We start from the raw sequence: 72089 nt of genomic DNA, 5'->3' as shown, positions 1-72089 counted from the left end.
TCAAAGTATGAGAGACCATGCATGCTAACCAAACTTGCTTTCACGTGAAGTTTTCCTCCAACAGCTGCACATGTTATCCCACTATCCAACCATATCTGCAGCAACTTTCTTTGAATGATGTAATTTATTTTTCTTATCATTCGGAGACATCTGTATAAACCCCTATCAAAGGGTAATTAAAAAAAACGGCAAAGCCCAAAATAAATGGGCAGGAATGTTGTGTAGAGGGCGAAGGCCCATAAGCCCAAAATAGCTTTAACCAGGTGATCAAAAATACGTCCAGTACTCCACAATTATTCGGCAACCTGCCGCTATTACCACCAACCAGGTGATCAAAAGTACGCCCAGTACTCCATAATTATTCGGCAACCTTCCGCTATTACCACCAACCAAGTGATCAAAAGTACGCCCCGTACTCTAAAAAATTTCGACAACCTGCCGCTATTACCACCAACCAGGTGATGAAATGTACAACCCGTACTCTAAAATCATTTGGTAACTAGCCATTCATGCCACTAACCAGGTGATGAAATGTACAACCCGTACTCTAATATCATTTGGCAACTAGCCATTCATGCCACCAACCAGGTGATGAAATGTACAACCTGTACTCTCCTTCATACCACCAACCAGGTGATCAAAAGTATGCCCAATACTTCAAATTATACATAAGCATTACTCATTTCATTCATACATAAACATTCATGAGCATCATTCATGACAATCATATATAAACATTCATGACCATCATTCATGTCAACATTCATGAGCATCACTCATGACAACATTCATGAGTATCACTCATGACAACATTCATGAATATCACTCCTAGCCCATCACTTATGTATTGAGGAGCGAGCCCTTATTCTATAAAAGGGACTCCCTCACCTTCATTAGAGAGCAACGCCGCCAGCTGAGCAATCGCCTCGCCACGAGCATCACTCCTAACCCATCACTTATGTATTGATGAGCGAGCCCTTATTCTATAAAAGGGACTCCCTCACCACCATTAGAGAGCATTGCCGCCTACTGAGCAACCGCCTCGCCGTGAGCATCAACTCTAGCCCATCATTTATGTATTGAGGAGCGAGCTCTTATTCTATAAAAATGACCCCTTCACCTTCAAGCGCCACAAGCCGAGCCAACCAAGGTAACATAAGCCACAAGCCGAGCAGCCTCGCAACATATGCTACTTATAGTTGAGCATCATTTCACTTTGAGCACCGCCTCATATCAAGTACCAGTTCAAGACGACATTTAGTTATTTCGGCCCACACATGGATTGAATTTCAAGTCTCCAACCAAAAGACTCTCTTAACTGAAGACTTGGGGGGACTACTGTTTATACCATACTTAAGGCCTCCGTATTTAGATCTTGTATAAATACTCGGGGGACTCAAATGTAATTATGTAATAAAGGAAGAGGCAAATATGTAATAAGTGATGAGCCCTTATTCTATAAAATGACTTATCACCCTCACAATTAGAGGAGGCCATCTCCTAGGCCATCAGAGGCTCTAAATCTCTCTCCCTCACTTCTCAAATAAATACATAATCAGTGTGGGTGTAGCCCAAACCTTGGGGTGAACCACGATACATCTTGTGTTATTTACATTGTTCCAAGACCTCCGGTTTTGTGCATCAACAAATGTCATTAAATAAATAAAAAGAGTTACAAACATAACCTTCACTAAATAATAAAAAAGCAGTTCAATTTTAAGCAACCAAATAAAGAAAAAAAAAGCTTCAAAAACTCTAACTTTAAAGTTTCACTTGAATATATAGCATTATTATATAATAAAATTGAAAAGAAAATCGTTTTTTACGGTGTTGTTATTCGTACTCCTACTATCTTATTGTGCACTCCAAATTTTTATATTTAGAAATAAAAAAATTTACACTTATAATAAGTACACTATACGATTTTAAAGTGCTAATAAAAGTATATTTTTAATATTTAACATTATTACATATAAATATAAGATACCAAAATTCTTTTGGGGCCCTGTACGATTGCACATTTCGCTTCCCCTCAACGCTGCCTCTGCTTGCAGGTGAATTCAGTACGCCCTCTCTTCATCAAAGAATGGTTATTCCAAATGGCAAATGATCTACCTAAGGTCAGTTAGCTCTAGTCGTGGTGGAAATCTAGGAACAATCTGTTTGGCAAGGGGAGATGGATCCGGTAGAAGGAGTTACCCGAGCATCAACATGGCTAGAGTAATATATATCTTCAAATAGCAAAGCAAGCAACAAGTGCGGCAGCGAAAATGGTGCACTTCCAGTCCATGTTGGCTTGAAGTTAATTTTGATGGTGCATTTTATGAGTCTAGCGGGAAGGGTTGCATCGACATCGGCGTCCAAGATTGAGAAGGAATTTTCTTTTTTGTTGCGGCTGCATCGCCGATTGTTTTGTCCACCTCATTTGGAAGCTATGGTGGCTCGTAGGGTCTGACAGGTGTAGTTTGAAGGTGATTCATTGCATGTGATGGCAACCATTTACTTCAACAATCACAATCAGTCGTTGGCATGCACCGTATTTCAAGTCCTAATGTGTGTAGTATGGCTCACCCATTCACTTATGGCATGAGCTAAGTTTTCTTTGTTTCGTTGTGATCCTTTTTAATCAATATGTATTATCGTTTTCTTTCAAAAGTTGGCGCATAAACAAAGTACTGATTGTAGTACGTAGCTCACTCTCTGAGACTATGAAATGTATAGGATTATCGTCGAATGAGAAATTATTCATTGAGACTGTCGTGTGTAGTAGCTCATTTACAAATTAAAAGTGTGATCGAGTGGAGGTCACTTCCATGTGAGTGAGCTGCCACACAGCGGCACAGGACAGCCTCACCCAAAATTCTCTCCGTCCACCTAGGTATTAATGAAAGCTTTACTACATATTTGGAAATTGGAATACTTATCAACTTAAATGTTAACACAATATTCATTTTCCAATTCTGTTGGCCATATCAATCCATTTACACTCATCAATTATTTACTCAACATAGAACTTCTAATTAATTACCTCGTCCCACGCTATTTTCGCGCTTTTCACACCCGACGGACCTATTTTTACACTCTTAATTTCTTCCATAATTATTCTCCTTCATTTCCACATTCGTCTATCTCACCCCCCCCCCCCCCCCAAAAAAATCCCTCTATTTCTCGCTTTTCTTTCTCTCCGGGGAGATTCTTGAAGGGAAAGAAATAGCAATAGAGATAAATACAATAGAAATACATATATGGCTTCTACGGCCCAAAGTAATGAACCCCGCGCAGCAGATCAACCTCCGACTCAATTCTCAGAGACAGACCAATCTCGCTCCTCAACGGCCGACCGCCCCCAGCCTGGGGGTACCTACCCACCGTCCAATATGAGCTACCCTCAGCCTCAAAATGGGTATCCCGCACCCCCACCCTAACAGGGTTATCCTCCCAACGCTTGTTACAACCCTTATTATGCACACTAGAACGCGTATTACACCACCACGTACTCTTAACATGATGCAACCGCGACCATCTTCACACACTGCTTCTGCATCATAATGTTCGTCATACTTATTACGACCCTCCTCACGAGCATCATTGTGTTTGCGGTCGTCCGTCCCGAAAATGTCAAGTTCAAAGTCGAGTCATTCGGCGTTTCCAACTTCAACATGGTCCCCGCAACCAAAGTAGTATCGGGCAAATGGGAGGCCACAATGTCCGTGGAAAACCCTAGCTTCGGCCTGAGGATGTTCGTGGACAAATGGGAAACTACATTATACCACAAGGATGACTATTTTTCTTCGAGAGGGTCGTACCTGCAAAAGATGTAGTTGGGCTCCAAGTCCAAAGGCACCATGCAGTTGAAGATGGAGGCCTACAACTCGACGGTGGGTAGCAGGGTGGTGGAGGACATGGAGAAAGAACAGAAGGAATGAGGGGGTGTGAGCTTCAACTTGAGGGTGTCGATCACGTACATGATGAAACATACATGGTGGTACTGTAGCTATAGGGCTGGCACCCTCAGAGTGAAATGTACGGATTTGAAGGTAAATCTTCCGGTGGATGCAAGTAGTGGAAGCGTGCCCGGTGGGAGCTCAAGGAAATGCGACATTACCAACAGTTGGTAACTCAACTGCTACTTGAACTATATATCATGTCATGATAGACGAGAAAACGGGTTGGATTTTTGTTTATGGTTTCACGATCTCATTGATGATGATCTTCTTCCCATGTCTTCATTTGTGAGAGATTGTCTATTAATTGGTCGTATATTAGATGAAGTGGTGATATCTGTTACTTTGTTGTAGATACTTTAATTTTGTTAAATATTGGAAGACATTCCCTAGTTCCCTCCAAAACCAACGAAAGAAAGATATTGGGGCATCTTGTGACTGAAACTAGTACGAACCAAATGGCTATCATGATGAGTAGTGTTTTTGGTCGAAAAGGAAATTCATTACTTTATGCACTCAATGACTTGTTTGCAGTCACACTCTAAGATCACCTCTTGGAGATTAGGACCTTTGCTATCTTTAAAGTTTAAACCCTTCAAAATTGCCTCAGCTTCTACTTCTTCAGGCGAAGAGCGATGGAGGTTCTTACATATATTGTAAGAGCAAACATGCCCAATAACTAGATCAAGTTTAGGCTAATAAATCACAAATTAATCAAGAGCCAAGAACGGCTCTGCAAGGGCACTACAAAGAGGACACTATAAAGTCTCTGTAACAACCCTAAGCACCAAGAATCATACCTGCAGAACTTCAAGAAAATGAAGCGTTAGCAAAACTCCAATGATAGTCCTTGTTCTGGAGAAATTTTTCAATGTGAGTGGTACACAGAGTATACACCACGTGTCATTATACAAATTGTGGGATATATGTGTTAAAAAGTTGATAACTTAAAAAATAAAATTTTTCACTACTTATATAAAAACACATGGTATACCCTCCGTATTCTGATCACAATGAAAATTTTCTCCTTGTCCTGTGATGAGTGAAATCTCAGGTTTATTAAACACATTCCAATCCTTATATATTGATTTGGAACTAAACCATACCCTTTTCCTACAAGACTTCCTACACTTAATTTGAACTAAATAGCCGGCTGTAATAATTCCCACTCCCGAATCCATAGAGAGAGGATTCTCGTCGGATCCTCTTTGTGAGGATTCCGGAGGTTCTCCAATCACATCCGTTTATCGTTTATCGTACATCGTGTGGTAAGTTTTTGTCAAGTACTATTTATATTCAATTTTAAATAAAAAAAATTACAATAATTTTTAACTGCACGATATACGATGAACTGATGTGATCTCATAATCCTCACAAAAAGAAGGAATCCATAGAAGCAGCCCGCCAGGCGCCATCAATGTCCACCTTGATTTGAGATGGTTCCGGGGAATCCAATGAGCAAACTCTTGGTTGGTCCATTGTGTTTGGATTGAAATTGAGCATTGGGTATGTTCAAGGCCCAATCTATTTATTTCTCAACTGAAGTCATTAATGGATAGTTATTGTAAACAGAATGAACAACCTGCAGGCCCAAGAATCTTAAAAGAACTTTCCATGTGGTATTATGGGTGGAAAAACTCTTTTTCACACTGAAGAAAGTTAATAAAGTCAATTTTTACAGAAGGAAAGTGCTTATCATTTTGATAGCTTTTTAGATGATATAAGCTCAAATTGCAACGTAAATTCATATCATCTGACAGATTAATCTGAGAAGGAAATGCTTTAACTTGATAGGAAATCATGTTCTATAAAAAGCTTCAGAAAGGCAGGGGACAATGACACTCAATTCATCATACAAAAAGACGTTAAAACTCTACAACCTTCCTTTTTATAAATTTCTTTTGTAGTTCAACGCCCTTTCAATTGTATTCTTTTTTAAAGCTCTGCTACATTCTTGTAGTACCTATTTTTTGTGTTAAAAGTTAATTCAAAGAACTTCAATTACTAGAAAGAAATTGTCTAACTGGAAATAGAACTTACACGAATAGGTTTAATCTTTGCCCGATTCTTGTATATCGCATTTCCTTTCAAGTTATTACTTTGTTGTTGAGTATTTGATAAGTGTTTAACTTCATTTCCTTCCTGTCTTTTCATTATCTTATAACTTGTCATACATTGTATTCCTACATTTATGTAAGAATTACAAACTGAGTAGAAACAAAATTAAATCAATTTGTAATTACTAATTATCATTTGACATACACAAAGAAAGCATGCGGAAAATCCCTATTCCAAATCGAGATAGACAATGTGGGGACAATTGCCGACACGACAAGTGTCGCCGCCGTTGAGGGCGCGCAAAAATTCCTCAATATTGCATACAGTGCCTTCAACTCAAAGTTATCGTCGTGCCGGAGATGCCGGCTATTAGTCCGACTGATTAAATTTAATCATTTCCCTAATCAACTATTAATTTATGGCAGCTTCCAACTGTCTGTAAAAGATAATTGTTATTGGATCCTTGATTAATATTAATCATTAATCCAAAACAAAATCATGAGATATTTGTTATAAAAAAAAAAACAAATTACATCGACAACAAAACGTTTGTTTAGTCCAACTTTGTTTTCTCAGAATCCGAAACTCCTCGGAAAATATATTAACCCTAGAAACTATCGAATTATTCTTTTTTATTCTTTTTTTTTTATTTCTCTTGGAAACCAAAAACTCCGAAAAATCGAAGAAAAAAAAATCTCCCATTTGAAATGGCTGCTACTTCATCCGCATCGCAAGACAAGACTGTCACCGGTTATCCAACTCCGCCCGGCCAATACGCCGCCGGATACCCGGGCGCCACAGCCTATCCCTATGTGGCTGCACCGCCGCACCTCAATCCCAATACTTACCAGCCCACGGGCCCGGCACCTCTCTACTACAATCCCCAGCCCAATGGGCCCTTCAGGAGCAAACCCACCATCCTCTGCCGCATCATGATCGCCGCCGTCGCCGTCTTCACCATCATGTCCATCATCTTCTTCATCTCCTGGCTCGCCCTCCGCCCTCAACTCCCCAAGTTCCAGGTCGAATCGGCCACCGTCTCCCCGCTCAACGCGACAGGCTCCGAGCTCACCGCTACTTGGGACTTCACCCTCCTCGCCGCCAACCCCAACCACAAGCTCACCATCTTCTACGACAGACTCGAGGCCTCGCTTATATACAAGGATGAAGTTCTGCTCACCGCGGCGGCGCTGCCTCCCTTCGTCTTAGCCAAGAGGAACCAGACGCGCGTCAATATCAATCTCGCGACGGTGAGGGGGTACGTCGACGACGAGGTGGTGAGGGAAATCGCCGAAGGGAAGGATCGGGGGTCGGTGAGGTTCGGAGTGGGGGTGGCGGCGTTGGTCCGGTTTAAGTCAGGGGTGTTTCAAACGAGACGTCGGTTGTTGCGGGTCTTCTGCGATGGGGTCGAATTCACCGGGTTTGCCCGGAATAATGGGACCGGGACTTTGACGGGTCAGGCAAGTCCGTGCCAAGTTGATTTGTGAGGCTGTGAGTACAATGATATACAAATACGTTTTTCATATTTTATTTTTCTTTCGTTATTAACCTAAAAATTGGTGAACTTTATAAATTACTCCTTGTTTATGATTTTGGGCTATGAAATACAATTGTCTTGTGAATCATTTTTTTCTTTTTTTTTTTTTGTTCTTTTATGTTAATCATAGCATCATTTTTATTATTAATTAGATTTCTTGGGCTGTTTTTCAATCTCAATTGCTGAAATAATTAGTTTTTCAGTATGTCGTCGGTATTTGATTACTATGTTTTATGTGTTTGATCGCTATGTGTTCAATATATCATTTTGATCAGTACAACAATTGCGATTGGATTTCTGATCAATTTTTCAATTACCCATATTTCTTACAGAATAGGTCTCTGTACTATCCTTTCTAGCTCCGGGACTTGCGGTGTATGAGGTCAAAAGGGGAGTAGAGAAATTACTCTCCATTGCAAAAACCATGCTTCTGGTGTGTCATATGCCAATGTGGTTGATGTGGTGAAAACCAGTTAGCATTCTCAATCCTTCAACCCAATTTTGCCAATACGGATTACGGGGGTCATGTGCAATGTTAACGAGTCCTTTTAAACCGTTGAAGCCTATTTGACTCCTAAGTCAGGCTTAAAACAGCCCTTTTACTCCTAGCAGTGATGCACATGTCAGTCCAAATGGGAGGGAATTTGGATTGAAAGTTCGATTTGGATTGAGATTGGTAATTAACCACAATAGTATTGAGAGCTATATGTTTTTCACCACACGGATGATTTGTGCAACTTAGCCTTTACAGTAAAGGTTGGGAGCAGCCTCTCCATAAATGGGGGTAAGGCTAGCCGACATTCACCTCTCCCAGACCCTGCGTAAAGCGGGAGCCTTGTGCACTGGGTACGACGAGCCTTTACAGTAAAGGGCAATGTGTTTCTTTGGTGTTTTTGGGGCTAGACAAAAGTGTAGTAAAGCCAGCATGAGTTTTACAAGCCTTGTCATTGACCTACTGTAATTAAAACTTCAGGCTATCAAGTATATTGAATGTTGCTCGGTGAAGTTTTTCTTTACACTGACTCTGTTTGTAGGGATGCATAATTTCATTACTGAATTGTTGACAGTGGATTTCCTTGAATGACACTAAAATACCGTTGCACGCAGTTCACGCCAACCATAGTTATCTCCAAGCATTAGTTTTAGAAAAGTCATGTCTTTCTTCTAAAGGCATCCCTGTGGCTTGAATTTGTTCAAATGTTATTGGACTAGTGGTTACCAGGCTTCTATGTTAGGATGTCTTGTTTTAATAGTGCTTGAAATGCTGGTTGCAATGCTAGGGTTGTGGTTCAAGCTGTTGTGTTGGTTACAAAGTTGTAGTCCATGTTATCGGGAACAATACAAGGTTCTTCCTAGGGGAGGGAAGGTTGTCCTACAAGGTTCTTCTTAGGGAAGGGAATGTCGATGCTAGGGTTTATTTTCCTTTTCAAACTCTTTAGTCACTTCATAGTTGTAGAATTCTTTTGTATACGAGTTTATTGGTATTCATTCTCACTCTCTACTAGACACTGTATATACGCTCGTGGTGTAAATGTTTGCTTCTAATGGTCAAACTGTACTATAAACACTACTGTTGATAGGATTAACAATTCAGAGGAGTGGCTGGGTGAAAAATGTAGTTGCAATTAATTTGACTCATCCAAAGCATTTATAGGTTTGTGTTTAGACATCGTATTTATTATTTACTTATTTCCTAGCTTTTTGGTGTTCAAGATGATGTCTTTTGGGTTCGAGGCTTTTTGCAATTATATTTGGGACATCTCAAGCTTTAATTCAAGTTGTTTTGGGCCTGTTTGGAGCCCTGAAAGTCCAAAAACGAGGCTGATTTGTATTATGCTTCCTAGTTTCTTTTAATTTATTATGTTTCCTACTTTTTAGAAGACCTTCATTTGATGGCTTGGCTAATAACTTAAAGTTATTTAAGTTATTAGCTTTCGCACCTTCACCATAAGAACTTTATCTGATGGCTGCTTTTGTAATAGTGGTAGTTTTGATTTCCAAAAGATCAGTGTTCTGGACACAGGGAATGATAAGAGATTGATCATTAGGTAAGGGAAATATGTCATCTGGCCATGTCTTTGATGTTACTTGGTTTCAATGCTTCGTGAATTTTGGTACTGGTTTTATATTTTAAATGCAGTCCTCCAAGAACTCTACTTTTGTTCTTGATGCTGAAGTGGTTTGCTGATGACTTTAATGATTTTGTTTGTGATATTTACTGCTAGGCCTGTTAACGGGTTTGTATCGGGTTGACCACAAATCGTATTTTTTATCGAATCACCTAAACCCGACCCATTAAATCAACTAAATCAGCCATAAATTATGACCGTGGGAGGTTATTGTCTGTTAAGATTTAAAATAATACTGAACTACTCTCTATTTTTGTGGATGAAACTACACTGAACTACTCTCTATTTTTCTTTTTCTTTTTTCAACACACTTTTGTCGTAAAAAAAACACGTTCATTTAACAATCACAACTATTTCATAACATTTTGTACATGAATATTTTGTGCATTTCAACTCATTATCAAAATGACAAACTAACAATGGATATATGTAAAAGGTGAGATGAACTAATTTTTTCATGTTTGCTTTCAAACCGTTTGTCCACCAAAGAACGCAAAGACCTTAAACGATTCATGACTAATTTTCTGAATGTAGTTTACAAGCTACTTTTTTGTTATCACTTGAAGTTCACATCTCCAGTTATTGCCGAAAGTCGACCGGCACCAAACTAAATGATCGGTGGACGGGCGTAGACAGTTTAACAGGGTGGTGGTTCAATTTTGGTTTTGGAAATGAGCATACCTACCAGGTCGATACTATTGGCATTTGTCCCATAACTGAACCAAACCAATCCATATATAGATTTGGTATTTTTGTCGTGTTTTCCGTGTTCAGGTCGTTTTGTGACATACGCGATATTTTAATGGGTCATATCGTGTAACACTTGTTAAAGAAAACGGATAATATGATCCAATCTAAAATCGACCCGTTAATATTATCAGTAATATGATCCGACCCATTACCCTTTAAAAAATATATTTTTTAAATCAATAAATAATGAAAATGAAAAACATAATTTGACCCAAAAAAATGGAAAACATAATACTAAATTAGTATATGCATACAATATTTTCACATTTTTTCATACTTGTCCATTAATGATTATGAATTTTATTTATTTTGAACTCCCTTAAAAATATTATTTATAAGGGTTTGTATGGTTTTAAAAGTTTAAACGACGATGTACCCATCCTCAAAGTGTAGAGGATGCGATCACGAGCATCTGCATATTTTTTTACATTTTTTCGCATTTGTAAATTAATTATTATAATTTTTTAATGTGTTTGGTATTTTTAAATTACTTGATATTTTTATTTTTAATATGTTTTATAATTTTTTTAATCTCACTCTTTGCCTATAGTATACTATAAAATAAGTAAATAAAACTTACATTTTTAAAAATTTTATAGAATAATAATACTATAATACATATATAATATACAATATATATATATATATATATATATATCCACTATAGTTATTGTATTTTATAACAAGTTTAGTAGTGTAAAGGATTAAAATCATCAAAATAACTTTTTTCTTAACATGTCGAAACAGGTTACCTGCCTGTCACCCTCGTGTAAACCTGTTAAGGGACCATTAACGGGTTCTTATCGTGTGACCCGATAACGTCCCGATTAGTTATCGTGTTGACCTGAAACTCGTTATTTTCTTGTTGTTTATGTGTCGTGTAAGAAATTGCCATGTCTACCCACATACACCCTGCATTGCGTTTAGATGAGAAAATTTAAGATTACTAAAATATTTCAAAATGATGAATTTTTTTCTAGAATTTGTGAATTTTCTTGTTTGGTTAACCTAATAGAACAATGAAACTTAAATATATAATTTAATGTGTGTCTAGAGTAATTAATATTGTATATAAATGAGAGTTAGGATGTGCTTATAGTGATGGTGGCAACGCGATGATAATGGTAGGGGTTGTTGATAGCAGTGATGATGGTGAGTAGTGGTGGTGGCAACCGTTATGGTGATGAAGATGGTGGGTGGTGGAGGTGGTAATGTTAGGTGTTGTTGTTGGGGGTGGTGATGGTGATGATGATGGTGGGCGGTGGTGACAAGGAAGGGTATTTGGCGGTGACATGTGGTAGTTTTCATGTACATTCTTTCTTATAAACTCCCACTTAAACTTGAGAATTGAAGGTCTCAAATTCTTTTTTTCTTTTCACACCAAAATTCTTTTTTTTTTTTTATTGTGAATCCAAACAAGAGAATTGGTGCATATTCATTTATAAATTCCGACTTTTGTTCAAATTCTAACTTTATTTCTCTTATCTAAACATTGTGTAAAGGATCATAAACTTAAAAATGCTGAAAATGAAGAGCTCGTTTTCGAAAGCATTTATCGTCCAACTACTCATTCTTCTTTTAACAAATTTCATGGTTTTTTAAGTTAAACAATGTCAGCAAAATCTTCCTACTTGTTCAGAACTAGACAATAATGCAGCAAAAAAATTAATTTCACTACCGAGTTCTTCGCAAAACCTACCCAATGTAGGTGTGTTCATCGTCACTGTATAGGAATTATCTCCATTTTTAATGGACCTGTATAGCCAGTGGACTGATTAGGTTTCCATGCTCACTTGTGTTCACCACAACTCGTACAAATCCATGTGTGCGATAAACCTAACCTTGTGTTGCTGAGATTCATGTAGCAGGTTGCGAGAGTGAGATACATTTAGGTAGGTGAAAACAGGTTAATGATGAAGAAATAAAGCCTTATATTTTGCAAGCCATGAGACGTCAGTTTGGTGAAATTAGATTTACGATGAATAAATAAGTGGTTGAATAAGTTAATGATTTAGATTTGGTTGAGTGAATTAATGATTTAGATTTGGTTGATTAAACTTTTGCTATAAGTTTCAGTATCTGACCGGGTGCTCCATTTCTTTAGTTTTGAGGTTATTTCACAATTGATGATGATGATGAGTTTAGCTAAGGTTGAAGATGATTTTTTGTTGAACACAGTAGGATCTTGACCTTTCCTGGATTGACACATAGAGAATTCAGTCACAACCAAGGTTGTTACTAAGTACAAAATGTTGTGACTAGAACATTTAGTCACTAAAAAACAGTAGTGTAATTCAATTATGACTGAAAACTCCGTGACTAATTGATTTAGTCACCAAAAATACACATTGACTTAATAAAAATGTTAGTCACAGACTCACAACATATATTAAAAATGAAACCAAATCCTAATTTTTTGTCACAATATCCTATTTTTACAACTACTCTTCATGACTAAAAAAATTAGTATAATGGCTAATAATTATTTAGTCACAACGAATCTTCATGACTAAAATTTTTAGTAACAACAACCCTCTATACAAAATCTCTATTAGTCTCAACATCACTTATGACTAAAAAGCAAATAGAAACAAATAACGATTATGACTGAAAGTCTACTTGAAACGATTTCATGTCACTAATAAATATAGAAATATCATCAATAAAAGAGAGAAATAGCATCAAGCTAATTAAAACAATTGAAATCAATAGGAACTTTATATTCAGTTCTAAAGCTGGGTGCTGCTATACATCAGACAGATTGAAAGCTCAATGACCAGTTCAATGACCGATTTCTTGTAATGTGTGATTAGAACTTGAAGTGTGTTATTAGATGGATCATTACATGTTTGTTACTGATGGATTCTGCTATTTTTCACCTTCATTTTAGAGGCTTTATCCACATAATAATGCATCATCAACCTTCCAAAATCAAAACCCAGCAGATGGCTTACGTCTTTAACTGCCCCATGCTTTGTTGTGTTTGGTCATCTTGTCGTGTCATATTACTACTAAGTAAATCGAGAAAAACATAGGCGAAATAGTCATGCCACATCATCTTCTTCCTCTTTTCTCTTTTATTTATTTATTTTATTTATTTTTTATTTTTTATTTATCAAGAAGACATTCTAAACCACGATAGCTAAATCTGCATGATGGACTTCGAACTTGACTCCAAGGGGTGAGCACAGCGTTGTCCAATTGGTCTAACCCACATACGCTTTTTTTTAATACAATATATGAACTATAAAATGACAGTTTTTCTTTCATGTCAATTGTCTAATGATTTCTTTGGTGCTTAGGATTGGAATGAATTGGATAACTCACTAGACTCAACATTCAAGCATGTTGAAGGAAGAAATGAAAGAAATTTTGTTCAAGTTGAAGGTAAAAGACGAATTAGTCACAAATGAAAGGTATCATTCCAATCCTCACAAAATGTAGAATATCAACACCCCATATCATTTCTTTTCCCTAAAAAAAAAAAGAAAGCAAATTCATTTCTTACTTCAACATACCTTGAATCTTAAGAGTCATCTAATTCAATCCAATCTTAGACATCAAACCAGCCTTATATGGAAAATCCATACATTTATCTCTATGCCTACATACAAAAATGCATGATAACTTAGAGTTTGTGTGCCTATTGATTAAGGAATTAATTTGCTTTATCACTGATTGTATAAAATCATGAGTCTCTATTCTCATGTGGTAAGAAATAACTATAGGGTGGTGCTATTTGCATACCCATTTTTATCTCTCACACACTCTCAATTTTCGGTCGTCAGATTGAATAAATTGAAGAAGATCAAAGAATAGAAATTAACAAAGAGTGTATGACAAGTAAAAATGGGTGTATGAATATCTAACTGTATTGATCTTGGACTAGCAAGAGCCTAATCCCTTCCTCCTATATAGTTATTAACATTTTAATAGGCATCTTGGGTCCGCCTATTGTTTTAGTAAGGAGCTCACCAGTGGATGAAGCAATTGTGGACAAACCTATTTGGCCCTGGCCTAAATAACTTTATGAAACCTTATTTGAATATACAAATGAAAATGGAATTATAATATATATATATATATATATATATATATATATATATATAGTAGTTAATCTTTTGATATGATATTATAAACATGATAAGATTCCTTGACACGTACGATAAGTGTATTCATATTTGTATATCTCCCAGTTGGACATGATTCAGACGCTGGTGGTTGTTGTGGTTGAGATTGAAGGAGATTGACATTGATTTTTAGTGCATGTTAAAAGTAAATCGTGTTCTCTGGGATTTCTTTCACTTTGTTTTTCTGGGATGGTTACAAATTCACACTGTCCCTGTGAAGAAATAACTTGGAATCTTCTTGGAAAAAACAGAAGAAAAAAGACTTGGCACTGATGATTTGTTTACATGCATGTTAAGAAACGTTTGACGGATGAGACGCGTACTCGTCCATTTTCAATTTTTACAGTTACCATGTTCCTCTACTGCTGAAAATTCTGAGCTTAAGAAACTATCTGTTGGGAACTTTTGGATCGTGGTTTCCCATTCACAAAATCAAACCGCAACTTGTAGGATAAAACAAATAAAGGAGAATAAACAAAAAATAAGCATACATAAAGAAAATCCAAGTTTCATGAGATTGATCTCGAATTGAGTTGTGTTATGTTTAATGAAATTTTTTATTTTATATATTACACGAGAATGGACTAGTTATAAATTCATATCAAATTTGTCATTCAAAAAAGTCAGTTTAAAAATCTTTCACTTACAAATAAAAAGTAATCTATCTAAGTGTAATATTAATGCCCACTTATTGACAATTATTAAAACAATCATTTCCTCATTTTCTCCATTTCTCATTGGGGAATTACCTAGGACTTTCTAAAAGATGCTTTTCCACAAGTCTCACTTACGAAAATTTATGTACTAAATTATATAGTAAGAATCTTGGAATATTATCAAGCAAATAAAGTTTACACAATCAGGAGACTAGTAAAATGTGAAAACTAGTAATAAGATAAGATATATGTGTAGTGTTTCATTACCTAGAACAACAAAGTACAAAAGGTTTCAGAAAGGTACATAATTTTCAGTGATCAATCTCTTGATCCGGAGAGAATTTACATACCGCAAATGATTTAAAACCCTTATATGGCACCACTAGTACAGAACCAAGGAGTCTCAAAGTAAATTTGTCACAAATACTATAGACATGATAGACCTAACACTAATATCCTCACAAAAGCCATCACAAATAGAGGACACGCCAATCGCCGAGGCGACAAAATTATTTACTAATTTAAGTTGTTCTAGCGGTACAAACATAAAACATAAAACTAGATCTGACAATTTCGTACATGACACGAAAATAACATGTTTCGGGTTGACACGATAACTAATCGGATCGTTATCGGGTCACACAATAAGAACCCGTTAATAACGGGTCCTTAACATGTTTACACATACGAGGGTGACATGTGGGTAACCCGTTTTGACACGTTAAGGAAAATGTTATTTTGATGCTTTTAATTTTTTAAACTAATAAAAAAAACTTACTATAAAATACAATAGCCATATTGTATATGTATAAAGTGTATATCAAATATGTATTATTGTATTATTATTCTATATAAACTTAAAAAAAATCAAATTTTATTTATTTATTTTTATAGTATACTATAGGCAAAGAGTGAGAGAGATTAAAAAATTATAAAACACATTAAAAGTAAAAATATTAAGTAATTTAAAAATACCAAACACATTAAAAAATTATAATAATTAATTTACAAGTACGAAAAATGTGAAAAAATAGGCAAACATTTGTGATCGCATTCTCTACACTTTGAGGATGAGTATATCACCGTTGAATTTTTAAAACCATACGAACTCTCATGAATAGTATTTTTAAAGGAGTTTAAAATAAATAAAATTCATAATTATTAATGTACAAGTCTAAAAAATATGAAAACATATATAAACGCTCGTGATTGCATACTCAACCTTGAATCATTTTGCATATGTTAGAACCAATCAAATATCAATTATAGAATTATATAATAATTGCACAGTTTATTTCGAATGATAACTTCACTATATACAATATACCAAAATATGAACAATTAATAAAATTGCACATAAAATCACAACAATAGTCATTGACTTGTTTATGGAAGATAGAGGCTTGCAATAGCAATCTCCTAAGACAGAAATTTGCCCTACACCAGTACAGTAGTTCACGGATGTCTATCTTGCAGGATACAACTATCTAACTCAAGTTCTTGCACTCGAACTTGGATTCTTGGCGAATTTACTATGTGTTTCTCTGTGGAGGATCAAAGAGAGAGAGAGAGAGATGGAAATTGTATATACATTTCTAATATCACAGCCATATATATAATGGCGTTTTTGAACAGTTATGGCTGTTCATTCTTATCCTTTCAGAAATGATGTAATTGTTTTGTAAACAGTCTTATCCTTTTGGAAAAAACTAAATCCTAAAATAAAAAAAGTAAAAATCGTACTTGTGTTTTTCATACATCAATAGTGAAATCGGTTTACATTGATTATTTTCTTGGTTTCATTTGGTTGTACCTTCATTTTTCCAAAGGAAAGAAAACAGTTTGATTTCAATGAAAAGAGGTACAATTAACAAAATTTTCTCAAGATTTATTTGGCCAAAAACCCAAAATAAAAATGATTTCACTTAGCAAAACTACTACAAATGTTACAAATATTGTGCAACTTAAATTGAATGTGTCATCACATAGTTGTAACAAATGCACTTTCATCTGTTTGGTAAAAAAAAAAAATCAAATACCATTTCGTAGTTACAAAAGAGATAAAAATGGCCAGAATTCAAGCACATACCTCGGGTGCGAGGATGAAGCTCACTACTACTGAAATTACGAAACACTACTAACTAGACTTTAGATTGAAATCAAATTTTGTAAAATATGTACATGGAGAATATTAAATTAAACCTTTGAGGTGGGTACGTAGGATGTCTTTTGTGCTTTGTGGACGAAATAGTACAAGAGGGTTCAAAGGATGAGAAGCTTCTGGGCATGTGATGCCATGTGGAAAATACGTTTCAAAGGGCTCTACGTGGTGTCGTTTACGTATTATTATGCAACATCTGTAGTCAAGACTCAAACAAAATTTGAACAAATGCACCTAATATCTGCCTGTTTCGTGGACTTGAAGGGACATATATATAATAGGAAGTAGGAACTACTACCCAAAAAGAAAAAGGAAAACCACAAAACTTGAGTGTATCAAAATATTGGTTAAATTGGCATGTCAGTTTGATCTTTACGCTTTTTCATAATTCATTTATGATGTTAGGAAACATAATTTAAGGTGGTTGCTTGCATCCATACTTATGATTTTGATCTCCAATTCAAGGAAAGGGCATGCCTAAAAATCCAATTTTTTTAGCATGGTTCCTTTTTGTGCTTATATGCAAAATTACATCTTTTAGGCTTTTATTGATTTTTTTTTAAATATAGATCTCAAAGATTAATCCTAAATGGCTAGTTCTAAATTTTATAAAGACATTATTCTTTTGGAGACAAAAATATATTCGCACGATGTCTAAATTGTTTTACTAATCCGTTCACATTCAAAGAAATAAATATAATATCATGGATTTCATTTAACGTTAGGGAGGGAGTATGAAAAAATTGGATTCTAAAACATTTTTCATCATCATAGGTGAGGCTTCTTAATCTTTCTTTCTCTAGAGTAAGAAATGTTCATGATCTTCCCGACATGGTTTGCATCCCCCTTTTCTCTTCTCAAAAATTGCTTTGAAGTTCATTTTCCATCATATTCCTACACCTTTTTTAAGGATAATTCTCCCATCATATATATAAAATGGTAGATGCATCCAAATGATTCTAAAGACTAATTGGCTCACTAGCCCACTAATAGTTCACATTTTATTATTAAATAGGGTCAATAAGCACTCAAATCCACTTTTAATCAACCCAATTAACTAAAGTCGTCATTTTATAGTTGTAAATTGTAATAAGAATACTATCCCTTTCTCTCACCTCCATGTCTTCTCCTCCCCACTTTTCTCTCTCTCTTTTCTTTTTTTTTTTTTTTTTTTTTTTTTTTTTGTGAACTTTCCCGTTATTTAGAATGACCCACCAACCAAGGGTTCTCCCTTTCTCTCCCCCAATGCTTTATTCTACGACTTTTCATTTTTGTCTCTTTCATTAACCTTGGTTACCAAGGAGAACCAGAACCACTGCTTCCAGTCACCCTTTAACAGCAAAGCGCAGGAAAACAACAAACCAATCCTTGGGTGCAAGTCGTCATGAATGGGCCACTTGTTGCTTTCTTATTGGAAGTGTTGCACACTTGCTCTCAATTAGTGTCACAAGGGTGAAAATATTATAAAACAGACGCAGAATTATATATAATCAGTGATTGATAGAAAAAGATTTTCTCCACAATTACTGTTTTAGCTTTGGACCTTTACATCAGCTACAAGGGAGGTTACATATGATTTACAAAACAATAATTCTAATGAACAATTGGGATTTGGTGGTTCAAGGAAGATCTTGTAGGGACATGGTAGTTGCCAAAGTAGGGGATAAGAATCAGCATGAATGTCAGTGCAAAGAGCAGAAGAGAATACCTTTGAGTATAGAATCTAGAAGTAGCCATAGCTAGGCCACAAACCACCCCCACCCTTTGGGATATCCTTGCCTTCTTTTTGCTCCCTTCACTTTCTGTAAAAGTCTTATCCAATGCATTTTCTTCCGTAATGATAAACTGAGAATCAGCTACAGAATTTGGCAAAGACTCCAGAGTCTCTGCAACAAAATGTACTTGGATTCTTTGGCCACCTAGTACGTAAGAGACGTATCATTTAAGTAAAACAATCAAAACTGTGACACAAGGGAACTGTCGGAGGCAAACACCATTGTATCAAATAATTAGAGTTTGGGGTTTCCCACAATATCCTTGACTAAGGCTGCAATATTACTGCTCATTTCTTTGGTAGAAAATTCATGACTTAAAAATGCGGTTGTCAATCCGGAGATTATTTGGCTGACAACGTATATTACTATGCACGGTTCATACAATGTTTGTTTGTTAGATAATTTTCATTCATGTTGATAATTCATAAGTAATTTAGGAGAAGAATACAATTGTTACGAAGTGGATGTCATTTTAAATGTCTAACAAAAGCAAAAGGAAAGAGAAGTCATGCGCTGTTAGGTGTGCCAACTGATCTCTTCCATGGTTGATCTTGAGTCTCATATGGATGGTGGTGTCGTCTCTTTTGATTTATATATTACCGATCTTATAGGATATCAATTTCCCTAGTCAATCATTGTACTGCATCTATTTTATTCATATTATAATATTTATATTAAATTCATCAATTTATGCAAAGAAAAATTTAAACTAAATTTGTAGTGGCTTTTATTATTTGGTTTTTATCATGGTTGATTCTTGAAATTGAACCTCTCAATTAAAATGGTTCCCCAAATAGAAAATTCATCAATTTGGTACTTCAAAATAGGTTTTGCAAATCATTTTGGTTCTCTCATCGCCTTTCCCTTAATTTTTCTGTTAGTGTGTTGTTGTGACACACAAATAAATCCCACATTTTTAATTATGTGGTGCCACGCAAATCAACCATAAAAAAAATTAAAGAAGATTTGAATTTCTAAAAGTGATAGAACAAATAAAAATGAAAAACCATTAAACAACTTGAAAAATGAAAAATAAAGAAACTGATGATCGTCATCTTCAAGGAGCAATTTCCCGCACCTCCGCCCAACCTACGCCACATCCAGAACTATCTCCTTTCGCCCTCTCTCTCTCTGGTAGAGTTCCAAACTTCCAATCCAGCTGGAACATTCAATCCTACTATCTTAGTGGGTGAAGCCTACCGCGAACACAGGATTTGACTCTTCCAACAACCAATTTCTCACCCATGTGACCCTCCAAGAAATAAAACAAATTAGGACCTTCTAAAAATATTCAACGTTTGTTAATGCAACTTTTATTAATTCTTTAATTTGTACAAATTGATGGTGCATGCATAGTTTGAAATTTGATTCTCTTTTTTATATTTTTCACTTGGTCTCGACAATAACATTATTAACAAAAAATATGTCCTAGGAAAACATCCAAATAGCTTGGTAAGGTGATGTTTCGTAATGTTACCAAATTTGGTTCTAATTTCCATATGCTAGAACGAGTATATGCAAACATTTCTTTATACACAAGCAATAAAAACTTGAGATCTCATGCTTTAGACAATGAAATGAAGGTAAAAATACAACGTAGAAGAATGCTACAATCGTTGATGAATATCGATCTTCTAATGAGACACATCTTAATCAACAACTCATACAGTCGAAGATGAACGACTGCGCGACTATATCTAGAATGTTTTTATACAACCTAACTTAATACTTCACCAAGTTAACAAACATATCAATCTCAGGGCAAAAGGAAAGATTTTCATCCTCACCAGTCTCATTTTAGTAAAAGGAGTAAGGGACACTATCACAATAACCAAGGGTATCGCCACAATAATGTCCGCCCCCAGGCAGTCAACACAGTGGGCCAAGCACGTGTCAGGACAGGCCCTACACCGAGGTATGAGACATACACACCTTTGAACGCCACATGCGTGGCCATTTACCCCAGCATAGCACACCTGATGCCGAAGCCAATGTCGAGGCAGTCGGGTTACAAGCCCACGAAGAACACGGGTGCGTTTTGCTACTACCACGAGCATAACGGCCATGACGGCGAAAAGTGTATCACCCTTCGTGATCATATTGAAGCTTTGGCGCGTGAAGGAAAATTTGATCAATTCCTCCTTCACCCTTCAAGGGATAACCGTAATCAACGCCAAGTGAATGTGATATATTCCATAAGTGGCGGCACACCCATATCTGAATCTTCCAACAGGGCCATGAAAAATAGTGAACGAACTTTAAGGCCTGGCCACCAAGTGTTTCACGCGGAAGACATCAGGGGAGGCAAGTATCAAAAGCCTAACTGGGATCCAATATGTTTCTACCCTGAGGAAGAAAGAGGTATCATCTACCCTTACAACAACCCACTGATCATGGAAGCTCACATAGCCAACTTTGAAGTACGACGAATCTTGGTAGACACGGGGGCTTAAGTCAATATCATGTTTGCTGAAGCTTTCAAGGCACTTAATGTAGTTGAACACTTGCTCGATCGCTCGGTTTCTCATCTGATAAGCTTCTCCGGTGATATCATGCAACCTTTAGGGAGCATACACTGTCCTTTCACCATTGGTACAGACCCTTACACAGTTACCATTACCACTAACTTCCTGGTGGTTGATTGCCCAATGGCATACAATGTTATCTTTGGACGCACAGGCATCAATGATTTCAAGGCCATGGTATCCATACATATGTTGTTGATGAAATTTCCAACCCCCTATGGAAATGGTTACATCATAGGAGATCAACTTAGTGTACGGTCATATTACAACACTTCGGTCAAGCAACAGCACCTGCCTATGCCCAAAGAAACCATTTCTATACATGACCAAGTCATAAAGATTAGCCCGGACGAAGCCAACTTGGATCTTCACGGTGGCAACCATCAACTCGACGATCCTCGAGACAACTCTTTCACCCAGCAAGCACAACCCATTGAAGAGTTGGAGAAGGTTTCTATCTCAAAAGATTATCCAGATCGCATGATGAAGATTGACACCACCTTTTCACCACCCATTCGGTTGGCATTGATCTGTTTTTTGCAAGAGAACACTGAGGTCTTCACTTGTTTATACCAGGACATGCCAAGCATCTCTCCCGATATCATCTGTCATCGCTTGAGTATTGACCCCAAGTCCAAGCCGGTGAGACAGAAACGAAGATCTTATGACGCTGAACGATACAAAGCAATGAAGGTAGAAGTTAAAAAACTCAAAGGCATAGGCTTCGTCCGTGAAGTCAATTACCCATGTTGGGTAGCAAATGTGGCCCTTGTTAAGAAAAATCCGACCAAAGAAAATTTCCTGCTCTAAAAGGTCTTGTGGAGAATGTGTGTCGACTAAACCGACTTAAACAAAGGATGCCCGAATGATAGCTTTCCTCTTCCTCTCATTGACAGACTTATAGACTCTACAGCAGGGTGTGAACTCCTGAGCTTCATGGATGCTTACAACCAAATCCTCATGAACCCTACGGACCAAGAACACACAGCCTTCGCTACTAACAGAAGACTATATTGCTATAAAGTCATGCCCTTCAGCCTAAAGAATGCAGGGGCGACTTAACAGAGACTAGTCAATTCAATGTTCGCTGAACAGATTGGGAAGAGCACGGAAGTTTACGTTGATGATATGCTAGTCAAGAGCAAACATGATGACCAACACATCACCAACCTATCTGAAACTTTCACAATTCTGAAGAGGTATCGAATGAGGTTGAACCCCAACAAATGTGCCTTCGGCGTAGGCTCTGGTAAATTCTTGGGTTTCATGATTAGCCAACGAGGCATTGAAGCTAATCCCAATAAGATCCAAATAATCCTCGACATGAAGGAACCAGTAACTTTAAAAGACATCCAGGCTCACTTGAGGAATGCCGCTTAAAATCAGCGCATCTCCAACTACTATGACCCAAGGGTCAAACCTCGTTCTTTCAAAGTAGGGGACTAGGTATTGAAGAAAAGATTACTCTGCGACAGAGTCCCGAGTGAATGAACATTTAGTCCAAACTAGGATGGACCATTTGAAGTTGTTGGCATCAGTTGCCCTGGCTCCTACAAGTTTAAAAACTCCAATTGCAAGACCATTGGCCATCCATGGAACGCTGATCACTTGAAGTACTATTACAAGTAAACTCACATTGTACAAGTGTTGAGCTTTAGCCGTTCGGCATCTGATGTAACGAAGACTATTTGGCATGAATTCAATAAAGAGGTGATTTAGATAACTCGGTCCTAATCCTCTAACATTCCTAGCAATGAAACACTCGGGTTCAAAGCTTCAACATGAATGCTTCCAACATGAAACAAAGTCTAAGTATATGTCAACAAGACTATACAAATAAACAAACAGCTTCACAGTATATTCGTTCAATCATACATTCCAACACATTCATACATAAGCCAACTGTGCTTTGAAAGGGTTCCACATACTTTGTGTCATTCGACACTTGCTACAATGTGCCTCGACACCTTACTCTTATTCTCACCAACCAGGTGATGAAATGTGAAAAAGGAACTCATCTTCATGCCACCAACCAGGTGATGAAATGTACAACCCGTACGCTCATTCATGCCACCAACCAAGTGATGAAATGTACAACCCGTACTCTAATATCATTTGACAACTTGCCACTCATGCCACCAACCAGGTGAATAAGGAACTCATCTTCATGCCACCAACCAGGTAATGAAATGTACAACTTGTACTCTCATTCATGCCACCAACCAGGTGATGAAATGTACAACCCATACTTTAATATCATTTGGCAACTTGCCATTCATGCCACCAACCAGGTGAAGAAGGAACTCATCTTCGTGCCACCAACCAAGTGATGAAATGTGATGAAAGGTGATGAAGGAACTCACATTCGTACCACCAACCAAGTGATGAAAGCAACTCACCATTCATTCCACCTACCAGAAGACGAGTGGTACAACTTATACATGTGAACTCCTAACATTCACAAATAATCAAAATCCTCAAGCTTGACAACTCAAGTAGGGGAGCACTTATGCTCAACAAGAGTTATAGTCACCAACAAAGTCTTATTGCAAGCCAATAACAACTTCAGTACATGGCATACGAGGATCAAGCTATTCAGCCATCTTGCATCTGCTTCAGACATTTCTTCTTTATAACAATGCAAACACTACAACTCGTAGAAAACTTCACACACTCTTGATCAAGACAGTGTGAAGCAAAACCAATTTATGGTGCCAACAAGAGCTTCATCAAAGGAGTTCAACCACAATTCTCAAAAGCTTCACACACTTTTGATCAAGACAGTGTGAATCAAAACCAATTTATGGTGCCAACAAGAGCTTCATCAAAGGAGTTTAACCACAATTCTCAAAAGCTTCACACACTCTTGATCAAGACAGTGTGAAGCAAAACCAATTTATGGTGCCAACAAGAGCTTCATCAAAGGAGTTCAACCACAATTCTCAAAAGCTTCACACACTCTTGATCAAGACAATGTGAAGCAAAACCAATTTATGGTGCCAACAAGAGCTTCATGAAAGGAGTTCAACCATAATTCTCAAAAGCTTCACACACTCTTGATCAAGACAATGTGAAGCAAAACCAATTTATGGTACCAACAAGAGCTTCATCAATGGAGGGCAACCACAATTCTCAAAAGCTTCACACACTCTTAATCAAGATAGTGTTAAGCAAAATCAATTCATGGTACCCAACAAAGCTTCACCTACAAAGCTTCAACACAAAAACTTCACCTACAAAGCTTTAAAATATATATATATATATATATATTTTTTTTTCTTTCGGAAATTCGAAAATTCGAAGAAAAAAAATCGAAAAAAAAACAATTGCCTAGACCTCCTCTTCTTTGGGCCTAACAACTTTCATAACAAATATATATGAATGAGGAGTTTTGGGCTACCACTTAGAAAGGAAAATGGTGAAGTTTTGTTACTTCAGAAACTTGGCTAATAGCAAGACACCTCCTTCGTCAACTCTCTCGACCGGAGACTTGGGGGACTCCTACCATATGCTACTGCACCTTGATACTCAGAAGTCTCACGACCACTCAGTGACTTGGATTTTCAAGTCTCCAACCGACAAGTTTTCCTCACTCGGGAAATTAAGGGAACACTACCTCAACCTACATGCTTCACTCACAAAGCTTCAACATACAAGTTTCAACAAAAGAAAAAATTCAAAGAACTTAGTGAAGAAGGCTTTGGTGTATTTAACACAATACGTTGAAATGAAGCAAAGCTTATTTATTGATATCTCCTATAAGTTACAAATATGTACATATACATGAATCAAAATAAACAAACAAAAGGGAGCATTCACAAAGGTTACTTAGGAGAAGTCTCAGCAGTCGGCAGAGCCCCAGAAAGATAAGGCACCAGAGGGTGATCATTCGGAGCCTTAGTACTGGACAGAACCCCAGAATGATGAGGCATCGGAGGTTGATCATTTGGAGCTTCATTACGTGGTACAACCCCAGAAGACGAAGGCAATAAATGTCTTTGGAAGAAACCTACAAACCTCTGATGATCAAGTAAAATCTGACCATCAGATTCCTACATCTGGTTAAGCTTCCTCTCCATGTTTGTAGCATAGTCACGTGCGAGCCTGTGCAACTGTTTATTCTCATGCTTGAGCCCTCTAATCTCCTGTTTGAGACTTATCACTTCAGCCGCCAATTATTCAACTTGGCGGGTTCGAGCAAATAGGCGTTGGGCCATATTAGACACAGAACCTGCACACTGAACATTGAAAGCCAGAGAATCCTTAACAGCCAACTCATCAGATCGTTTGGAAAGTAGTCTGTTATCTTTGGGAATGAGAAGGTCCCTGGCCACCACCGCAGCGGTTATATCATTCTTCATCACAGAGTCTCCAACGGTAAGAAGACCAGTAGAGGATAAGAAGGATAGGCGCCATATGTTGTCTTGAGAAGACATAGCTGCCTCTTCACCAAAGTTCAAGTTAAAATGACGGTCGGATAGGCCAGACATTTTTCAGAAATGATGAAGGAGAAATGAGGTCCAATAAATCTCTGAAGTACAAAAATAAGGAGAAAATACTTACAAGCAATAAATCTCTGAATGTACTTCTTGCACACAATTGGTGCCCTTATAAAAGAAAGGGCAACATAGCCGTTGGTTCAACAATCGAAGAGGCACCACTCTCCGGATTTCGAAGAGTCACCACTTTCCACACGCAACATCAGCTCTTCGGGTACCACAGATAACTTTGCCAAAGATCTCTGACAAAGTTTAGACACATAAATTTTGAAGATCCAGCTACCCTACTATTACCCACAAGGGTAAAGGAACAGCACCACTGCTTGATAACTGGAAAGTCCCTACGTGTGTCAACCTCCGTGCTTCGTGGCAAGGCAGATTGGCAAAAATGCCCAATCTTTACTCACATTCGAGAAAACACTCCTAACAAGATTACTTGCTCAAAAATTGAAGAGGCACCGCTCTCCGAATCTTGATAGCCATATTCCCAACATGATTACTTGCTCAAAATCGAAGAGGCATCGCCCTCCGAATCTTGAGAGCCAGACTTCCAACAGGATTACTTTCTCAAAAATCGAAGAGACACCGCTCTTCAAATCTCAAAAACCAGACTCCCAACAGGATTGTTTTCTCAAAAATCGAAGAGGCACTGTTCTCCGAATCTCGAGAGCCAGATCCCCGACAAGATTGATTGTTTGAAAACCAAAGAAGCACCGCTCTTCGGACTTCGATAGCCATATTTCATTGGATAAAGCTTGTCTGCAATCTTCACACGCAACATCAGCTTTCTAGATACCACAGACCACTTTATCAAAATGCTCTGACAAAGTTAAAATACGTGAAGCTTGCAGATCCCACTACATTGCTATGACCAAGAGGGGTAAAGGAATAACATTACTACTTGTTAAAAAGACTCCTATATATGTCGACCTTCATCCTCTACGGACAAGGCGACCTGTAAAAATGCTAAACCCTTCCTCATATCTGAGAGGGCACTCCCAACAAAGCATATCGAAATACTCAGCTTTCTCCCCCCCTAATAATACCTATGCAAACCAGTTACACCAGAGCAATAGTATCTCATATCATCAGGATCAAAAGCAAGAGTATCACATATCATGCTTTTTCCTTGTCTTTTCCTTTGCCCTTGTTCTTACCTGCAAGACAAGGAGAAAGAGAGCAATCAGTCAACACTTGGAATCAAGCTTCCAGTCAGGAACTGACTACTTTGAACCCCTTTCCTGATTACTTACCTGGCATTGCTCTCGAGTACTCATCTTCAACATCTTATGCTTCCAGAGAAGATACCACATATGCCTGAGGAACAAATAGGGCAAGTGAGAAGGATACAATGAAGCATGTGGAGACAAGCGTAACAGAACACGTGCCGATACATCCACTACTTTGTCAACAGCAAAAGTATCTCATATCATCAGGGTTGAATGTACTCTAGATTTGATGGACTTGTTTTGACCTTCAAATTCTTGAGTCGGCCTTATACTCTAGAGGAAACCAGAAAACCCTCATGCCCAGTTCAAGAATAAGTCTGTGGAAAGTTACTTCTTCAAAAGCAAAAGTATCTCATATCATCTCTTCTCCTTTTTCTTCTCTTTATCCTTCATGCTGCCTGCAAGATAGGGAGAATGAGAACAATCAGTCGGAACTTGAAATCAAACTTCTGATCTGGGACTGATTGCTGAGAGCTCTGATTGCTTACCTTTTCTGTCACCTCTTTCAGCAGATCTCCTAGCTCGGCGACTTGGGAGACTCCTACTACATGGTTTGTATCGCGCTTGACCAAGCCTAAAACTACAAGTAAGCTTCAAGTGAAATTGATACATTACCTTGTGCATCTCCACTAGTTAAAGATACCACCCCTGGATGGAGGAAAAGTACTTCTAGAGAAGATGCCACATCTACCTATGAGACAGATAAGGCAAGTGAAAACAATACCACACTTCGGTACTTAGAAGTTTCGTGATTACTCCGCGGCTTGGATCTTGCAAGTCCCCAACCGAGGAGCTTCCCTCACTCGGGAACTTAGGGGAGCATACCATGCAAAACTACTGAGCACCAGTCAACGTTATACCGTCAAGGATCCAGAAGAGTTTCCCTCCAACCAGGAGGCCAATCACAGCACGACACGTGTCGACATAAGAAGCCAATCATAGCGCGGCACGTGTCAACATCAGAAGCCAATCACAACACGACACGTGTCAATGTCAAAACAAAGCTAGAAACTCTCTTCTATAAAAGGAGATCATTCTCCCACAATATTTCCTAATGTCATTTGTACTAAATCATTCACTTGTACTCACTAAAGAAGAGCTTGAACCTATGTACTTGTGTAAACCCTTCACAATTAATGAGAACTCATCTACTCCGTGGAAGTAGCCAATCTGGGTGAACCACGTACATCTTGTGTTTGTTTCCCTATCTCTATCTATTTACATACTTATCCACACTAGTGACCGGAGCAATCTAGCGAAGGTTACAAACTTAACATTTTCTGTTGTACTAAAGTCCCCACTGATTTTGTGCATCAACAGCTTTCATCACAATTTGACAGGGAGAGTGTGTGTGTGCGTAATTAGAAAAGTTGGATATAAATTGTCATGGGTCATATTGGTGGTTGAGAGGAAGACCAAGACTTGGATGTGGATAGGAAGACCAAGACTTGGATGTGGATAGTAAATGTGTGAAAGAGCACATCATCAGTCTTATAGTTCATAATTCATACTGTGCCATACGACATGATCAATTTATAGTTTCTACCCTCAATAATGCATACTGATGGATTGAAATTTCTTCTTCTCACCGTTCTCCGTTTACTGATGGATTCAAATTTGTTCTTCTCACCATTCTCCGTTGTTGTTTTCTAAGTCACATTTTTGGAAATTTTTAAAACAGAATTAATAATTAAGGAAAGGGACTGATGGAAGAAAGCCTAAAATTTTCTTTTTAGGAAGGCAATGGGTTCTTTCTTAAAAAGGGTTTAGGCTTTTAATTAACGCCGAACTAGAAAACTATAAAAACTAAATATATAATTATTATGATATGTTGAAATATCCAAATTTATGAGAAAATAAGAGTTTATATATTCTAAATTTCACTTCAACTAATACCGAAGTCTTTTATGATAAGATCTCACACCTGATAGACCGTGCATGTGGTATTAATAAGTTGAGGATAATATCGATATTGTACAAAGTGGGTATTTGACATGATATATACTGATATTCAAGTGTCATTGAATCCGCTGCTATCTTAGCCTCTCGAAAAATACATAATAAGATAAAAATATTTTCGTGAAATTAATGACAAAATCATGCATATTCTGTTTTTGCATCTATTTTCGTTTTTTGTATTTGCATCATTGTTGTTAGGCTATAGCTGGTGGCAAGTAGTATTCCGGAATCCAAAAAACATGTTGTTGGCTGATTGAGCTGGAGGTTTCCTCGGTCATGATAAGTGGGGCCAAGTTGTTGCAGGAGACGTGTCGCTTGGACTTTTCCTATTTATCCATATTTAATCGAACGGTGGCGAAGGCTGTTTGCTTTTTGAAAGTATTAGCCCACGAATAAAGTCATTCTTCTTTTCTCACTTATTGAAGTCACAATTGACTCATTTGCTTTAGAGTAAATTGTACAAATGGTCCCTCAACTTTAATCAAATTGGAGCAATGGTCCCTCAACTAAAAATCCATTACCATTGGTCCCTCAACTTATCAAAATGTGTAGCTATAGTCATTTTCATCAATTTTGTCAAAATTTTGTCAAAATAAACTATGTTGGAATGACCATTTATATAATTAGGGTCCCTTAATTCATCAAAGTGTATAATTATGGTTATTTTCGTCAACTATGTCAAAAATTTTGTCAAAACGAGTTATATTGGAAGGACCATTGCTACAATTGGGTTAAAGTTAAAGGACCATTTCTCCACTTAAATTAAAGTTCAGGGACCAATGGTAATGGATTTTTAGTTAAGGGATCATAACTGCACGTTTTGATAAGTTGAGGGACCAAAGGTAATGGATTTTTAGTTGAGGGACCATTGCTCCAATTTGATTAAAGTTGAGGGACCATTTGTACAATTTACTCTTTGCTTTACCCATAAAAAATAAATAAAAAAAAAAAACACTCATTTTCAATTTATATATAATACACATGTTATTGTATTGGAAATGATTACATTATATTTCTTTTTAGATTTTTATATTAGCATTCTACAAAATGTTGAATGTACCTTAAATTAAAATTTAATATTAAATGACTTATTTACCCCACTATGCAATGACAATTTTGACCTTATTAGGTTTTTTTTTAATTCTAAATACACCCTAAATCACTTTTAGCGTATTATTTATTTTCTCAACTATCAAAACCCTCCCACCCTCCATTGTTAAACAAAATCCTAACCAATGAAACTACAAACATGTTGATTGAGAAAAATTATTTTTGACGAATGGAACACAAAATCAATGTTTCGGAAGCTTCAAATGTGGTAAGACTTCATATTTTTCATTGTTTTAGTGTTTTTGATGAATGGAACACGAAATCGATGTTTTCTAGCAATCTTGCAGGAGAATCATACTCCTCAATAAGACCTGCAACACGATCAAAATCACATTACAGTAAATAACTATGAAGATCATTAGGAAAGTTGAATGGATTCATATGGCAATACTAACCGTGACTTAGAAGCAGAACCATGTCAAAGTCAAGAACATATGTTATGTGATGTGCAATAGTAATGATTGTACAGTCAGTAAAGTGTTGTCGAATGGTCTGCTAGATTAGATGTGGGGTGTATGTACAACATATAACGTGTATATTGAGAATGTGGGGTATGAGGGTATTATGAGAAAGTACGTGGGGGTGTATTAAGATAATTTTTAAGTGAAAAAGCAAATGTGTGATGTATTAAGTATGTAGAGTTTATTCAACAATTTGTGAGGTGTTAATATAATAAGCCTTCTTTTTTAGCGCATTTACGCTTGTTTTTATACATTAATTTTTTATACAACGTCAATAAGGTCAACCTAAGTTACATAATATTCTTTAGAATCTTTCATAGAAATCGATTTTAAGAACTATATTTACGAGTGAATACTAGTAAGTTACATAATAATTTTAGAGTCTTTCACAGAAGTCGATTTTAAGAACTATATTTACAAGTGAATACTAGACCGTAATGGTGTCGGCTACATTAATCTATTATATTATTTAATTAATTTTCTTAGGGCTTTAAGTTTGATTACAGGAAAAGTAGTTAGCTTCACTTTTTGACTAAGCGAGCACAACAAAACTTATAAGGTGATACTTACAATCATAGTCATTATATCATTTATATTAACAATGCAGATCCAAGGCAAAAAGAATTAATGAAAGTATCGAATTGTATATATCTCGAAGCCAATGCCAATAGCGTATTACTTGGATCGAGTTTAGGGCTCTGAATTAATGATAAGATATTGCTTAGTGACTTGAGCCTCTAGTTTAATTAAATAAAGCTTTAATACGAATTAACTGAATCATTAAGAAGATTAATTAATTGAACACGTGAAAATTTGAAGAAGATGGAGGGATATGACCAAGCGATCGAAATGCTACATGTGGGTGAGCGTGACAAAACATTTTCAGCTCCAATTTGTTGAATAAATCCAAATAAAGAAAACGATTGCTCTAATTCTATTTCACTATACGGGCATCTTAGCTAGGGCATACCATGAAGTAAATGGAAACCCACATCCAACTAGTCCAAGTTATTTAGATGGAATCATATGATATTAAACCAAATTAATAGTTATAACTAGTAATTAGTCTTGTTAGAGCATCTCTACAGGAGATGTCAAATTTTAACCATCAAAATGATATTTGATGGCTTATGTGACAATTTGACATTTTTTGCTCTACCCAATATGTTAAACAATAATGTATTTTATAATTTTTTTTCCATCTCTTTGTGAGGTCCAATTATTGAGACAATCAATCAAACACTTAGAACACACCACCAATTATTATATATTGCATCACATCCATTAATAAAGTTATTAAATGAATTTGACAGTTGTTGTCAAATTTGACAGCAAAAGGTTTTGCCTTAAATTAATCAGTGCCACGTAAGAAATTGAAAGCTCAATTGGGAAAAATGTTGCTGCCATATTTTACTGTTGTAGGTTTATGTGGCAGTTTTGACATCTCCTTTAAAGATGCTATCAAAAGTCACATGATGACATTGGGTATTTGTGTATTAATATATATACATGTTGATATGGTTGAGTAATAAGGAAATACTAGTCGTAAATAATGCCTTTGTGCTGAAAATAGATGGGTCACCCATAGCCACTACCTTGGCATACTATAGCACCAAACAATTTAATAGACCAAACACCGTTACCTACACTAGTAGACCCCCTTCCCCTTCCAATTGTCTCCTTACAGCAAGGTTAATTAAATCTTTGTATATGCTATCAATCTATTAATCTACAGTATATGTTAAAGTTTAAAAATTATTGATGATTATCAGTCAGTTTTACCAAATACCATAGATTGATACATGATATCGAATAATCTTTTCATTCAATTAAAATATTCATTTTCCTCATAGTTAGTGAAACCATCAAATGTCGCTAATTAAACACATTACAACTTACACCTACTTACTTTTATACATTTGCTTTCCACCATACATACATGATCCACCACATACTATCATCATCATCCTTGAAACAAACCATCTATATATTACAATATATATACCCACACGCCGATAAGAGGGTGAAGTCATCTCAACTCCCAAGAAAAGCAGAGAGCGAGAGCGACTAGAAACCCAACCTTCCTCTCCTCTCCTCTCCTCTCTCCGCCACAACAACCGCTATGTCATCGAAGGACTGCGGCCACCATGGCCACAGCAAGCGACGGAAGATAATCCGCCGCTGCTGTGCCGGCCTCCTAATCTTCAACTTCATCCTCCTCGTCACAATTCTCATCGTGTGGGCTATCCTCCAGCCTTCCAAGCCCCGCTTCGTCCTCCAAGACGTCACTGTCTTCAACTTCAACACCTCCGTCCCCAACGTCTTCTCCTCCAGCTTCCAGGTCACCATCTCCTCCCGAAACCCTAACGACAAGCTCGGCATCTACTACGACAAGCTTGACGTCTACGCCACGTACCGTTCGCAGCAGATCACGTTCTCGACGCTCATCCCGCCGGTGTACCAAGGCCACAAGGACGTCAACATCTGGTCGCCGTTTATCTACGGCACCGAGGTCCCCATCGCACCGTACAACTCCATCGCTCTCGGGCAGGACCAGAATGCCGGGTCGGTTCTTATGCTCATCAAGATAGACGGCCGGGTCAGGTTTAAAGTCGGCACCTTCATAACCAGTCGGTACCATTTGTACGTCCGGTGCCCTGCTTTTATCCCTCTGGGTTCCCAGACCACCGGAGTTGTGGTCGGTAATAACGCCGTCAAGTACCAGCTGGTGCAGCGCTGCAGTGTGAGCGTATGAAGAAATTGGAGGCAAAAATTGATGTTGCCCTTAATTGTTGGTCCAACACCGTTAGTTGAGTTCCTTTTTCTCATATTTTTATTTTATTTTAGCTTTTTTTAAATTCTGTCTTTTGTATTTGGATAATTACATATATACGTTGGGTTTGGAATTGTACATTTTGCTATAGAATAAGTATGGAGGATTTTATGAAATAGACGTATAGCAAAATTGCAGTCGGTGGTAATTGAATTTTAAGTTTTATAATTTTTATAGTTGTATTAATATAATATGAAATCAATAATCCTGCATTTTTTTTTTCCCAATCCTGCATTTTATTTTGGGCACATAGCAACTTGGGAGCAAGTGGAGGTTGGGGTGTCAATGTCATTTTATTTCATTTTCAATTGCCCATTTAAAATTTTCTTTAAAATTTTCTATTGTTGCTTGTTGTTCACTCATTTTCTAATTTCTATTTTATTGTTTCTCTTTCACTTTCTCACTTTTGTTATATATATATATATATATATATATATATATATATATATATATATATATTATTATTATTATTTTTTTAATTAATTAGCCTTCCTTTTACTGATTTAGTTATAGTACTTAGCTGGAGAAGTCTTCTTCGCCAACTTTTCCTCAACATTTTTTCTGATTCTCTCACATGGGAGTGGTATTATTATATATAGTCCATCTCATTTTCTTGTGAGAAGTTGGAGAAAACAGTTTTTTTGGGAAAATAATTGAACTCTAGAGCATGATTTTCTTATTAAAAAAGGTGATAGTACAAAGAAAGGCCTAAAAATGGCCACAAGCCAAGGAGAGGAATATTGAGTGCATAATTGTATACAGTTTATGTTGAATGTGAAGAAATGTTTGCTTCTACATATGACTATATGAGTGGCCCTCTACAAAGTGTGTGGTGATGGGCATGGCATGGGCTTCATGAGTTTATATAAAGATAAAAGGTTACTTTTATAAATTTATATTTTACTGTAGATCTAAACTTGGTCAAGTTAACTAAAGTAGTGTGTTTCCACTACTGTAACCAAGTTTAAAATTAAGTTAAATACTATTATTTTAATCAAGTTATCTAAAGTAGTATTCTCTAGGTATTTAACTAGCTAAGGTGGGGAGGATTATTAGGAAACTTGGATGGGTTTGGGGGTGGTTTTATATCCTCCACATGGTAGTAGGAGTGGTGGTCCTTTTCATAAACCCCTAATAATGGAGGGAGGGGGATGGAAAGGGACTTTCGTTTATGTTAAAAATAATCCGAAAGAAAAGCTTAATGAAGCTTCCAAGAAGGGAGGTGCCTTAATGCACGCAATGCATGTTAGGCTGTTCTGGAAATTTGACATTGTTGAAGCGTGGGGGTACTAACGAGTGTCGCATACACGTCAAACCAATCACATGATTGCATGTTCTCTCAAGCTCTTCACGATTACTCAAGATACAATGAATATATTGCATCCTTAAGATTTTGGCCTATGTTGATTTTGTGTAATTTAATTAAAAAGCATAAACAAATTTTGTTTTCCAATTTTGATATACAACCATTGATTTAATCGGCAACTCACAAATAAGTTTCTCAAAACTCAGGTTCATAGTAAAAAAAAAAAAAATTCAGTAAAATTTCGAATAAAAAAGCCTCTTCACTCAACGGCTCTTCCACCATATATATAATGATAGATGAGAAGAAGCAAAATTATTACCCTAAAGGGTAGGGCGTTTTGAAGCCAGAACGTAATAGGTAGAAGTGTGCATTATAATAATTCACTATTTACATAGTGCTACCCTAATTAACTATATGTATTTGTGAAAATATGATGCTTGGGATTTCATATATATAGGGCCTGAAAAGGAGGATCTGGGCTGCTTCGATTTCCAGTTGAACTACATAAGGCTTCCTGGTGTAGGACTAAAACGTGTTTAAATCAAATAAACACGATGACATGACATGCCAACAGAAACATAATTAGTGGCAATTAAATCTCATTAATTACGTAAGAAAAGACTAAGGCAACCAAAACTCACATTTTATTTCAATCATCTCCAAAAGATCTTAGGGTTGGTTTGCTATGAAAAACATTTAGGCTACACCAGCTTGCTGAGTTGTAGGCTGGACCCCTTTGATCTGTACGTTTCTAGTTGGGTGGTTTCGGGCCCAATAAACGTATTAGGACCCAATTGCAGCTTCAAAGACGAGGAATTTTTCTCTTTTTTACAACAATATTTGGGATGGGAGATTTGGATTCTTCATTCATAAAAGTCAAACTTCTTACTCATAAGTAGAGATAATAATATCATTTTTTTTAGTTCAAAGAACGATATTCATTTTAAAAAATTGGAGTTTCTACCGTACATGCAGGATATGGTGCAAATTACTAGGCCTCAATAAAAACATTGTTCAGGATTTCAATCCGGTCGAAGAAAAAAAGAGCGTCCCATACCTAAATTACAAAGATAAATTATCCTCCACAATGAGATCTATAATAATATCAGGGATTCTTCAAACCACAATCTTCCTTGATTACTGGAAAGTCCCAACCATGCTCTAAGAAAGCGTCGTTGTGAATGGTAAGTGCTCAGGGATGCTTTTTATCAGAAAATGCAAATAGAATAACCAACCCACTTTTGTGGATAAAAATTCACAAGAAAGTCAAGTTATTCCTCCTCTTCCCCAATAACCATCCGAGTAAACTCTTCGGTAGACCAGTTTGATGGCAAGCTCGCCCCTATTTTCTTCATCTTATCCTGAAAGAAACTCCGACATAATCATGACAAACCGGGAAGTGTCATAATCTGGTACACCTCTCCTCTATCTATGTTATTCTTTGTGTGCTAGTGGATCGAACTAGAACCTTTTCTTTAAAGAGCTATCCACGAATAAGTAAGTCTCAATCTTTCCCATCGAAGATGTATCCTCTGCATCGAGATTGTTAAGAGCCGAGAGGACCACCGTGGCATCCCCCTTCGAGTTCCACTGCTGCGGCATTGACTTCCCGTGCCAACATAACCCCAGCGCGAGCAGCTTCCAACTCCGTGGTGAAATTCCATCAATCTTCTTCACCACCGCAGCCACAAACTGACCTGTATCATCCCGCAGCACCACACCAACTCCTCCTATACTTCACGCTGCTCGTCCCAAGCTCCATCAAAGTTGCGCTTCATCCATCCTTGCGCTGGTGTCTTCCACTTCACCATACCCGCAGATTTTCTGCCCGAGTTTTCCTTCCCATGCCAACTTTTAAATTCTTGCAGCCATGAAATATTTTTGCAGTGAATATTCTGAGGGTTCTCCGCAAGACCGTGCCAGATAAAAGTCATTCCTCCCCTTCCAAATACTCCAAATCATCATATACACTAAACGTGAGTTTCCCCGGCACTGTAGATCACCAGTGTCCGGACGGAACTGCCCTCGCTTCTCTGTTTTCTTTCCGTTTGTGTCCCTGTTTTCCACGCATCGCTCATCTTATTCCGTTTGTTCCTTCGTTGCTTTTCCTGATTTCGGCTTTTGCTCTTTTCGTTTGGCTGTTCTTTCTTCCGATCCTTTGTTTCCCTGTGATATATGTGCTTTCTTTCGCGGAAAGGGTTGCTGATTTTCGTGGTTTAAGGGATTTTGTGGTTGCCGGGCCGTTGTGCGTCTATTTAGATTTGGGATTTTTTGCGTTCCGAGGGTTTCGACATCTCTAATTGGGGTAAAGAATTCCTGTTGTTTCCCCTTTTTTCCGTTTAGGATTTCTGGGTTGTGGCTGGGTTTTTGGCCGATTTACACCTCTTTTCAAGGGTGGCGTCTTTGTAGCCCGCTGTGGAACAAGTGTGATCCAACTAAGGTATATTTTATAATCATTTTCTTTTGGTTTTTCTTTTGTTTTGATGAAACCTTAATCGTTTCCCTTTATTGTCAATTGTGGTGCTCTCTTGGGTTTTCCCTGTTAAAGGAGAATTTTGCGTTTTTGTTCTTCAGTTGGCAAATCTCTGATTTGCTGGTATTTGCAACGTTGCTGTAATTTTTTGGGTATTTTTTTGCGCTTCTGCATTTTTTCCTATTCGGACATGGATTGGTAATTATTGGATTTAAATGGATTCGTAGTTTTTGATGAGAGGAGTTGTTGAGGTTGTGTGAAGGTTTGTTTTTCTGGGTTTTATGTTGCAGGGGGTTACAAACACGGAGAGGAGGAGAGGAAACATTAGTTTAGATTGTGATTTAAATTTTTTTTTTATATGTTCTTGGTGATATAAACTGTGTGAGTGCAGTTGTTTTAAAATTATTTGCGTGTGCTTTTTTATGGTTTTGCTTTTTTCCCGTTTGGATTAAAATGGATTTTGAATTTTTGAGAAGAAATTAAAAGGGTCGTTGGAATTTTGGAAGCCTTTGTGTTTTTGGTGAACACATAGACAATCTTGAAAATTTGTGTTAAAAGACTAATGTTTGTATATAAAAATTGCAGCCATGTGGTAAAGAACAATGGTTCATTAAGCTAAATGTCAATGGACTAATCCATGTGTTGACTGTGTTGAAGGGCACAAATTTTTTTGACATGTTTGGCTTTCATCTCATGTGGATTAGTGGAAAAACAAAATGGTATTGCTCTGACAGATTGTTGGTCGCTTACATGTCTGAAGACTAATATTATGAATCGTGATTCTAAATCAGCTTATCCTTAGTTCACAAATACCAAGATCTTATTTATCTGTGAGTACATGTGATTTATGAATTGACATTGTCCCTGGGTTTTTTGTACTAATTAAATTTCTATAATTAGTTTGGTTTTTTCATGTCGTTTGCTTATGTGATTTTCTGTTGGACCGCATGGATTAAATTGCAGACAGAGATAGTAAACTCTGTTTCATGCTCTTTTTGGGTTTTGGCTACTTTAGGTTTGATTTGAAAGAAACTCAGAATGTGTGCGCTGCAAAGTGAGTTGGGTAAAGAAGTCCTTTGGACGTTTTTTGTTAATATCTCATGGGCGTTGCTCTTTGATTTCAGAAATTTTGTGCCCATCGTGGGTTCGCTTCGAACTTGGTTGAGACCGATCTAATCCGGCATTTCCAGGTGAGTTTTGCATGTTTATCAGCTTATATGGTTTCGATCTTTTGTTTTTCGTTGGAATGTTATTGTACGCGTCTGATGCATTTTGTTTTTCAGATTCGGGAAACCGTCCCTTTCAGATTTTTGGATTTTCGATTCTCATTATTGGCACTCTCTGTGCTAAAAGTATATAATTGTATTATTTGTTTTTTCCTTTGTTTCCTTTGCGGCTGAATTTTATTTTATTTTGGTTTTGTTTTGGTGATTTGGGACCTTTTTTGTGCATGTATGGGTTGTTAATTGGTAATGCATATTTTCTTGCTGATTTTTGTGCTAGCAATTTTATTTAAATCCACAGCTGCTTTTTTTCATTTGACTTGCTGTGATGGTTATGCTTGATTCATAAGATTTGAGGCAGTCGTGATAAAATTTGAAGAGTGATATCTACGTTATTTTGGATTTGTGAGAGTGATTTGTGAGAGCAATGAGTAAATTTTCATATGTAGTGTAGGGTCAAGTTTAATAATCATTAATGCTATTTGGTATATGTCTGGTAGAAACGCTATCAAATTGTAGATACACGGTTTGTTGGTGCAGCAGGGGGCTGGAAATTTTTTTCAATATGTTTTTTATGGTTTGGCTTTTTTCTGTTGGGCCTTTCCCGGCTAAAATAGTATTTTGCATTTTGGTTGCTCGGTTAATAAATTTGAGATCTGCTGGCACCTGTGACGCTCTTCTTATAATTTTTGCGAAGAAATGAGAGGATCCGTTGGAATTTTGGAAAGCTTTGTCTTCATGTTTTACGAACGTGGAGAGGAAGAAAGAAAACACTAGTTTAGATTGCAATTTTGAAACTTTTTATGTTGTTAATGCTGGAACCAATGTGTTTTGTTGCGAAATTCTTTCTCACTTTTATTTGGCAGAGGGAACACAACTCTTACGTATATGATTTCAAGTTTTTCCTTTAGAAATTCAAGCTCTATTGGATACATGAGGTATAAGAGTCTGTTTGGGATATTTTCAAGTTTTACTGATTCCTGAAAAAAAGCATGCTTAAGAGTAATCATATTTCAGTTTTTATTGAATTCAGGTAACCATCTTCAGTTTTTTGCTTTGATCTGAAGGCTTTGTTTTGTTCAGATATCAAAGTTGGGCATGAGTTCATATGTTTTTCAGTGTTTTTATTCCGATTTAATAATGTGAGTTAATGGTGCGATGCTGATTTAGGCTATAAATTCAGAGGCTTTTCAATAGGCAAGTTTGCAACATGGAATTCAGGGGCAGTTGTATCATTAGCTGAAATATACTAGATCTAATCCTTAGACATCATTTTTCACTTTGATTAAGATGTGTGCCTGCCTTCTCAGTACAAAACTGGCTTACATATCATTTTACACCACATTCTCATGTTTTTTTTTATGCATTTTTACATCTAATAGTTCCAACACCCACAACAAGGCGCGGGCACTATTGCTAATCATAACTAAAAGAAGATTAAAACTCTCCCTTGCCAGTGATGAGGTCAGACGCACTAACCAATCCACCCATCCCAAATTTCTTTCTTCATGCACTCGAAAATCCAATGGACTAGAAAACCAAATATTAATTTGCCTATCTTGGACAATCCCTCAAAGCATATGTTCTATTGTTTCTATGCCGCCATTACAAAAAGCACAAGAAGCGTCGGTGAGAATCTTCTGTTGTTGTAAACTTGCCCTCGTTTGGTAAAGCCTTCGAACAACTTCGCCAGACACAAAGCTTCACCTTCCCAGGAACACACGCCCTCCAAAGAGCTTTCCATAACAATTTGATGTCGCTGCCAATTTCAGACGCTCCAGGACTATTACTATTTCCCACTCCATTCGTACGAGCAATATGGTACGCACTTTTCGTAGTGAACTTCCCGCTTGGTTCTGCATTCCACATAATTATATACGGTGGTTTCAACAAACTCAATGGTATGCTCCTAACCAACCTTGCCACCTCCTCCCAAAATAGGGCAGTGATTAGCTCCTCATTCCACAAAGTTCCATCTTCCAAAATTAGGTTACTGACCTTAAAGGGAGCATCCATACCAGCTGGAATTGGGCTGATAACCTAGAAAAAAAATTTGTCTTGGCAGCCAATTATCTCCCCAAACATTGATACTCCTCCCATCACCCACACGCCACCTCGCACCCGACTGAATTACACGTGCTTCAGCAATACTCCTCCAAATATAGGAAGCATTCGGCTTTACTGGAGCATGCGTAAAGCCAACCTGAGAAAAGTACCGAGCCCTGAAAATCTGAGCAACTGGGGGACTCGGGATGTTGTAGTATGCGCCATCCCTGCTTTGCCAACAATGGCAAGTTGAACGTATACAAATCCTTGAACCCCAAACCTCCTTCACTTTAAGGTTTTGCACATTTTCCTCCAACTAACCCAATATATTTTCTGTAGCCCTTGATTTCTCCCCCACCAAAATTGTGCCACCATTTGACTCAACTCATCACACAACGTCTTCGGTATCAGGAAAGTTTGCATAAATTAGACTGGCATTTATGAAAGTTAGTATAAATTAACATATATAAACTACATATAAAATTAATTAACTTATTGAAGGAAAATTGTGTTTAAAGTTTCAGAGAGACTGGTATTAATGAAAGTTAGTATACCATTAATCGCATCAGTATTGTCCCCACTTAATCACTCATGCAATCAATAAGTGAAATTTTTATGCAAAAGGACTTGATACGCTTAAGTGGAACTATTGATATAAGTTGTGATCTATTTTGTAAAATGTCTTATGTGAGACTTTTTATTCAACACGTCGTCTCATGCGGGATCACTCTCGAGTGTACCGCTCGTGGAGTCAATTATGTGGTAACAAATTTCTACCGTATTCAATCTTGATGAAATTGTACCTACAAAACAAATAAACACATTTGATCAAGGCCAAAGCCTCATGCACCCACAAGGTAGGGGGTGTTTGGCCAATGGATCTCTAATGCCTAAGTCAATTTCTTTGAAAAGATAGAGATTTTAGGGCTTAAGTACGTAGCAAAAGCGTACCAAAAATTGGTGGAGATGAGGCATTTATAGGGAGGTGGCTGGAGCTAATTATAAGAGAATAAGAGACTACAACGGTGACTGAAGCTAGATCGTGGGATGAATATAATATAACGGTATTTGAAGTGCTTGCTTTAAGAGATGCACTCAAGTTTCCAAAACAAAAGGGTTTCTCAAGAATTTCCATGGAAGGAGATTCTAAGTTCATTATTGATGCTATGGAGTGCAGGTGTGGTGTCCCTTGGAGAATTCAAGACACGGTTGATGACATCCGTTGGTTACCTTCCTCCTTTCATTGTGTGACTTGGAAGCACATATATCCTGAAGCAAACTTCGTGGTTGACGCTATAAATAATGTGGGTTTATCTCTCTCCAATATGGATATTTGAGATAGGACCCTTCCATTACGAGTTTTTACTGCTTTTATGTTTGATTGTAATAGTATTGGTTGTTCAGGATTTCTTCCTTTAATTGATTTCCTTTTCGAGTAAACAAACTACAAGATTGTAGGAACCCTAATTACAAAAGTCAAGTAAGCCCACATGTGTTGGGCTCGCGTTAACAAATTCTGATGGATTCATATAAGAGTTGTTTTCTGTTTTACACAATCTAAATTAGAAAGTCCAAAAGTTAAGCATGCTCAGATTTGAGTATGCAATCACCTTTTTTTTTATGTTCTCCAATTCAATTTGCTCTTAAAATTCTCCTTGTAATTTTTCTCATTTTGTTAAAATCTTAGCCACCCAATTTCTGAAGGATATTCCTTCTATCTTTATTCAGTTGTTTGTGGACATGGTTGTCAGATAAGGACCTTTTGTTCGTTTTGAATTTTGTTTGTGTGGATTTGGTCCAGTGTGAAAGTTTTGCCATTTTGAGTTTCTTGTTTTTATTTGAACTTGATGTGATTCTGCCTTGTAAACCACTTTTGATGCAACATTGACTACTTTTTAGTTTTATTTTTTGGAAAATATATACCAAGTTCATGAATCGTAACGGACGTTGAAATTCCAAATTTTTTCGAAACCGAACTAGAAGAAAATAGTCGAACTAGAGTTGGAATTCCCTAATACTGAGCTAATCGGTCTGAAAATTAGGTCAAATGCACCGTTCTAATAATCTTGTGAAAGAAAAGAAAGAAAGAAAGGCATGGATCGATACACGCCACATGTCATGATTTCAAATGGTCGGACTTGGCCGCAAATACCTGTGAACGAGTTATCTTCGAAAAGTGAAGATGGACTTGGCAATGCATAATTTACTTAATTGTCAATTCTATAGTATTCTGCCATAAAATTCAACACCCGTGGAGAATGGAGATAGACTTTGTGTCTAGTTTGTGCTTCATACATGCGTCTCCACCTAAATTCAAATTACCAAATGTCAGAAAATAAAATTCCAAGCTAATATTCTAAACGACACGTCCTGAATTTAATTTATGATGCTAGTAAATCATACGATGATGATTAACAGGAGACTAAAATGCCTTGTGAGTCTTTCCAGCTCCAAAATTAATATAAAATTTAGCTCACATGTGACCTAATTCTCACATGGCTTAAAAAAATTAAAATAATTAAAATAAAATAAAAAAATAAAAAAATAAAAAAACTAATAAAAAAACTTAAAAACTTTGAGTTTTAACCAAAATGACAAAAATGTGTTGTAAATGAATAATACTAAGAGCGACTTTTTAAAATAAAAATATCTTTAAAGTTAAAAGTGAACCGTACTAGAAATGTTTCGTTAAAACTTCTTAAAAAAAATTGGTTCTTTTTATGTTGTTTTCAAGGCAGCCGCCACATATCTCCGTTTGAGCACTTTTATCTTTCATTTGAATTGAGTGTATCAGTGTTTATACTGTTTCTTTTTCTTTATGCTTCGTTTATCTAATTAGCTTAATGAAAATTCTTACATGGTTACTGTAATTTGCGGGTTGGTCCACTAAACTTGATCATTTTCTAAAACAAGCTGCTGTGAAAAAACCATTTGCTTTGCTCTCTTTGTTTAAAAGGGAAAAAGTTAAGGTTCCACAATAAAATTAGGGTAAATCTCAGTTTACTACTCTCAAGTTTCGTGGTTTTTAACATTTGGTATATGAAGTTTTTTTCATCCCAGAATCATACCTAAAGTGTTAATTTTGGAACAGTCTCATACATCCATTAGTCTGGCTATTAAATCTCCCGTTAATTGATGACGTGGTGCCCATGTAGACAATAACTGGACGTCACGTGTCATTAAAAATATTAAAATAATTAATTTAAAAAAAAACCCGGAATCTCCTTCGTCTTCCCCACCTCTCCACCCCTCCATCTCCTCCATCTTCTCCACCCCTCACCCACCGACACCCTTCCTCTTCCCTGATACCCACCCCTACCACCAAGCCTTTCTCCTCCCCCAAAAACCCAGCCCCTTCCCTTCCCCCAAAATTCCCTCCCTCCCTCTTCCCTACTCGACAGTAATGTACTTTTTCTCACCCTCCATTGTTGTACAATCCTAATGAATTCTGATCCAAATACAATCAGGCCTACAAACAAAGGATCTGGATATGGATCGAACAACACAAACGAATCCAACCCAGATAACCCTTTTGAATCTGGGTTCTAGGTTTTGATACAAACATAAAAGCAAATCAAAATCCTACAGTTTTAATCCAAAAAAAAAATGACAGCAGAAATGTAGAGAAAATAAGGAGAAAGATTGAAGCTTTCTTCCAAATTCAATCACAAACTAACAGTTACAACAAAATACTGCAAGTTATAAAGCAAAATGCAGAACAAAGTATACTTAATATAGAATAAAAAGGAGAAAGATTGAACCTTTCCTCAAGCGTTTAGTCAAAACCCACGCTCTTCCCAGCAAAATATTCCCCCACTTTCCAAGCAATTAGATTAAAGGGGTGTGATATCCACACATCCCATTTTACTTCTCACATACCTTTTTAATTTTCAACCGTCGGATTGGATGAATTGAAAAATATCAATGGACAGAATTATCAAGGGGTGTGTAAGAAGTAAAATGGGGTGTGTGGATAGCACGCCCCAAATTAAAATGTTGAGCGGGTACACACCCACTTTCCAAATTTTCTCCAACTGCCCCCAAAGTCTTCTAGGTTTTTAGAAGAAATTTCAAAACTGTCTCAAAGATATTTTCGAGCCCTTTGCTGCTGCGTTTTACAGCGCTAGTGTGAGAGAGAATATATCCAAAGAGAGAGGGAGAGGGAGAGATAGAGACCCACTAATGGACAAAGCCACAAAACAGGTTGAGTAAATCGGCGAGATCTGAGGTCACCTCAGGCGAGGAAGCACTGACCGGAGCTTCTTCTTCGCCTCCAGGAACCGCGTCATTTCGAGGTTCTGTAGCACACGAATAAATTTGCACTTCATTTTTTTAATTAAGTTTGAAATTAGAATTTGTGAATTTGCAGAGAGTTTGCGTGAGGGCTGTTTTGTTGTTTTGATTTGCAGAGAAAAGAATGGAGGGAGGGAATTTTGGGGGAAGGGAAGGACTGGTTTTTTGGGAAGGAGAAAAGGCTTGGTGGTAGGGGTGGGTATCAAGGAAGAGGAAGGGTGTCGGTGGGTGAGGGGTGGAGGGGTGGAGAGATGGGGAAGACGAAGGGGGTTCTGTTTTTTTTTTATATATATAATTATTTTAATATTTTTTTAATGACACGTGGCGCACAGTCATTGTCCACGTGGCGCGCCACGTCATCAATTAACAGAAGACTTAACAGTTTGACTAACAGATGTATGAGACTGTTCAAAAAATTACACTTTAGGTATGTACCCGATGTGGGACTTTATCTTCACATTCTTACAGATATATTAAATGGGCAAAACGATTAATATTGTTTTCTTGGTATAAAAAAAAAATATTCATTTTAGCATTTAAGTGACCAAACCGAAACAAAAACGTCAAGCATGAGTTTTATCTACCCAACAACTTAAGCAGAAGTTCAAAGATTTTCTATACAAGTTCCACTTATTACTTATTTTTTCGGTTACAAAATGCAATTAATTAATATATTATATACCAAAAGATTATATAGAGAGACAAGTTGTAGAATGGTTAGATCTATGGACATGGTACTCTCTATTTCAATGCGATTTGAGAGTTTAATTTTTTCACATATTCTTAGTGTAACATGATATTTAGTCGATATATTAATCCTTGTAATCTTGCAGTTTTAGTGAGCTCGACTGTCAACAAAGTGTTTAAAATATTTTTATTGTTTTGCAATTAATTATATTGTATTGCAATATTTTTAAACCTAGTTTGAATAGTCTATAAATATGTCTATATAAGGGCCTTTATTCAATAAATGAAAATATCATACTTTTCTATTATAATAAAAATCCAATCTTCAATGGAAAATATCATTGATTAGACAATAATGAATGAATTCGTAACAAGGCACCAGTAAGAAGTGGTCAAAAAAGTGATATTTTATTTATTCATTATATATATATATATATATATATATTTTGATAGATCGGTCATAATTAGATATCGAACTCTTTGTGTTTATAGTAATTGATTTTATAACTCAAACACTCAAACGTTTGTCATTGCACATACTGATCAAATGTTAAAAGTTAAAATTCAAGTTCGGAGAAAGCAATGGTGTCAAAACTTCGGCTTGTTGGTAAACTAAAAAAAGGTATTTAGCTAGAGGTTTCATTGATAAATATTCCTTGGCCCCTTGGGCCCTGATAATCATTATCAAATTGAAGTTGGGTAGAAGCAGATAACAGCAAAAGTCAAGTCAAGCAATGGCAACGGAAGCTAGGTCGAACCACCTCAATTCCTACTGCTAACAAACCACCATCCCTCCACACGCTGATAGTCTCTTAAACAAAGAATTCCCGCACACACAAAGCGTACCACTTCTACCTTCTAAAGCAACCGCGTTGTGTTGCCACCTCCCCACGCGGCCTCGCCGCATTCCTCCCTTATATATATACCCACACCACACTTCACCGTCTCATCTCTCATTCTTCTCAGCTACACCCATTTCACTACTTTCTATTCCCTACAAATTGTTTGCTGTTCCTCCGACGTCCTCCGCCATGTCAGAGAAACAAGCCCATTTGAACGGGGCCTACTACGGCCCCTCAATCCCTCCCAAATCCCAGTCCTACCACCGCCCTGGCCGCGGCGGCAGCGGATGCCTCGGCTGCTGCTGCAGCTGCATCTTCGGCCTTGTTTTCAAGCTCATCATGACCGCCGTTGTCATCCTGGGCTTGGCGTTTTTCATCTTTTGGCTCATCGTCCGCCCTAACCGTGTCAAGTTCCACGTCACGGACGCCACCCTCACGCAGTTCAACTTCTCCAACGACAACACCCTCCACTACGACCTCGCCCTCAACCTCACCATCCGAAACCCTAACAAGAAGATCGGTATTTACTACGATCGCATCGAGACCCGGGCCTTTTACGAGGATCAAAGGTTCAGCACGGTTACCTTGACGCCCTTTTACCAAGGGCATAAGAAAACGAACGTGTTGAACCCCGTGTTCCAAGGCCAGCAAGTGCTTGTAGACTCGAAGGCGCTTTCAGAGTACAATCAGCAGAAGAGTACTGGGATTTACGAGATCGATTTGAAGATTTATCTTCGGATTCGGTTCAAACTCGGATTGATCAAGACTGGCAAGTTCAAGCCCAAGATTGAATGCGACTTGAAGGTTCCCTTGACTCAGAACGGAAATTCAGTTGGCACTTTCCAGACTACCAAGTGCAAAGTTGATTACTTCTAATCAATCTTCACAGCCTACGATTGATCGATCGATCATTTATCTTGTTGTTCATTCAGTTTTTGATTTTTTTTTTTTAAATTTTTGCTACTATTCTTTTGTTTTTTTTGTTTTTGGCATTATTATTACGTTACTAGGTAGCTCTCATATATACGGAGATGATTATATGATTACTTTTGATACCTACTTTGGTTACGCATGTTCATAAATAAATATTGATGGATTATTTTTAGTGGTTAGACTTTTGTTTTCCGTGATGGTTTTGAAATTGATGTTTTAGTTACACTTGTTCAACGTTCATGTTCATAAATAAATATTGATGGATTATTTTTGGTAATTAGACTTTTGCTTTCCGTGATGGTTTTCAAATTGATGTTTTAGTTACACTTGTTCAACGTTTCATTTCTTTCAAAAAAGATAATCCGCCACTAAAATCTCATGTCATTTCTAATTCTTAACGGTTGAATATTGTCCTTTGGAATAAAACTTAAAAAAAATAAATGAATTGCGAACACATGCAATCTAATTAGAATTGTGAACCGTTGATTGGTGAGTTATATAATATGTAATGTTTACTTCAATCAACAGTTATCAATACTTACCATCACGATGGAGAAACTTACTTATTCTGATTTCAATGTTTTTAAAGAAACTCTCTAAATGTGAATAGTTACACGAACAGAGAGATAACAGATACACTAAAATGGATATATAGGAAAGTACTTTCTTGAGCATTGGGATCTCATGTTGGCTGTCTCGTCTCTTCAGCCACTTATTCTATGTCACATGGGCTAATTTTGCTGAAAGAGGAGACAGCACATTGTAAGTCGAAGTCGAATATAGCAGCTGCTTGTACCAAAACAGATGCTCCTTGCTGTGTTTATTAAATCAACCTTTTTGCCTGATTTTAACTAACCACAATTACATATCAGATTTATCACATGGTCCTTTCTTGCGTTTTTAAGCCTAAAATATCTAATTAATGAACAAACTTGTAAATTTAAACCAAACGAATAGTTGATTAGGTCATAACTTAATCAAAGATTGAATGTTAAAAAATTATAACTTTCTAGAGCAGTGTATTTCCTTCTATGTACTTAAATTCGAATCTTTATCTTTATAGTTTAGATTAATTTAATATAAAATATCATATGTATCAAAAAAGATAAGCTTTCTAAAACTTTTGCGAACTCTTACCGACTGCAGATTTGACTTAACATACTTATAAACTATAATAGCCTTCTCATGTTTTCATATTAATTAAAAACAACTTGGTAAACATAGTTTGGTGGCTAGCTTTCCGTTGTTTCATGGAAGAGGAGGGAAGAATTCGTGAATGCTTATCCATTAAGGTAATACATGCTTATTATATATATATAGGGGGAGCTTAAGGGGAGGGATCCGCATTTTTTCAAAAAAATGGGGAGCCTTCTCTTAACCATTGGATGAAATGGGTGGTTGAGATTAAATAGCTGATATAATCTTTCTTTTTCCTTTTTCTTTTTTGGTTCCCGCCTCTTCCGTGCGGCACGGGCGCACATCATCTCCCACGAACAAAGCGCAATACCAGCCAAATCACAGGCCATCGCGAATAACCTTTGAGATTTCAGAGATTTCAGGTATGGGTCTCCTCCTCATTCACTATTTTAGATGATTAATTTGGATTTGGATTGAACAATTGGGGTTTTTTCTGGTTCTCTCCTCTTGCGACACAAATATCTCCCACGAACAGAGAAGCAGTTGTGTTTCGGGTTATCCTTTTTAGTAATCGAATACCCTCTAATTGAAAAGGAACTCTTCATTAACAACTAAGGAGCCAAGTTTATCCTTTTTAGTAATCATGTGGGTTTTTCTAGTTAAAGTAAATAGAAATTGTGAGAAGAATGGGCAAACATGGAGGCTGGAAGAGTTGACCTTGCAGGTGGGCAGCCTGTGAGAGCAGCTAAGAAGACAAATTGAAATAAATTGAAAAGGAACTCTTCATTAACGATATACGCCGCTGTAATAATTGGGATTGTCTTGGAAACCCACTAAAGAAAACTGACCTTGAAGAGGTTTATCGCCTTGGAAAAGCAAGTTACTCACATAGACGGTTCACTGAAAATCGAGAGGCAGTGGACGAGATAGAAAATAGAAATTCGGGATGGTTTTTGAGTTCTAATTCAAATTGGTTACAGATTTTTCTTGAATAATTTGAGTTTTGTTCTTCTTTTCAAGTTTTGTTGATGCTTTTTATTATTCTTTTTGGTGTGGATGTTTGATTGTGCTAATGTTCATGTTCAAGTTATGGAAGCTAATGAGATGGCTATTGAAGTTACGGGAACTAATGAAATGCCTATTCAAGTTATGGAAGCTATGGACTTAAATTCGTATCTTTATCTTTATAGTTTAGATTAAAGGAAAACTAATGAAAAGGACTTGAAAACTTTGAGTTTTAATGATAAGGACAAAATAAAGGGTAAAGTGAATAGTACCAGGATTGACTTTTTAGTGTAAAAATGTGGTTTTTCGTTAAAGTGAACAGTACCGGGTGCTTTTCGTTAAAGTTCCCTTAGATTAATTTAATGTACTTAAATTCGAATCTTTATCTTTATAGTTTAGATTAATTTAATGTACTTAAATTTGAATCTTTATCTTTATAGTGTAGATTAATTTAGGAAAAATTAGGTTCTCATCCTTCATTTTGCTACTCCATTGATTAAAATCCTATTCCTTTTCAATTTTTGATCAAGGTCCTTGGGTATTAATAACATCATTAATTATTTCAATAATAAAATATTTTTTATTTCTAAATATATTCATTTAATGTTAAAAATGTTACAATTAGTATATTTATATTTATCACTAAATTTTTTATCATATATTTTTACTTTTAGTTTGTACCCATTTTTAATTTGTAATTCTTTTTTAACTTGTACCTATTTTCTTTTCAATTTTAATTTGTACCCATATATTAATTTCTTTTTTTGCCCATATTTTTTAAACTTTATTTGTATTTGTACCCATATATATATATATATATATATATATATATATATTTTTTTTATTTTTACTTTTTATTTGCCTAAATGTACCCATGCTAATTATATGTACCCATTCATGTAAAAAGTTTTAATCTTAAAATGTATTCATTCTTAAATATACTAATTTGTTATATGTAAAATGTACCCCTTTTTTTTATATATAAAATCTATTCAAATTTTTTCTAATCCATTTTTAAACTTATATGGGTACTTTCTTTTTTCTTTGATTTTAAAATGTATCCATGTCAAGTTTAATCGAAGAAATTTACTACTGTTGTTAAGCCTAATATCTTTTTTTTTTTTTGTGATTTTGAAGAATGTACCCATGTTTTGATACAATAATTTTTTTTGGTTAATTTTGATGAATGTACCCATGTACACACACACACACACACACAATAGTATATTTATATTTTAATATTTTTAATCCCACAAATTATGGTTTTTTTTATTTAAAATCTCATTTATATAAAGAACTAAAATTTCTAATTTTTAATTAAAAAAATATAGTAACGTACATAGAAATAAATTATCACATTAATGTCAGGGATCTCAATAAAAAATTAAAAACCAACAAGGTTTCAGTTAAAAAATATTCGTAACTAGGGACCGCATCCAAAGTCTCCCTTAATTTAATGTAAAATATCATATGTATTGAAAAAGATAACCTTTCTAACACTTTTGCGAACTCTTACCGACTGCAGATTTGACTTAACATACTTATAAACTATAATCGCCTGCTCATGTTTTCATATTAATTAAAAACAACTTGGTAAACATAGTTTGGCGTCTAGCTTTTTGTTTCATGGAACAGGAGGGAAGAATTCGTGAATGCTTATTCATTAAGGTAATACATGCTTATTATATATATATATATATATATATATATATATATATATATATATATATATATATATATATCCAATCCTAATCACAATTAATTTTTTTTTTTTTTAAAAACCCCTTTATTGGTTGTGTGACTCCTTCAACGAAAATTACATATAATAGAATATTTTGCCAAACTACTCCTACCCTAGTTACTGGAAAATAATGTGAAATGACGCTTAAAATCTTACCTCCTCATTGAATATTGAGGAACAAATTTCTGCTGATACCACGTTCATATTGGTCAATTTGGTCATTTGCCTCTCTGTTAGGTTGACATGCATATTTGCTGTAGTATATTTACCTTGTTTTAAGTTTTAATATTATTGCATAAACAAAAAATTAATCAGCAAATGGGAAGATAGAGAAACTACTCAGAAAGGGTCAAAATCCAGCTGCCGGAAATCATAATAAAGAGACAAAAGAAAAAATAGCCCTTTGATTTTATAGTCTGTACCATTATTGTTCAAGTACTGATATTCACACTCACATTTACCTTTTACATACCTTTTTAATTTTCAACCATTAGATCAAATGATTTGAAGAAGATAAATGACTAAATATTAACAAGAGTGTGAAAAGTAAAAATAAGTGTGAATAGCATTATCCTTATTATTCTAGAGAATTGTTATTGGCATTCCAAAAAATCTCATTGTGCACTCTAACCTTTCTATTATTAGAAATAAAAATACACTTGGGAGGAATATAGAATGATATTTTTAGAATGCTATTAACAATTCTCTTATTCTATTCCCATAAACAATTGATCCCAAAAAAAATATATATATATATTCCTTCCCTTACTTGCCCGTATCTTTAACCTTGACATGGTATCATAGTTTTTTTGTATTTTGTATTTTTTTTTGAACAAATAATATTATCTGCTCAAGTAATGCTGGGGAGACTCAATTTGTAAACTAAAGGACATTAAAGTTGGTGATTGGATTATTACTTAATGTGGATGCAAATTTATTCCTCTTGATCTTGGACAATTTTGCACCTACAAAACAATTAACATCTTAGGTTAAAGCCAAGAGCCTCACACGCCCACGATGAATTGGGGGGGGGGGGGCTTTGGCCGAAGAACCTCCGATGCCAAAGTTAGAATTTAGAGAAAAAGAGTGTTTAGAGAATTTTGGGATTTTTGCCAAAATGTTGGAATTAGTGTTTGGTGAAAATGGGAACCAATCTATAGGAGAGGAAGGGTGTGGCCGGCCATTAGGCCAAGGATGATTTATTTTGGAGGGTTATGGAGATAATGGGCTAGTTATTTTGGGGAGTTATGGAAATAATTGGCTAGTTAATTAGCAAATAATAATAACCTAATTAACTAGCTATTTGAATGTCATAAAAGGGAAAGAAAATGGTAGCAAAAAGCAAAAAAAATAAAAGGCATGGCCGGCCCTAGTGGGTAACCGGCCTTTGGTGTTTTTTGGTTATAATTTGGTGGTTTAATTGATAATTAAGGGATTGATTAGGTAATTAATCCCTTAATTAGTCAATTTTAGGAAATATGGAAGGAATATATTATTTAGCTAATTTATTAGCTAAATAATGGAATATAAAACATATTAAATAAATAAATTAGGTTTTGGGATTACCTTATAGAAAGGATTTGATGAAATAGGCTTTAAATTGTTACCTATTTTGAGCATTTTTGACTTGGTTGAAAGATGATTGCCCACTGCTTGCGCGTTGGAATCCCGGTATGCCTCAATGGTATTTTTGTCCTTTTTGTCTAAAAATCCACGTGGCGCCTAGTGAATATTATTGGCTCCACACTTAATATAAACATGCTCATTTTTTATTGTGACACCTCATTTGGTTTATCAATTTAGTCTACAAATTTAGTCTCCCTAGCATTACTCTTATCTACGCTAAGGGGGAGAGGGATGGGCTAGCAATAATTGAACCAAAGATCTCTCATTATAAGTGAAAATGAATATCATTAAACCGTAATACTAAGTAGCGACATAGTATCATAGTTTGTTTATGTACTGCGACCGAATACTTGGTCGACACAACATTGGTGTTTCACTCATAATTACATTGAGCCCCTTAGGATAAAATCACACTTTGCTTTTGACCCACTTCTCTGAATCTTACAAGGTGACTAGATTTTTGGCTAATGTCTGTATTATATAAAGAGAGTTTTAATGAAAATGGCCTTGCAATATAAATTTACTTAATCAATATTTATTTAATCACAAGATCGGATTGAAATCTCAATCACACTACTACGAAATAACCCCTTAAGTACCCTTTTAAAAAATGACAAGAGAAGCTAATTTACGGTGGATATTAGGTAAAATCCAATAGAAAATGACTGTAATGGCGGATAAGCGACAAAAATACTAGCATCAGGAAAATGCTTTTTCTCTCGAATAGCACTCTTAATCCACCAAGAAAAAGGAAAGCATTTAAATTTTTTTTTTTAAAAAGGTCAATGATGTCGGATAGAAGATTATTAGCGTCGGTTACACATGACATTAATACTCTCGTTGGATACAGGTGACATTAATTATTGAGCCAGCCCTTCAATTACAAACGCATTTAGGTCCTTCACAACCTTATAATTTTGGAGTACTGCTAGGAAAATCAAATTTTTTAACCAACTTTGTAAACTAAATGATGCGGTTGTAGATAATTAAATTTTTGATTAAATATCGATTAACATGTTTGTTTCTTATTGGAGACATATTATTTGGTTTACGAATTTAATATCCCTAGCATTATCCATAATTTTGTAGCTTGGCTACTGAAAGATGCAACGCCTTTGCACATGGGGCCACAAGTTTCAATGTATGTATAATGTAATGTATAGGCAGAGGATCCCATTGGGATGTACTAATGAAGGCTGCCGCTGATTCATTATGTTTATTGTTTGCGAGAAGTTGATCGAATATTACAATTTGTTCTTATAATTTAAAAAAAATTATTATTAAGCGTTTGGATAAAAAAAATAAGTTTGTGAGACCCTTTCGTTAGTTTTCTATTACACATGTCTTGTTCCTTAAAGAAATATAATACCTTCTTTTAACAAATAATAGTATACTACACTAAACTACGGAGAAGGGATTCGAAATAGAACCTCGACTGCAAATACGACTACTCTTAATCAACTGTACTACAAACCACTTGAAGAGAAATATAATACTTGAGTTACCTAAATGTTTTTCCAAATTCTAGTGAGTGGGTTGTGAGATGGCATTAAGTTGTTAAAAATTTGAGAATAACCCATCAAAATTTAGGTCATCTTTCTTCTTTTGAATTTCTTTTTATCAAACCCACAGGGAAAATTAGAACTAATTTGGTTAAAGTTGTATGTGAAGGTTCATTCTTTTTGTTCGTTATATTCATTGGTTTAGTACCCAAACCCAACGCTGAGGCCCAAAGCCCTGGTATATCCTTCGACAGTAGGAGTCCAAAAGATTTATGGGGTTGAACCCCAAAAAGAAGGAGAAAAGGCCAAATCATTTAAATTCTACAGCAAAAAATAGAAGTAGGATTATCTTCCCTATTTTTTTTTTCTCTTCCCTCCCCTTCTATTTGAACGATTACGGTTAAACTACGTCAACATATTATATGAATTTTTTATGAAAAGAGAAAGATAAAATAGAAAATGTGAGAAAAGGGAATGAAAATGGATGGAAAGAGGAGGGGAGATAATCCTATCCCTAAAAAATAAATTTTCAAACCCGGCCCAAATTTAGTTGAAACTTTGGTCACCCATAATAAGCACACTAGCATGAGATGAGAGCATCCCTAAGTGGCTCTTTAAAATCTTATAACCAAATATTATACAACCCTTACACTAAAATAAAAATTGATAATTAGGTAGTATTTTAATAGCTCTTGATCATTATAAATTTACCAGTTTAATCTTTCGTTAAGCAAGATTACAATTGTGTGATCCTATTATTAGGGGAGCAAACTGAACCTAAAACAAGTTTGTTCTCTAATTTAGTGTTTTGTCTGGAGGCTCTTAAGGTCCTTCATCTCGTCAACACAAGGAGTTATTTATTTTAAACCTTAAGTATTTTTGCAACAAAATAATTTGTTGCCTTCGCCAAATTCTTTCGTCCAGACCTATTATAGAAGTGAACTCTTTTAAAATAGTAGTTCAATCCGTCCACGGTTATTTTATTTATCACGAACTACGTCAAGGTCTAATGTGATGTAATAGTTTAGCCACTTAGGTTATTTATAACGCAAATTGAGTTGTTACCACAAGTGTTATCTAACCACAAAATTTAGGCGGGTGTATTCAATTGAGAATGTGAGAGATTTTAATGGATTTATAAATTCATGGATTTTTATGGAGTTTAATTGATTTGTAGAGATTCCATATAAAATTTTGATTCAATTCCCTCGAAATCTCATGGGAAGAGGTGAGATTTGTAGATACTTAAAATACACTACGAAATCTCTCCAATTCCCTCTAATTCTTCAACTTTCTCAAATTCTTTAAAATCAATTTCTAATTGAATACACCTGGAATGTTATAAACTTCTTTAAAATCTTAATTGAATACACCTGGATTTCTAAGGATTTTAATAAACTATTTTAAAATTCTAATTGAATACACCTAGAATTTCAGAGAATCACTTAAAATCCTAATTGAATACCCCTAGAATTATTAATTCCCTGAAACTCTCTCAGAATCCTAATTGAATACACCCCCCTTAAATTGTTTCTAAAATCTTCCACCGATGGGATTTTTGCAAAAACACTCCAACAAAAAGTTTCATAGCGCACATTTTCCAACCGACTAGGATTCTCTTCCCTCATTTTTCTATCATTTCTCATCCCCTTCTTTCACATTCTCTATTTTGTCATTCTCTTTCTATAAAAAATTAATATAATATGTTGACGTGACTTAACTATAACCGTTCAAATAAGAAGGAAAAGGAAAAAAAAAAGAAAAAAAAAAAGAGAGAGAATCCTACCCCTTTCCCAAGGACCTGGATTGTCTGCCCTCCTAGTTACCATGCCCTTTCATACCCTCTTACTTTTCTAGTCATTGATTTCATTTAATGCTCCATGTTTTGCCACCTACCCAACAGCTCCAAAACATCTTTAAAGCCTCCCACCTCTTCCACTTTTCCTAATCTTCACTCTCCCGCCTCTTCCACTTTTCTGCTACCTTTCCCGTAGTGCCTTTCCGATTGCTACCTTTCTCGTTACCTCCTTCTGATTTGCCTAATTTCTCTAGTCTTCCTAGGTCAGTTTATGTTAATTTTCTTTGCTTGGCCGATTCGTCTAATTGGGTGGATCGGGTGCGGTGAGTAATCTAATGGCTTTGAAGATTTCCTGGAAAAGTGGGTGCGGTGAGTAATCCAATTGTACGGCATAAAAAATGAAGGATTTTCAACTGTCTTACCTTGAAAATATCTCAACAAGCTTCATGCTTCACCATACACCATTTTTCTTTGCCTTTTAGACAAAAGATAGTTCTTCTGATCAACCTTTGTATAACCAAGAGATTCCCTTTCTCCAACATGCTTAGCCATCAACTCATAAGATTCCCAAAGCAAGATTCCAGATTCTTTTGCCAAGTCTAACTCAGCAGCCTGAGAGTCTGATATTTTTCGCTGAAATTGTAGCATATGTGCACACTCTGGTTTCTGAAGAGCATGATTGTGTTGTTCCTCAAATTCATGCACAAAAAACCTTCCATTGGATCCATTCAACTTAATAATCATTTTAGCATGACAACCTGTCCGTGTCGCTGCCCTTGGCTTCTTTATCTTGTAATCTTGCTTATCTTGGAGCCGAAAACCCTCCTTACTACAAGCAAAAAATCTTGAAGTGACTTCATTAGTTTTCTTATTCTTGTAGTGACGATCTTTTCTAATACTAAATCCCACTTTTCGTCTGTAGACATTGTATAAATTATAGGTTGTTTCTTGCGAATCAAACTCCATACCACACCTCGGTGCACAATCGAATTCGTTCGAGTCATCATTGTTGATATTATTTGCTTCTTCAGAATCAATCATTTTTAATCGGATCTGCAGTATAGGAAAAGGTATGGTACAGAAAAAAAATCAACATTTCAAAGTTGTTTCTTTTACGAAGGTTGTGGGCAATCTAGACAAATCCCTCTCCAGATTTTCAAAAATCAACATTTCAACATTAAACAGATCCCACGAATCTCTCTTGTGAATTACTCTAGAAGAACAAATAATGAGACACATTAAATCGGAAAAAGAGGACCCCAACATGTTATAAAAAAGAAATACAAATCCAATAGCAAAAACAAGCAAAGAAAATTAACATAAATTGACCTGGGAAGATTAGAGAAACTAGGCGAATTGGAAGGAGGTGACGGGAAAGGCAGCAATCAGAAAGGCACTACAAGAAAGGCAGTAGAAAAGTGGAAGAGGCGGGAGAATGAAGATTATGGAAAGTGGAAGAGGCGGGAGGCTTTAAAGATGTTTTGGAGCTGTTGGTGAGATGTCAAAATCTAGAGCATTAAATGAAATCAATGGCTAGAAAAATAGGAGGGTATGGAAGGGCATGGTAACTAGGAGGGCAGACAATCCGCCCTTCTACTTTTCTAGCCATTGATTTCATTTAATGTTCCAGATTTTGCCACCTCACCAACAACTCCGAAACATCTTTAAAGCCTTCTGCCTCTTCCACTTTTCATAATCTTCACTCTCCCACCTCTTCCACTTTTCTGCTGCCTTTCCCGTAGTGCCTTTCATATTGCTGCCTTTGCCGTCACCTCCTTCCGATTCGCCTAATTTCTCTAATCTTCCCAGGTCAATTTATGTTAATTTCTTTGCTTGTTTTTGCTATTGGATTTGTATTTTCTTTTTTTATAACATGTTGGGGTCCTCTTTTTCCGATTTAATATGTCCCGTTATTTGTTCTTCTAAAGTAATTGAGAACAAGAAAGATTCGTGGGATCTGTTTAATGTTGAAATGTTGATTTTTGAAAATCTAGAGAGGGTTTTGTTCTAGATTACCCACAACCTCCGTAAGAAACAACTTTGAAATGTTGATTTTTTTATGTACCATACCTTTTTCTATACTGCAGATCCGATTGAAAATGATTGATTCTGAAGAAGCAAATAATATCAACAATGATGACTCGAACGAATTTGATTGTACATCGAGGTGTGGTATGGAGTTTGATTCGCAAGAAGCAGCCTATAATTTATACAATGCCTACGGACGAAAAGTGGGATTTAGTATTAGAAAAGATCATCACTACAAGAATAAGAAAACTAATGAAGTCACTTCAAGAATTTTTGCTTGTAGTAAGGAGGGTTTTAAGCTTCAAGATAAGCCGGATTACAAGAAAGAAGCCAAGGGCAGGGACACGGATAGGTTGTCATGCTAAAATGGTTATTAAGTTGAATAGATCTAATGGAAGGTTTTTTGTGTATGAATTTGAGGAACAACACAATCATGCTCTTCAAAAACCAGAGTATACACATATGCTACAATCTCAGCGAAAAATATCAGACTCTCAGGCTGCTGAGTTAGACTTGGCAAAAGAATATGGTATCCCACTTCGGGAATCTTATGTTGATGGCTAAGCATGTTGGAGGAATGGAATCTCTTGGTTATACAAAGGTTGATCAGAAGAACTATCTTTTGTCTAAAAGGCAAAGAAAAATGATGTATGGTGAAGCAAGAAGCTTGTTAAGATATTTTCAAGGTAAGACAGTTGAAAATCCTTCATTTTTTTATGCCATACAATTGGATTACTCACCGCACCCACTTTTCCAGGAATTCTTCAAAACCATTAGATTACTCACCGCACCGATCCACCCAATTAGGCGAATCGGCCAAGCAAAGAAAATTAACATAAACTGACCTGGGAAGATTAGAGCAATTAGGCGAATCGGAAGGAGGTGACAGGAAAGGCAGCAATCGGAAAGGCACCACGGGAAAGGCAGCATAAAAATGGAAGAGGCAGGAGAGTGAAGATTAGGAAAAGTGGAAGAGGCGGGAGGCTTTAAAGATGTTTTGGAGCTGTTGGTGAAGTGACAAAATCTGGAGCATTAAATGAAGTTAATGGCTAAAAAGTAGGAGGGTATGGAAGGGCATGGTAACTAAGAGAGCAGACAATCCAGGTCCATTTCCCAACCACATACTTTCGTTGCCGCATTTCTTTTTTTAGTGGTCCAACCTTTCTTCCATATAAATCTCCACCCTTCTCTTTCAAGGAATTGGATCATCGCCGGATCTAATTGCTGGGGATCCTAGGGATCAACTCACGTAGGCCGTTGATCAAAAATCATACGGTCACAATTAAATGTTTTAAAAGTAAAACAGTCTCGTTTTACGTGAAAATATAAAAAAGAAAAAAATTATGATCGCACGATTTTTTATCAACGGTCCATATGAGTTGATCCATACGATTCCCATGAATTAGATCCGGCGAGGATCCAATTCCCTCTTTCAATTCCCCAACACACAACACAACAGAGTCACAGAGTCTGTAGCTGTACAACCCGAAACCGACTTTCATCCCTCGAACTGAGAGAGTCACTTTCTCGATTTCTCTCTCCCTAGCAGACTCCCCTCCCTTTGAACTCTCATCCCTATCAGTCCGTTCGTCGTTGCCTCATCCCCGTTTCTGTCTGTTCTTCGTCGATTCAGTTTCATCCCCGTCTCCGTCGATCGAGGTCCGTCCCACCCACATGACCATCTTCGTTGATCGAGGCCTCCGTCGATCCTAGTTTGCTTTTTTGTAGTTTGAGATCCTTCAAGATAACCTTTAAGGAGATTTGTCGAGTTTTACTTGATTTGGGTTTTTTTTTTTTTTTTTTTTTTTTGTTCTTTGTCTGATTTGGTGTTTTCTGCATGTGGTTCTAGTCAGGTATTAAGTGGATACAAATTCTAGATTTGGGATTTTCTGCATCTTGGTTCTAGTTAGGACTAGCAAGATTGTCCGCGATGCTGCGGATTTTGAAACTATACAAAATATGTAGAAAGTTTTTAAATCTATATATGATAAGATATTCTATTTATATATATGTGGCAAATCTATTTACAATCCTATCCACAATAAGGATAATGAGTAGCGTTGAACTTCCTTAATCTAATGGGTCTGTTTTCATTTTGCCTAGCGTGGTTGACTAAAATTAAGAGAGAAATAGAGAAAGAAATTCAAAAATTTGTCTATGAAGCAAAGGAATCAAATTCAAATTATATATGTGCACTCATTGGAATCAATTCGAATCTAATAACAATAATGGGTGATCTATTACCTATTAGGAAGAACACTTGGTAAAACTAATTTACCAAATATGGAAACCTCTGCCCATATGATTTGTAATTGATTGCAACAAATTTATTTCCATCACCAATGCCTCGAACTTGCAGGATCTAAATTTAAAAAAAAAAAAAAAAAAAAAAAGAACCTATAGCTATATGCACATTCGTAACCAAAAATGAAAGCATAGACCCTAAAACTAAAACTTCCATCATGGAGAAAAATATAAACATTGTGAACAGGAAAAGAAAAAAATTTCTAAAAAGGAAACTGAGAGGAGGGATTACATCAAATGGAAACTGCAAACACAAACTGAAACAAAATTGAAGAACAACAATTGAAAAGGAAAATAACAATCAAATCACGGTCGAAAAAGCCATCGGGTTTTGAATATTACAATTATGAAGCAATTTTTATAAGAAAAGTAAGTCAAACTTACAACATAGTGAGGAGTGTGCAATCTCGCTGCCAATTTGCTAAACCAAGATCATCTACACCAAATGAGAACATTTTAATCCTTCAAACTGCTCCTAAAAATAAAATAAAATAAAATAAACTAAATTAAATGAAGGGATCTATACCTTAAGACAACGGAAAAACAAAAAGGAACTCTGTCGATCAGTCTAGATCTCCCCGTCTCCCTTGTCCTCGTTCTTCTTGATTTGTGCAAGACATTTTTTAGAAGAAATGAGCGATGACACAGAAAATGCCAGTTACTTTCAACACTTACTTTTCCTACAACGGTTACCAAGTGCAAAAAGAAACTTCAACATGTTTGAATTATAATAATGAATTGAATTCCTACTATCTTGTTCCCATTTATGAGCTTCAATTATACATAGGGTATGATTTATAATTGAATTTGAGTGTCATTATTTCTGAGCTACTATCTTGATCATCCCATTTCTGAGCTGCAATCACACAAAATTTTCTTTGTGGTTGTCTAAATTTCGAGTGCAAGATAACTATTGTGGGGTGCCAATAACAGCTTCCTTAAATTTATATTTTTCTCCTTAATTTTATATCTCAAATCATGAATTTACATACACTTACACATATATATTACATTTATAATATTTGACTTAGGGATTTCCATATATTGTCAACAGCCATCAAGAATTTTGTGAACTTCATGGTCAAGATAAAGACTCCTCTCAAAAATTGACAACTGGAGGCACCATAAGTGCTCGATCTTGTAGTTCACTTTTTGTTTGCAATTTTTATGTTTCTTCACATTTCACGCTCATAATGTAACAGTAATCTATCTTAACTTTATATATCCGAAGTTATGAATGAGTAGATTAAAGCTAGAAAGTATCAAATTTTACAACTTTCTCCAAAAGCATATATCACTACAAAAGTACCAATTTTTCACATTAATCATAAACCATGCAATATTCTTTCATAATTTCCAATGAATCTAAACCCATAAATTGTCACATTTAGGCCCTTTTTTTATTTACATCCCACTTGTTACCCTCGTATGTAACATCTTATATTGACTAACGGAGAGGGGGTGATATGCCTTATATGTACATGCCCACCTCCTATAGCATGAGGCCTTTTGGGAATTCACTAACTTCGGATTCCATCGGAACTTCGAAGTTAAGCGAGTTCGGACGAGAGCATTCCCAAGATGGGTGACCCATTGGAAAGTTCTTATGTGAGTTCCCAAAAACAAAACTGTGAGGGCGTGACCGGGTCCTAAAGTGAACAATATCACGCTACGGCGGAGTCGAGACTGGGTTGTGACAGAATGATATCAGAGTCACTCTGTGTGTGGTGCAATTGTGCCGACAAGGACGTCGGGCCCCTAAGGGGGGTGGATTGTAACATCTCACATCGACCAACGGAGAGGAAGTGATGTGCCTTATATGTACATGCCCACCTCCTATAGCATGAGGCATTTTGGGAACTCACTGGCTTAGGATTCCATCGGAACTCCGAAGTTAATCAAGTTCGGGCGAGAGCATTCCCAGGATGGGTGACCCACTAAGAAGTTCTCGTGTAAGTTCCCAGAAACAAAACCATGAGAACGTGGCTGGGACCTAAAACGGATAATATCGTGTTACGACGGAATCAAGACTGGAATGTGACATTGTATATATTAATCCAAATTCATTCAAGAACCACTCTCAAATCTTTGACAAAATTTGGCAATTCAAACAAAATCCACACAATGCAGTCATCACAATCCCAAGACCAACATTAGAAAAATGCAGATAAATTCAGTGATAAGGCACATCATAAAAACCCATTAAGATTGAGATTCCACTAAATTCAAAACATTCTCATTAAAACATCCCAACTCACAAAATGCACATTCAAAACAACAACATACCTTACTCTAAACTTGCAGAGACTCCGAAGGAATTCCACATTCATTCGGCAATATAAATATTTAAAAAAAAAAAAAAAACTGTCGGTCAAAAAATTCTCGCCTGAGATTTTACTAACAGATAAAATTCTTAACATACCCAATTAGACCAAGCAAGAAGAACCAGTTGATAATCGAGAAAGTGAGGGGAGGGCACTCAGATCTACCAAGAACACATAAGAGCAAAAAATGAAATTAAATTTGTGATTGCAGTAACAAACCACAGTGAAAAATCAAATATTTGGCTTTGGGGTGGTTGAGAAGACGTGAGATTTAATTAATGGAAGCCACAGCCACAAACCGAAACAAAAATGAAGAACAACAATTGGAAAGGAAAATAACAATTGAATCACAATCGAAAAAACCATCTGGTTTTGAATATTACAATTATGAAGCAATTCTTATAGGATGAGTAATTGAACTTACAACTGATGTGGTATAAATTAACACACAAATTAAATCCTCTTTTTGACAATTGTAGTATGGATAAGTAAGGATCGTTTTAGGCCGGGGATTAGGAAGGACTACTAATATACTCAAATTAGACTCAATTTTACTTAACTAGACTTAAAAACACTAAACTAGACTCTTATGACTCAAAACTAACTCAAACTACTCAAAACAGGACAAAACAAGCAAACTTATTCAAAACTAACACTAAGGATGACTTTGGACGAATTCTAAACTAAAAAGACTTAAAACAATGAAAAGAAACCAATTTGGACATATTCTAACCTAAAGACACGAAATATAAAGGGGAGATTGGTTTTTGACGAATTTAAGACTAAAACTAAACAGATTTAAGACTCTAATTAACTTTGAACGAAATTGGGTGATTTAATGGGTGAATGGCTAGCTAGAGGGTCCTTCTCCACACATGACACATATGCATACGAACCGATTTCCAGTTACTCTTTCTATAAACCATGAATGGCAACACCCTAGATTAACCGTGAACAACACTAATTAACCCTCAAATTTTCCTAAGTTCATTGAATTGGACTCAGCATTGCAACCAAATTATTCTTATCAAGTTCCCTACACGAATAACATGATAGAGATACATATCAAAGATCATTAAGTTCTATGAAAATCATAAGCATTGACAAGACATTCGTAACTATGAACAACATGATACTCCTGTCAGGAATTTACTTAACACGATCATGACTAGTGACCTCCACTACTTTTAAATATAAGTTCATAACTATTAGGTAAAACTCCCTTATATTTTAGCATCAAATTCATACATGCAAACTAAGTATGCATCCTTAATCAATATACAAGAACAAATTCTGAATTAAACAGTTAAGCAAATTGCATTCATGATTTATGAAATTATAACTGGATGTAATCAATTCATATGCAATATATGTTCATGGCTTTAAATTCATCTCTAGCTAAATCGAGTTTAGTTCCTCATGTTCGCACTTAAACAAAGATAACTTAAATTAAACATTGAAATTAAAAGATAGAATACACCTAAGAATTCTTCAGCAATCCAAGCTTGAATGGCAGGGCACGGCAAAAGGTCTCCTCTCATTTCTCCTTGCAAAGCTGCGGCACAAAGAGGTTTCTGTGTAGGATGGGTGTGTGGTGCAATTTTATGATGAGAAATAGGGTGGTTTATGACTTATGCGGCACTATGTATTTATAGGAAGATGGAAGGCATGGCAAAAAGGCTGAATTAGGACTCCAAATCAGCAAAGAACAAGGACAATTCTCATCAAATTTCAGGGAGGAAAAGAAGTAGTCCTTGCATCAGGAAATATAGCTTCTAGAAGGGCTAGGTGCGGCACCAAATTAGGGATAGGATCTTGGCTTCTAGAAACCTGATTTGTAGGTATCCTAATCTGAAAATAAGTCCCCCTTGCAGCTGGAATTAAGGTAGAATATGATTAGGATAATGTTAGGATAAGATAAGATAAGATAAGTTGGATAATGTTTTGGATAACGTTCCTTCTTTTTAGTTGATTCCTTATCTTCTTTATCTTGACTTTATTTTCTTCATCTCTTCAGCATATTCCTAACCTCTTGAACTTTAAAAACGTCCATCCACCTTGCTCCATGCATGTGCTATCTATTTCTGGCCCACAACAGCTCTAAAATGCTCCAAATTGCACTTTTTTGGCAACTTTGTCATTTGGACCTATAAACACACGAAAATAGCTTAAAACACTCTAATAAGTAGAAACTAACTATGAAAATGCAAGAAAACAAGTTAACTAAGTCGCATAAATATACTCCTATCAACAACGCAATGAGGAGTGTGCAATCTCGCTGATTTGTAATTCGTATATGCAACCAAAAAGAACACCAGCAAAGATCATTCTAAAAAAGTATAACACTCAAATATACAAAACCCCCATAACCTTCTATTTGGCTATCGAAATTTGACACCACACTTGCAGACGTACGACCAATAAATTACTGATTGATAATGTAACAAATTATATAAGGCTTATTATTTACCTTAATCATTTTTTTTCTAATCTTGTCCGAATTATTTTCCCTGGATTAGCATTGGGGTTGGTGACCTCGAGCGTTGTGGCAACTCTTCTACTCTCATCATAAAAAATGGCTCCTTTTTATAAACAGATTATCATCAATGCATCGCTGCTCAATACCCAAATCATCAAATGTGAGACAAAGCAAATTCTAATGTTTAAAAGGAATTCCACGAAATAAATAATGTCTTTATCAAATCTTTAATTAATTACAGCAAAACCCAAAAATTTAAAAAGTTTTAATAACCTTACATGACCACTCATCAGCAAGGTCAGGGCAGCAAAACCCAACAAACCCAAAATATTCCAATAAATCCCACACAAAAAAATCCATTTCAAAAAACCTACAAACAACAAATAATTCACTACTTTTTCATACGAATTCGAACAGAGCTATAGAACATACTGATTTGAAGCGAGAAACCTCAGTGAAAATAGTCCAGGAAGCCACGTCGATCTCAAGAAGTAGAGAAAATTAGGGATTTTTTCCTGGCTCCAAATCATCCTTAGACGCCGTTACTCTTAAAAAAAAAAAAAAACAACCAAATTAGGGATTTTTGCCAAAAAAGAAATAGAACAGAAACACAAGCTTTACTCACACATTGTCTTCAAAAATTTACATTAGGTTTTTCTGTTTGGAATTGGATCAGGAAATGGACCCGTTGGGACTGACCCTTTTGGCCCATTTCAAACGGATCGAGTTAAGTCCGGTTACATTTTTGAAAATGCAATGATCCACCCCGTCCCGTCCTATTTCACTCTAATTGGATAGGGTCCGGTTTCATTAAATTTGGGCCCGACCAGGCCGTGCCCACCCCTATATTTGATGGTATTGTTGATGCAAAGAAAAATCAATGAGATAAGATCGTAAAATTATATAAAGACAAAAATGCAAAAGATATGTCGCAGTACATCAAAACTAAATAACTTTTCGATTTCGTTGATTATATTTACATTGTACGAGAGGGATGTAAGGGAGAGATTGAGATCGAGGAATATTTGGAAAAAAAAATATTTGCCGATTAATCCTATAAACTTGTAATGCGTAATTTTTCTACTAAATTTTAATTTTAGCCAATTACTTTTCTAAACTTTTATAATGATTTAATTTCTCCCTTTCGTTAAGTTTTAAAATTTTCCATCCAACATTTCATTATCTTTACCGCGTGTTGTCCATGTAAGAAATTTATAAAGGGTAAAAAAGTCAAATTGCTAAAAAACTACCCCCAACTAATTTTGCTTTCCCTTCCCTTCCCTCCCCTAAATTCCTAACCCAGAAAGAACAAAGCTTAGCTACTGAAAAATTAGCGGAAATTCCGATTAGAATGCTAATGTGACTGGTCGTTGGTTTGGCCCATTTTCAATCCTTTTCTCTTTTCTACAGAATTCATAAGTTTGAAAAGTACCCCTCTAAAAGACTAGAATTCTCTCACTTGCTAGTTTTCTCCATTCGTTGATTACTCTCTTGAAATTTTATAATTATTCAATTTCTCCATTTCATGAAGTTTTCAAATTTTCCATCCAACATTTCATTATCCTTACCGTGTGTTGTCCACGTAGGAAATTTACAAAGGGTATAAAAGTCAATTTGCGAAAAAACTACCCCCAACTAATTTTGCTTTCGTAACCAAAGCATCTGTAGTATCAAGGAGACATCCATATTACAGTAGAAAAGAAACTAATTAGGGAAAATAAAAGCAAATAAATACATGCACGCAGTACGACATACATATTGTCGAGCAGAAACTCATATACTACAGGGCAGACGTAATAAAACTGGTAGAGCTTTGAACCCTAATCGGTTCTTCATCCGCATTCAACATGGTATCTAGTTCCTTCACAAATATCTCCATCGCCGCCGCCGGCAAACAAATCGGAACCACGATCCCATCTTCCCCTCTGTTGTCTCTAAACGGTATGTAAAAGCTAGCCACTCCAGGTATTGCCCCGACCCCGCCCTTCGCTGGCCCACCATAAGCCGCTTTCCCCCACCCAAAATCCACTTCTCCGAACCCAGCACGTGTCACATCAGACATAAGGTAAGAATTCACCACCGTGAAGTGGGGCCTACCCTTAATAACCATGAGGTCAGCCAACGATCTCATGTATTCCTCCGTCACGTCCGCCTTGGCCTTCCTCACTAGCTCCAACGCGTACCCCAATGGGTTGTTGCATAGCCTCCCTGCCGTCGTCACCGCCACCGGGAACGCAAAAGCGTTGCCGTAATAACCCACTGGCAACGGAGGGTTGAACTTGGACCGCGCGTTCACAATGCACAACACGCGCACCTCCTCATTTGGGTCCTTCTGGAGCGCGATGGTACGGCAGCGCCAGAGGCAGGCCGTGAGGACCTCGAACGTGGAGCACTTGCTGAGGAACTGCGGGACAAATCTTCGGATGGCGGACACCTCGGTGGGGCGGAAGAAAAAGGACCGGTGGACCATGTCATCAAGTGGAATTATGGTGCCCTTGGTGTCTTCCACTTCTTCGTACTCGCGGTGCGTGCACGTCACACGCGGTGGGTAACGCGCATTGAGCAGCTCCCTCTGCCACACCGGCTGGACGGTCGGGGAAACTGCGCCACGCGCTATCTCTCCCAAGGCCGTCATGAATTGGACGAGCCCCGCCGCGTCGCTCATGGTGTGGTTAAGACGGAGGGCGACGATGAAACCACCGCACTGGAGCCGCGTCACCTGTTTATGAATTACGACAAATACTGTTTAGTTGAAGGCTACGTTACAACAAACTACTCTACAAACAGGACAATAATTGTCCTGAGTTTCCTTAACCTTACGTACTATCATGAAAAGGAAAATAATATGTTATCTGCTCCAAAATAATAGCTGATATAAAAAGAAAAGAAAACCAAAATAATAGCTGGTATAAAAAGAAAAGAAAAAAAATTTACTGATGTGTCTACACATGTGATATATATTGATGCTACCCGTCTGTATTTAATTTTTCATCGATGGTAACTTAGTGTCGGCGAGGTAGATCGTCCTTGTTCAAGATCATTATTTTAGGATTTGAATTTCATATGGATTCAAATTGTAAAGATTTTAGAGATTCTCACATTTTAATTATTCGTCATGTATCGTATGATCAGAAATTATCTAACTTTTTTATTTAAAATTAAATACAAATAATACATCACAAAAACTGATCACACACCATGTAAGATAAACAGTTAAAATGTGGAGATCTTTAAGATCCCCACAAAGTAAGTACGGACAGGATCCTCTTTCATTATTTTAAGTACCATATGTTTTTGTCCGACATTTTTAAAGTTACAAACCTAGTAATAATATAAAATAGTTCAAATTTTATATTTTAAACAAAATTATTGGGTATAAAATATAATTATACCTAACTAGTCAAGATATTCTTTTGGGGCTGACATTCAAGATGCTATATACTCTTTTGGACGATCTAGTTTACTGTTAGCACGCAAACCATTGTTGAAACAGTCATGCATGGAAATTTTTTAATATGATCGGTACACGGGATGGTACATCACGTGTTATTATATAAATAATAGGATATGTGTGCTAAAAAGTTAATAATTTAAAAAATAAATTTTTTTACTACTCATATTAAAACACATGATTTACCACTTGTGTTCTCGTCACAATTAAAAATTTCTCTATGTGATGGACCACACACGTGAAATTTCTCCATAGATTTTTATCGGGAATGATAGATTGCAACTTTGAAATTTTCTCAAAAAACCATCATGATCTTTTAATCATGGATGCATGATAGATGGCAAGTTTGAAAATAAGAGAGATGGATGCCTAATTATTATTTCATCACTACTACGAAGAAGAACAATATAGATGCTTAAAATATACTTATATAATACTATTGCTTCGTTTGGTTGGTTGAATGAGATTTGACATTAGAGATATGATTAAATTGGCAGAGATTTGTAAGACATAACTTGTAACTCATGTATAGAGATAAGTTAGATAACCCACTCTATTGTGGATTCATAACCCATCATATCCAGTCATGTCCATCTCACGTTTTAACACAACAAACAACGGACTAGACTCAAGTCTATTTTAATTGATCACAATATATCTCATCCATCCTACCACACAAGGCCTATATTTACACAAGAAGATTTATGAAATTTGGTGTAACTTACACCATGAACAAATCATAATAAATTAGTATCAAATTTGAAATTCAAGAAGGTTGTATTTAAGATCATTCACTTATAAAAGAAAAGAATTATTATTGGCATTTTAAAATTTTCATTTTGCATTCTAAACTTTCTATATTTAGAAAGTAAAATACACTTATGAAGAGTGTAAAATGAGATTTTTAGAGTGTCAATAACAATTCTCTAAAAAAATTACTAAATTATACTACCAAGTTACGTTAACCAACATTTATTAAGTGATTCTAGTGACATGTACTAGTTTGTTTATACATATCTTGGCACTTCTAATTTTTCACTGACGTTCACACTTCTAATTTTTTACTTTTTATGTTATTAACGTCAGGGTAGTCAACTTGTTTGCCAGAATTAAGTGGATATCTTATCATTTTTATGAATCCATGTGTATCGTACGTCTATTGTTTTTGGATAAGAAGACACATCTCTTAAAAAAAAATTTGGATCATAGAAACATAATTTGAATCATAAAAATCTAATATTTCAGTACAAAATAATAACACAAAAATAAAAAGAAAAAAAATGATGAATATCGTATCACTGACATGAGCTGAAAAGTGTTAATGATGAAATTTTGAGTCCTAACTTTCTATAAAGTACATACGTAATCGTACCTGAATTAGCAAGAGTGGGCAATTAAGAACCCCATCGGAACCACGAACATTATAAAGAAGCTCCTCCAAGCAAGGGAACGGTGGCTGAAGGGCGTCACCAAATTGCTCTAGGGTAACGTCGGCATCAGCCTCAATGAACATGACACCCTCAGCCGTGCATTCCACCGTGAGCTTCCGGTTAGGTCCCTCCCTGAGCCTACCGGCGAAAGGGTAGTAAAACACTAAGGTTTGTGCAATTGCCTCTCTAAGGACATGCACAGGATCCCTTCCTTGCATGGAGGGATCGTACTTATAAAACTGTATCACGGGGATCTGAAATCGAAGACCTTCTTGATCATCGATATCAGAAAGTTGTCGAAACTCATGTGGCGTGGCCTTTGCCGGCGCCACCAGTTCCGGTTGGCGCCTCCGCACTGTGAAGACCAAAGAATTAGGAGAAGATGCCATTTCCTCAGTGAGAGAAAGTTTTGGTGGTTATCACACTAGAATATAGACAGGTTGTAGTGGTGTGGTGTGGTGTGTACTATCGTAGTTCAACCTCGAGAGGTTATTTATAATGCGCCAGAGGGCAATGGGAAGCGCGAAGGCATGCCCTACAACTTTTTTTTTGTGTGTGCATTATTTGGGTGGGTGGGTGTGAAATTGCATTGTAAATTTCATGGGTCTTTTTCTTTTGTTTTGAAAAAGACCGATGGTGGGCTTGACTGGAATTGGTTGTTAGGAACATACACTTACATTTCCTACTAATTTCACTGGGGTTCTGATCGGTTGGACTTGAACCTTTATAATAGACCTGGACTAAAGAAATAGATAAAAAGAAAGACTTGACCTGAATTGGTTGTTAAAAATTGTGTTTAGACACGTCAGGAGTTTGTAGCGTGAGATTCTCCCACCCTTAAATTGTCGCTTGTGTTATAAAAAAAAAAAAAAAAAAAAACCCTTGTCCACATGTATGGAGAAAAAATGGGAGCGAAAGCGATACTCACCTTCCTAGACTGGCATTAGAGGGGAGCAGATGGATCCAAATGACACACAAATTTGTTTTTTTCTGCCGTATAATTCGATAATATACAGATATATAAACAGTTTTATGGGTCTATATCCAAATTAACGTTCATTGAAGCTATCTAACATCGATTTTATCCCTAGAGTAGTTCCAGTTTCAAATACCGCAAAAGTTTTCAGTTAACCAAAAAAAAGGATATGAATTTGAATGTGATTTTACCTTTCCAAAACATTTTATTTCCCGTTGGGTTCGGTGGGTGTGAAGTTGCGTTGTAAATTTCATTGCGACTTTGATTGGATTGACTGTAACCTACCAAAATGAAAAGGAGAAGAAAAGGAAAGAATTGATGGTGAACTTAACCTGATTTGGTTCTTGGCCACGCATTTCAGTATTTTTTAAACATAGTGCGCTAGTTTGTATTGCAGTGCTTTGAAAAAAAATTGTTTCTACTGAGTTATGAGAATAAGCAGTTATGAAATAAAACAATAAATTATTTTGGTAAAACTATAATTGTAAAAGTGTTTTTAGCAAAAAAAAAAAAAAAAAAAAAAAACATTATAGTGTTTTGTAATCTTTAGTAATCCTAAACCCTGCACTGCACCTATAAAACTTGAGTGAGTAAAACTAAAAAAACAATAGTTTTGAACAAAGTCAATCAATTTCTTAATGTAGATAATATTATTTGTTAAAAAAATTAATTAATTGATTAATTAACATCTTTTCACGACTGGTGCATTTCTTGTTCTTCTAGCGTTTT

The 72089-nt window shown here is 36.2% G+C and overlaps 5 protein-coding genes and 1 long non-coding RNA gene across 6 annotated transcripts; 4 read left to right on the top strand and 2 right to left on the bottom strand.

Annotated features, from left to right (window-relative positions):
• The first annotated feature begins 6395 nt into the window (after positions 1-6395).
• On the top strand, positions 6396-7624 carry LOC103449559 (NDR1/HIN1-like protein 26). The gene has a single exon (XM_008388884.3). The coding sequence runs from the start codon at positions 6710-6712 to the stop codon at positions 7487-7489; it is 780 nt and encodes a 259-aa protein (XP_008387106.2). The 5' UTR covers positions 6396-6709; the 3' UTR covers positions 7490-7624.
• A 25129-nt stretch (positions 7625-32753) lies between these two features.
• LOC103442671 (NDR1/HIN1-like protein 1) lies at positions 32754-33983 on the top strand. The gene has a single exon (XM_008381479.4). The coding sequence runs from the start codon at positions 33046-33048 to the stop codon at positions 33676-33678; it is 633 nt and encodes a 210-aa protein (XP_008379701.1). The 5' UTR covers positions 32754-33045; the 3' UTR covers positions 33679-33983.
• A 2449-nt stretch (positions 33984-36432) lies between these two features.
• LOC114819916 (uncharacterized) lies at positions 36433-40075 on the top strand. Its single transcript, XR_003767229.2, has 2 exons — positions 36433-37502; positions 38660-40075. It is a non-coding gene; the product is annotated as an uncharacterized lncRNA (long non-coding RNA).
• Positions 40076-46393: 6318 nt separating this feature from the next.
• On the top strand, positions 46394-47738 carry LOC103423208 (NDR1/HIN1-like protein 3). Its single transcript, XM_008361281.4, has one exon. The coding sequence runs from the start codon at positions 46816-46818 to the stop codon at positions 47500-47502; it is 687 nt and encodes a 228-aa protein (XP_008359503.2). The 5' UTR covers positions 46394-46815; the 3' UTR covers positions 47503-47738.
• Positions 47739-56812: 9074 nt separating this feature from the next.
• On the bottom strand, positions 56813-57409 carry LOC103414734 (protein FAR1-RELATED SEQUENCE 5-like). The gene has a single exon (XM_029090565.1). The coding sequence runs from the start codon at positions 57407-57409 to the stop codon at positions 56813-56815; it is 597 nt and encodes a 198-aa protein (XP_028946398.1).
• Positions 57410-67116: 9707 nt separating this feature from the next.
• On the bottom strand, positions 67117-70919 carry LOC103423207 (benzyl alcohol O-benzoyltransferase-like). The gene is made up of 2 exons (XM_008361280.4): positions 70327-70919; positions 67117-68222 (listed from the first exon to the last, which is right to left on the bottom strand). Exons 1-2 carry the CDS (start codon positions 70771-70773, stop codon positions 67284-67286), a joined length of 1386 nt encoding a protein of 461 aa, XP_008359502.2. The 5' UTR covers positions 70774-70919; the 3' UTR covers positions 67117-67283.
• Positions 70920-72089: the final 1170 nt, after the last annotated feature.

Source organism: Malus domestica, chromosome 12 (genome assembly GCF_042453785.1).
Source record: "Malus domestica chromosome 12, GDT2T_hap1".
In the NCBI taxonomy this organism is placed as follows: domain Eukaryota; kingdom Viridiplantae; phylum Streptophyta; class Magnoliopsida; order Rosales; family Rosaceae; genus Malus; species Malus domestica.
This window is presented reverse-complemented; position numbering and strand designations above follow the sequence as displayed.

Bases quoted from the DNA above. Each gene is read 5' to 3' on its own strand.
- LOC103414734 (XM_029090565.1), bottom strand. From the start codon at position 57,409: ATGATTGATTCTGAAGAAGCAAATAATATCAACAATGATGACTCGAAC.
- LOC103423208 (XM_008361281.4), top strand. From the start codon at position 46,816: ATGTCAGAGAAACAAGCCCATTTGAACGGGGCCTACTACGGCCCCTCA.
- LOC103423207 (XM_008361280.4), bottom strand. From the start codon at position 70,773: ATGGCATCTTCTCCTAATTCTTTGGTCTTCACAGTGCGGAGGCGCCAA. The intron at 68,223-70,326 runs GTACGATTACGT...ATTCATAAACAG, and splicing joins GCCCACTCTTGCTAATTCAG to GTGACGCGGCTCCAGTGCGG.
- LOC103442671 (XM_008381479.4), top strand. From the start codon at position 33,046: ATGTCATCGAAGGACTGCGGCCACCATGGCCACAGCAAGCGACGGAAG.
- LOC103449559 (XM_008388884.3), top strand. From the start codon at position 6,710: ATGGCTGCTACTTCATCCGCATCGCAAGACAAGACTGTCACCGGTTAT.